We start from the raw sequence: 72,089 nt of genomic DNA, 5'->3' as shown, positions 1-72,089 counted from the left end.
TACACTATTGGGGATACAAACTCATCATTACCAGACTTCACTGCCGTTGTTTTCGCGTTTGGGAATACATGGTGTATGGTAAATAGACAAAAAAGAATCCCCGAGAGACTTAACTCATATTTCATTTGTTTTTGGGTGCGCTTTGGGTGTTTGGGGGTGTTTTTTGAACAGGCTAACGTGACTTCATTGTGTTGCACTAGCAATATCCACCAGTGGAAATTGGAATGGCCCAAAGCTATCTACAGCATGGAATTAACTGAAAATGATCTCCATCAGTCAAAAACATCACAGGTAAGTCGAAAATGAGGCCCTAGTTCAAAAATTCCAGAATATCCCTTTAATTGACATCCCTAACCAAGCTACTAGCTTGCTATTTAATAAGCATATGTTTTTTCCTTTGTAAACGCGACACAAGCACGTTGGTGGAGCAAGAGTTGGAGCGACAGACCCACAGATAGTGTTTTGAGGGAGAAAACACAATGAAATCTGCTGTTAAGTTGCGCTTTTGCGAATCACTCACTGTAACTTTATGACGACGTTGGTAACTTTATGACGATGTTGTTATCGGTTTGGAGTATCAGGACAAAAGACGAATACTGAATTGAGCTCCGAATACAAACGTACCGAACGAATAGTGGAATTCTCAAATTGCTCGGGCCAGCCCTAATACATATTCATGCCAGTGTGTCTTTTTCAAAGTGTGTGCTGTATGAACAGTGTGTTGTGTTTCTGCTGTTAAATAAACAAAACGTCAGCCACCGCCTGGGTCCTATATGCCTGTTTATGTATTCACACAGAGCTACAGCACACAGCGTCCACAGGTCTCAAGGTCAAGACACCAGCAGGATGTGTGTGTGTGTTTGTATTGGTGTGTGTGTCTGTGTATGTATGGTGGGTGCATAGAGAGGGAGAGGGGGGTGGATGGGCAAAGACAGAATGAAAGAGAGGCAGGAGAGAAATTAGCAGGAAGATTAGCAGTTCATTAGGAGCAGACCACAGCGGCTCAGTGAACTCTTTAATTGGGGAAAATAGAGAGAATAAAAGAAAACCGAAAGGGAGAAAAATTTTCAATTTGAATGTGTGTGGTACAGTATGTACTCAGTGTGTGTGTGTGTGTGTCTGCGCTCGTGTGTTGCTTGAAGCCATGTAATGCCAGGGGGTTGGCTGACAGGTAAAATAAGTAGAAGCATCGTCTTCCAGCCCACAGTCTGCTAGTGAAAGGAGGACAGTTGATTAGGGGGTTAGCGTCAACAGCAGAGTGCATAATGTATGCCTGAGGCACCGATCTGTAAAACTGCGTCACCTATATCTTATCCATCTCCTCCACACACACAGCCCACAGCCCCTGGTCCAGCCATCCTGTCTCGCCCATGAATATTTCAGGCCCCAGGCCACAGCCCTGTTCCACTCCCAGCACCCCTCTCACCAGCGCCCGGCTCACACATAAAGACCCACGGCCGTGCACTTTCTCTCTCTGACCAGCCTCTCTGCCTTCACCATAGAGAGATGGGCTGTTCCTGCTGCAAACAGGCTCTGACTCTGGAACAACGGCTCAGGTAAACTGTATAGATCAATATAAAGTAGACCTATATGTGTAGATTTATACATGTATATATATATATATATATATATATATATATATATATATATATACATATCAATATATATATATATATATACATATCAATCTATCTATCTATCTATATATATATATATATATATATATATACATATCTAGACCAAAAGAAGATCTCTTATGTGGAACTATTAAAATTGTATCTGCATTGCGTACATCGCTTTGAGAGTACAGATCTTGGACATGTTCAACACAACACGTTTCAGCGCTTCATTCCATTCAACGGCTGCCTGTTGTCTTCTTAGCATGCCATCAGACGTGAGGAGAATCCAAAAAGCCACACATCCTCCATGCCAATCATAAAAATAAATCATTACGAGATCATTACAAATGTGAAGGAGTATGAACAGGTGAGCAACCACAATCATGACCAACACAAAGAGCAGGAGTCACACAGAGCAAGCAGAATCAAGCACATTATTGAGATACTCTCTACCTCCCCTTATCTACAAAGGAACCAAACTCGGACATCAGGCACGTACCTCCTCACACTCTGAGGAGCTTCAACAGCCACATGTGTGTGGTAACTGTTTCTCTCAACGTGTGCCCATTAATGAAACAGAGACAGAGAACAGCATACCAAGGACAGAGCAGTCTTAACTTATTGGAGGAGAGCCCCATGCATGTGACAAATTGAGTGTCTACAGAGGCGATGTAAAACAGCAGCATTAGCAACAGCGTGAATAAATCTTGCATGAAGGCGAAAGCAGCGGATCGGAGCGATGAAGTGCAAAGTAGGGCAAAGCTCCCGTACTGTACCTTCTAGCTGAGCTCCTCAGGAGTGATGTCCCTGGGTAGCGCCGTCGACCGCCACACGTACACGCACACACTCAAACACACACACACACACACCTGCTCTGACCACTCCACTCCGCTCCGCGGCCGTGCCCTGTCCTGTCCTCTTTTTTTCAACCCCACTGTCTCCTGACTGGCTGTCCTGGACAGTCTTCACCTCCACACGGTCCGGCGCAGACAGCCCACAGTTATAGATGCACTGACAAGTGAAAGGAGGGAGGCGTGGTTTCACAGGAGATAAATAAAAGAGGGAGGGGAGGAGGAGGAGGAGGAGAGGGGCTCTCTCCATCTACAATTCAATTTCGCCTCACTCCCCATTTCACCGTGTCCCTGTCTCTCCCTCTCTAGTGTATTCCCTTGTTTCCTCCGACACTCTCGTTCTCAGTGGAACTCCTTTCTCGCCATCTCCCCTCGCCATCTCACTCTGTTTCTACTTCCTTGTCTTGTTCTCTCCTCTTTTTACTCCCGTCTCTCCCCCCTATCCCTTTCTCTCTTTCTCCATGTCACTTTCCCCTGCTTTTTCTCCCTGTGTGTCTTTCTCCTGCTCCGCTGTCATTCATGGAGCTGCGTTGTGTGTGTGTGTGTGTGTGTGAGACTGAATCAGGGCAGCTCTGGCCATCTGTTGGAGCCTCAGAGGCTCACCTATTCACAGCCTCATAAAGGCAGGGCTGGGCAGAGAGAGAGAGAGAGAGCGAGAGAGAGAAAGGAAGGGGAGGGACCCGGGGATCAATCTTCATGGTGGAGGGCGGGAGAGGAGAGAGCAGAGCTTGGCATACAACACTGGGTTTCTCAGGCTGGCACCTCTTTAAGGCTCACTGGTTGGCATCACGGGCACACTGGTTTACAAGAGACGGCATGGCGGGATATGAAGGCGTAGAGTGGGCAGGGCGCAGAAATATATACCCACGTACAGCGCAAACACACAGACACACTCACATATATACCACAGAGCGAGTGAGAGAGAAGAGAGAGAGAGAGAGAGAGTTTGGAACATGGATACAAAAAGACACAAATCATTTCTCCTCTATCATACCAACAGGCACAGATAGGGTCCCTCGAGAAGGATAATCCAGTTGGTCAGTTGGAGGGGGGGGGGGGGCAATTCCCAATAGTCACATGACCGTAAATCTCTCCCATCACAATGTAGCTTGTGCATGCATTTTCCTGTTGGTTGGCAGCAGGTATTTCTCAGAAGTGTCAGTGTCACTTCCCATCTCCGGTTGGGGTGGGGTGGGGTGGGGTGGGGGGGTGGGGGGGTGCAGGGAGAGCGCAGGCATCCATCACTGTCGCCCGGCCGGTCTGGTGATTGATGTCTCTGTTTATCCACCTCTGCAGGTTATTTAGATCCAGTCACAGCGAGATTACAGATGGACCCCCACCCCCCACCCCCCGCCCCCCCCCCCCCCCCCACACACACACCCGCCCAGTCGATAACTCCCTTATCTCGTTCTGCATTTCTAGATTTCTGGTGGAAATCAGAGAGCGAGATTAATTGTAACCCCTCGCTGTGTTTTCAATTACAGCTCCTGCAATGGATCATCTGTCAGTCGGCCTGGCACACAACCATGTTTCCTGCTCTGCGGATGAAATCAGCCTGTCTTGAAAATCATATTTCTGTGCCCAAGAATGCCCTTGGAGAATTTTGTTTTATAATGCTGCCACACAACGAAGCCTCAGACCAGAACAGAGAGGTTTATAATGCTGGTGGAGAGTGTATATACTTTATTCTTTATACACTTTTGCCAGCCATGGCACAAGGCTATGACTAGATGCATACAGCAAGACATTATTCCTATAACATAGGCATACTGCAGAGTGCTATCTTACCACTAGTCATGTATATTTTAGCTTTATGACTACATAGACAACATCAAATTTATCATGCAGGGATATGACAAAGCCCCCAAGACTGACACTGGCATGTTTTTTCTGACCAGAGCTGACGTGCCAACACATCACGCCGTCACGGCACTTTAGCTGGTGATTTATTCATACACGCTTTCGCCCACACACTTCAGCTGTGGCATGTCACTGACGTCTGACTCAATTACAATATCTGGCATCCATGCTGTGAGTGACTTCCTGTTAACAGTTTGGTATATTGCGCTGTCTCCATTGGCCTTGGCCTGACAGGCATGTATTGTATTATGGTTTAGATTCCACAACCCTCATTTCGTTTCGTGACACTAGGTTGACAAGAAATAAGTGAATGCAACGGATTAAAGTCGAGAGAGGCGAAATAAACAGAAAGCCCTTTCAACAGCTAATAAATGAGAAACAATAGCCTTGGACTCCACTGAGGGTTGAGGCTGCGGCAACCTTGAGAAACCGGTTTAGACTTCCATTTTGTGCTCGATTGGCTTCAAGCAGAGAGCCGTGTAAGCTCCGTCGGGGCGATGTTGTTGGGCCAATCCGGAGGCCTAAATAAGGACGAACAATCTGATGCTCCAAAAAGATGTCCATGTGCTATTCTGTGGGGACATCATCCTTGGGCGAGACAGACCCAGTTACAAATGAATTTGTGTTTTTTGCACAGTGTGCGTCTGGCTGATAAAAATGTCCTCTGTCAGCTGGGTATGCGAAGAGGGAGGAGTGCAAATGAGACTCACCCCTCCCTGTCTCTCTCTCTCTCTCTCTCTCTGAAAGCACCCCTCCCTCTATTCCCTCTGTTTGGTTCAAGGCTGAGCCCCCCCTGCCTTCTGCCCTTCCAACCCGCCCTTACTCCACCCACCCTCTTCAGAGAGAGAGATCCCTGCCTGAATGTGGGTGTCTATCCATCAGTGGCCCTAGCACTGAGACGCCCCTTGATCACCATGACTACCTTACGAGCTAGGGAGCGAGTGAGAGTGAGCCATCACAAAAGAGGTGCATGGGGGGTGGGGGGGTGTTCTGAATGTGGAACCTCAAGGACAGAGGGTTGAATGATGTTGAGGATGAGAATGCACTCAGTACAGCATTGCAGGATCCTGGAACTGGTACACAGGGTACTCCTTGTAAAACGTACCCATGTAAAAGCCCTCCCTGACCTGTGGGCATGTGGCTTTAGACCACTGAGACTTTGTTCCACTGCCAAACCTCACTGGCCTGATGCATGGCTCCGCCTGGACATCCCAGACGTTAACAGCCAGTGGTTGTTAGTATGCTACACTTGTCTGAACACACACACGCACGCGCATGCACGCACACACACACACACATTCAGACTCACATGACTGAATCTATACAGTACATGCACATGGAGACAAACACACACACATTAACACACATAATCATGCAGAAACACACATGCACGTACGCACACACACACACACACACACACACACACACACAAACTGGCCTAAGTAATTCTATAATTCTGTCCATATTTACCAACGCAATAGTGAGAAACTAATAGTCCCATTCAAATGCTGTACACACATCATAGCTTCTCCGTGCTCTGAGGTGGCCCTTCTGAATTCCAGCAGAGATTTTCCCAAACATCTGCGCATCATTACGGCCCCCGGTGGTGATGCGTCCTCCGCATCATCTTGTCACGTCTAATGCATTCTCTCCTTATTTATTTGTTCCTCCAGTCACCATCACACTAGGAACACCCATTATGACCATAAATAGTTTATAAGTCACTTATGAACAACCATTTATTTCGAGCAATTGGCTCGATGCCCCCAAGGCACTGTCATAATTCATTCATGAGCATCCGACCTCTCTGTAAATCATCTCCAGTGTGGCAAGTGGGAAGACAGGACCAGACAGACACACAGGAATGTCAACAGCCCCAGCGACAGAATAGAAACAGGAAGTTCTCACCCCTGGCCAATCCCATCCTGCCCTTGTGTCTGGTCATGTGACAGCAGGGGGAGTCCGGTCCAGTGTAGACCGTCTGGGTCTGGACTGTTGGTCTGGACTGGTCATCTTCACCTCAGCATCATCGACTTCCTACTGTTCCTATAGTGGAAGAGGGGCAAAAAAGAACATGACTATGAACCTCACATAGCAGAAAGGTACTGAAAAAGTTCCATTCAACTTCACAGAGTGTTCCTTGCTCGCAAAGCCCCGATCAGGCAAGCTACATGACACAGCAGCAGCCTACAGCTCAGCAACAACGGATGGCAAACAAACTCGCGCATCTCTCCTCCTCGCATCCGTCTGCCCGTCTTAGCCCGGCGGCGCTGCAGTGGGATCAGAGGAGCAGCGGACCGTGGGATTTGCGGATCAAAGCGAGCCCCCTGTAGAGGCCTGTGCTCCAGAGTACAAGCCTCTATGGAAGCGGCCATGCTCAGATCTCTGGCTAATTAACTAAAACCCCTTTGACACCTTCGCTATTAGCATACTGTAGTGCGTTTGCTGTGATTCCGCGGCAAACATACTAAGCAAGCAGTGCAGTATGTTTGTCTAACAAGGCACCCCATTGTCTTCAGTAGAAAATACACATGTAATCACTTTTTACCAGCGGGTGCACTGTAAACACATTGAATGGTTCTGTGAAATGGAGCTCTCCTCTGGTATACACTACGGAAACCTGTGCAACGCTCACTCTCAATAATCCACACACACGCACGCATGCCACACATCAGCAGTTATAAAGAGTGTCCTGGCAGAATTTTCAAGTGCCCTCCGCTATAGACAGACAGTAGGCTAGTGTTGTGGAGGCAGAATAAGGATGGTCTAGAACGTCAGCAAAGTGAGAAAGAAAGGCCTGAATTATAAATTGCAAGCCCTTTTAAAGGCTATGTAGATTAGCAGGCTGTCATGTTTGCTGTCGTCAATAATTAATGAGTTGTTTGTATCAAAAGCGGACTGCTGTCTGTAAGCAAACATTCCTGCACGCTAGTGGGAGCAGGTGGGATGTGAGGCCGTCTGGAGAACCCATGGATCCTGACATGGCCCAGGATTATATTGCACTGCACTTTAGATTGCTATTCTTGCACTTTGCCTTCAGCACTAGATTATGCTCTTAGTCACTTGTTTTAGAGAGAAGATGCACTTGTGAGTTCTGGCAAGTAGTAGTACATTGGCTCTTCCTACGTTAAATGCAATTATTGTTAGTCGCTTTGGATAAAAGCGTCTGCTAAATGACTGTAATGTAATGTAATGTAATAGGGTCTGACGTCAGTATATCGAAATCCAGAGTGTTCTAGCATCTGTCTACTCCCCGCATGTAGGCAGCATTGCTCGGGAGGTACATCACCTGACTGGGCAAGGTCCCCGGTTCGATCCCAGCTCCAGGCAGTGGGTCGATGTGTCCTTGAGCAAGACGCCGAACCCCAAATTGCTCGTGGTGGCTCGGTGCATTCCACCGTTGCCTCACAGCTAGGTTCGATTCCCGCATGGGATTCCCGGGCTTTTCTGTTGGAGTTTGCATGTTCTCCCTGTGCTCACCCGGGTTCCCTCCATGTGGAACCCCAATACGGACAAAAAGACTTCAGTCCTGTCCCTGACCAGGACTTGGACAGAGCACTTGGACTTGGTCCCCGGGCGCCACTGCCCACTACTCCTGGCAGCCCCTGGAGGAGGACAGCTTGGATGGGTGAAAAGCAGAAGAGAAATTCCACCGGCGACCACTGAAATGCATGTGTTTGTGTGTTGTGTGGTCCATGTTACCGCTCACTCATGTATGCTGGTGTGAATTGCCATGTGGCTAATGGAACGACCTTCGAGGTCTTGTGTGTAATTTCTTTTCACAGCTGCTCAGTACACAAGAAGACACAAGATGGAGATTCTACACAGAACACTGAAACACAACAAAATATAATACAGCTGTTGCTATGCAGTCATCTATAAACAATAATTGCAGTGCGGTCATCTATACACAACAATTGAAGTGCAGTCATCTATTCACAACAACGTGAACCCACCCGCCCAAATAACACTTTTTTTTCTTAAATAAAAATAAAATCAGTCTCCTCACCGTTTTTCCTCAGCTCAATTGAAACAGCCTTGTAAGCGGAGCGAGGACAGGTAGGAGGATTCAATAATGTTTCATCCTCCCCAGAGGAGGCAAATGATGAATAGTGTAAAATCATCTTTGGCACCTCATATTAAAAAGCCAGAGATTTGCCAGTCAGGAGAAACAGAAAGAGCTGATGCAGACAGTGGCCAGGAAGGCCATTAGAGAAAAAGCCCTCTCAGAACCCATGTGACACTTCTAGCTTTAATTAGCTGTCTGTCCTCAAACGGGAGAAACACCAACACAGTGTATTACCATCCTCATTTGCATACCTGCACTCTGCTATGGCTGACTAATCTTCATATCTGGCCAGTCACCAGGCTGATGAGATTCTGTCATCACAGCAGCTATTTGCATAACTACGTTAGATGTTTTCCAACTCAATTGATGACATGGTCCCTGCAGTTAGCCTTTTGAAAATACAGAAATTAATTTTTTCTCAGTATCCATTCAAATTTGGAAATGAGATGATGGAAACTGTGAGAAAGCTGTTAACTGTGTTAGAGTGTTAAGACCCCAGAGAGATAGTAGTAGCCTACTACTCACAGAACACGTTAGGTCTTAAGAGAGACAGGTGAAGATTAAACTTCTCCTGAATTACATCTCAGAGAGGACATTAGATAAAACTAGCTTTGAATTCCTACTCTCTTTTTATTTATATCAATGCCCTCCTTCCCAGTACGATGGCCCACTTAAAGCTAGTACTACCACTCACCCTCTAAGGACCTCATAGTGTCAGTCCTCCACCAAGTCCACCCGAAGGAGCAAAGATAACGTTTCCTGTGGTTGAGTACGGGATGGGAGGGCAGAGGAGGAGAATAGAGGGGCGGGGAGGGAAGGAGAGGCAAGGAGAGGGGAGTGGAAGGGAGGAGGTAAGGCTGCCATGGGCGGACAGCCATTAACCAAGCACTCAGCATGATATCTGGCATTTACTGAGAGCATCCAAATGCCATGGCAATCAATCAGGGTCCTGAAAGCCAACTAACAACACACACACACACACACACACACACACACACACACACACACACACACACACCTTTATTTAAGCATACAGGCATATGCATCCTTGGTTGTACACTGTACTTTAAAGAGCCTAGTATTTCAAAACAAAGGCAAAACTTTATCCTGTTAAGAGTTGCAAACTGCTTTGGAATAACTAAGGCCTGGGGAAAATGTGCTGTTATTTTGCAAGCTTGTTTTGTCAATAACTTTGTTGTTATTTGATGCTTGCTTGAAGGCATGTCTAGTTCTGCACATCACTCCCACACAAACTGTATCATTTCTCCAATTATATGGCCGTTTACATGATGCTGCACAACATGATCACCTAAGGGAAAAGGGAAGAGAAACAAGTGCCTTCAATCTATCATAAACACCTCTGACAATATGTTTGAATCCCGCTGAATGGAAAATGGACACAACGTGCATCAAGAGGAGCAGTGGTTGAATCTGCTGCCAGGGTGTGTGACCATTAATAAAAGCTGTCCTCTGTGGGACATCACTGTTGGACAGACACAGACAGGTATAGCTGAGTGAGGTGAATGAACAGTTGACTGACTTCAAAACCTGAACTTCACCCTGTACACCTAAGTGCTCAAGTACAGCGACAGAACTAAAAAAGATAGACTGACATTGAGATCTCCATGAAGGCCTCAGAGAGCCCTTATGCCACTGTGTGTGTGTTTGTGTGCATGCACATGTGTGTGTTTGTTTGTGTGTGTGTGTGTGTGTGTGTGTGTGCTTACTGTACTGAAGTCCGTTCCAGGTGCACCCAAGTCTTCCATTTTGTTCCGTCAGAATAAGAAGAAGTCCAGCCAGTGAGCTCGTGCAACTTGTGATAAAGTCCTTCCTGCAGTTTCTCAGCACCCTCTAGTGGACAACCAGCACCATCAATAAAGTGAAATGAAACTAAACCCCCCCCAAAAAATGTTTCTTTTTACATGATAATAGCCTATAATCTTTCAACTTCAATCTATCGAGGTCAAGAGTCTCGGGGTGGGTTTGGTGGGTAAGCTATGACAGTGTGCAAGTGCTCTCTAGATTAGCCTAGGCTTAAATTTGACAAAATATTATATAAGCATTCATATCACTCCAAAATGATGTGGTTCTCACCAAAGTATGATAGCCTATATTTAATTGAATTAAAATGTCATTCAATTTTTCCCTTTAACTTGGCCGGATCAAAATGCTCTCTCTGTGGTATTGCTTTTTCTGTCTCATTCTGTCTCTTTGCCTCTTCTTCCCTTGTCCCTGTCCAGGCTGCCAGTCTCTGTCCTTCTCCTGTCTCCCAGTTCATAAAGTTTTCGTATTATTCATTTAATTATTACAAATGGTAAGAAAGGTCACCAAATCAGAAGGCAGTCAGATTTAATTCAAACGGATAGCTCAATGGGGGAAAATAAACTGCAACATAGGCTACAGGCATTTTCAATCTGTCTTTCAATTTTCTATATGAGGAACAGCTGTGGAACAGAAACTTTTTGTCTGCAGTAGACTACTTTTCATTTTGACCTGTTTTTAATTTGTGAAGAAGAATGAAAATAGGTAGGCTATCGCACCATGAGAGCAAAGGGACAAGAAAGTAGCTACACATTTATTTCCCTTATTTCCCCATACAAGACTCGTACTTTCGTTTTGGGGGGAGAAACTATCCGAACTGTTAAGAGGCAGCGTTGTGCTAGCTATGCACAGAAACTTGTTTTGTTACTAGCCTAGCCAAGGCTAGAGTACTCAAGTAGGCCTAGTTACGATAGCTTCCTATCAAAAATGTTAATATCCCCCCAACTTTATATGAAATTATAACATCTAGCTAACACTTCTAAACACGCACATATTTTCTGTCTATTTTTGTAAATAGTCTGTCAATCTATTCTTTTGATTAAAAATAATATTTTTCTGGCGCTATTTATGGTCTGCATCCATTTTTGCTCTGCTGTCATTGCACTCCTGTCCTGTCTTTTGCCTGTCCTCTTGTTCTTGCACCATGTCTATTGTTGACTATTTAGTTGCCTATTTTAGTGTCGGTCCAAAACAAATTCCTAGTATATGTGAAAACCTACCTGGCCAAATCGGGGTCAGCTCTATGTTCCCACAGCCCAATGGTCCCACAGCCCATTGGTCCCACATTACTAACACACTTCTCCTAACTTTGTGTGTAAAATATGGACATGTGTTGTTCCCTGGCATAATCTCAACAGGGTCGTTACTAAATGGATGCTTCTTATAGTAAACATAGCTTTGTATTTTTTTGCCTGTTCCTGGCACATAAAATGTTTAGCACTACTGATGTAGAGGTATTTTAAGTGAACTGCACAAATAGTGCAGTATTTGACATGTTCTTATTTCAGTTAGATGGCTATTTTTGATTGTGTAAACTGAGCTTTATATTTTTACTTGCACCACTTGCATATTGCCTGTTCTTGGCACATAAAATATTGAGAAACACTGATGTAGAACCCTTTCCAGATTGTTTGCTTGTTCATAAATAAATATTTTGAACATACACTGTCTTTATTGCACAAAGTCATACACTAAACTTCTTCCGGTCCCAGAAGCCTGCTGAGTGTGAAGTCAAGTGAACAAACCATACCAAGGATATTATATTTTATATGCCCCTTTTTATTGTGTAAAGCCAATTTGAGTACCCATGAAAATCACTTAATAAATGTGATGTATTATTATTGTTATTATTAGTAGTAGTATTAGTAGTACCCATGTAGTGTATGCAAATAAAGCTAATAAACATCTTTGAGGAAATTAAAAAAGGTTAGCAAGTCCATTTAGGCTACACATAATGGGTTAAAAGCCTTTACACCTTTTCTCTATTAGTTTACTCAGAAATGTGGGAACATAGAGTTGTGGGAACATAGGGCCTAAATTTGAATAATTTCTTAGAAATGTGGGAACATAGAGCTGTGGGAACATAGGGCTGTGGGACCAGTGGGCTGTGGGAACATAGAGCTGGGGGAACATAGGGCTGGGGGACTATAGGGCTGTGGGAACATAGGGCTGTGGGACCATTGGGCTGTGGGACCATAGAGCTGTGGGACCATAGAGCTGTAGGACCATTGGGCTGTGGGACCATTGGGCTGTGGGACCATTGGGCTGTGGGACCATAGAGCTGTGGGACCATTGGGCTGTGGGAACATAGACACGATCCCGCTAAATCAATCTGATTCTGGTCTCGGGTGTCTGTAATTCTATGGCCTCATGAAGTCAGCGGCAGGAAGGATGAACATCGCCCCCTCCCACCCACAGCTGTGGAACAGATGGAGGCCGGGCCGCATGCGAAGCCAGAAAAGGCACCAGTGCTGATGGTGCCGGGCACCATGTCTCATGTCAGGCGCCAGCTGACTCCCGTGTCCCGGTAACCTCTTTCAACGGGTTCACCCGCATTGTTGAGGGCTTTGAGGGACAGCGGAGAGGACTCCCCTCCCTCGAGGCGGCTTTGGCTCACCACCTGGTCCCGGGTTCGGTTGACTCTTGGGCGTCTAAGAAGCCGCTGCTTCCGGTGCCCAAAGATCAGTATTCCGCCCTCCTGCTGGACAACAATGTCTTAGCCAGTCAGGCAGCGGCAGCAAATACGGCCATTGGGGTCCTCTTTGCCTCACTAGCTCGCATGACCACAGGGCGGGATACCCAGGAGGGAAGCGAGAGATTACCAGGTCTTCCACCGCCATCACCCCCTACTCAGGTAGCGTCGGGCGAGGGCAGGACCATGGCTTTGGCGACGGTCGTGGGCCAGAGACATCTCTGGTTGTCACTCTCAGCGGGGTCAGCTCTATGTTCCCACAGCCCAATGGTCCCACAGCCCATTGGTCCCACATTACTAAGACTTACTAAGGCTGTGGGACCATTGGGCTGTGGGACCATTGAGCTGTGGGACCATTGGGCTGTGGAAACAGACACGCTCCCCTCTCAGTCATGGAGTCAGGTAAGAGGCAAGCCCTGGTTAACGCACCAGTGTCTAAGGATGGGCTATTTGGTGATGTTCTAGGGCTAGCTTCGGAGTGCCTTTGCGGCAGGGAGGAGCAGCAGCGCCAAGCCCGCTGCTCCACCAGCTCTGGCCACCGCTCCTCCCCCTCCTCCCAAGGCGACTCGTCGAGAGGACCAGGACAGCTGCCCTCATCCTTGTCTGGCCTGCACCTGGTCGTTGCCCATGGACACCGCCAAGAAGCATTACTGACGGGGCATGGGGGGTCCCTCTTGTGACACCCTGGTGTCTGGTCAGATACTAACAACCTGGGCGTTCATGGTAAGGTATCTTTGGTTCCTCTTTACTTATAGGGTACTTTGAGAAGTTACTCAGATGTTTTATTATACCATACACTGTATGCATTACAATGAATTACCCTGTGTTTTATTACCCATCAAGAAGAGCCAATGGACGGTTCCATCACCTTCCCCTAGTAAACCTGAGAGTGTGGATCTGGATGGTCAGGGAGAGTGCTCAGCTGATCCAGGACCAGCTATCCAGGATATCAGGTGACAGGAGTGGCATGTCTTGACAATTATGACTTAATATTAGCACCCTGTAGATCCTTTACAGGAGGGCTATTCAGCTCAGGCCTAGCTGTTGGTGCTATTGATCAATTCACTTGTAATAGATTAATTTGTTATAGATGTAGCGATACGTTGAATTTTGAGCTCTTTAAAGCTCCATGAGATAACTCGGCACTTTGGCAGCCCCTCTGGTCGTGATACAATCGGCACTGCGTTTTAACAACCACACTTTCAACAATCCCCCACTCGCTATAATGATGGGAAAAATGATGACAAACGCGTTTGGTGCAGACTGGATGGAAGATTGTAGCTACTGTCTGGAAGGATGGCCTCAATGCAGGTAAATAGCTTTCTTTTATGTGCATGTACATTTCGTTTCGTGGGGCGAAGTGTTTGTTGTCTTCCTGATATTGTGACACGCAAAACGTGTTACGTGTCACTTCTGTTTCCGCCACAGATTTCCCGCCAGTGTACTAGCCATTACACCGAAATTCTAAAATAATAAATTCAGTGTACTGAATTTGCAGTCTCATGTCACAAAAAATATATTTGGGGTCTTGCTAAGGCCAATTCATAAACTAATAGAAAGTAAAGTTGAATATTAAACCATAAAAGTTATATCATTGAGCTTAACAGTCTGGAATAACATAGTTGAACTTGTTAAAATAGATGTTCCTGATTTCATTGAATTTATTATAGTGTAGGAGGAAGTCCATCCCTGTCTTTACCTCACCTGTCGAACAGTGACCACAGACTCTTTCCTCTGTTGGTAGCTACTGTAGGACTTCTTGTCTTGTCCTCTCTCTATGGCTAGACTGTGGTCACTCAGTCTGTATTTGTAGTATCAATATCTGTCTCTGCTTTATATATTTGACAGTGAAGAGACACCCAGCCAATTTATATTCATGGTTTGGGGCCAGATAGCAATTAAGTTTATTTTGTGTTTTGGTTTGAGTCATCCAATGTATGTGATAGGCTTCTTTTTTAAAGCATTAATTTTGTTGATTCAGATTAGTGGTTGTAAAGCAGTGCTGGTCTGATGTTGAGGTTGTACAATATTGTGTGTGATCAGTAGCCTAAGTCTCAGGACCAGCTGACAGAAGGGACTCTTTTGGGAGTTCAGTTCTTGGGTTTGTAGTGCCTGAAATGCAACCAGAATTTAAGGGTTCTCTTTTACTGTTAATAATTAGTGGATAACGGACAATCAACAATGTCTGCAAACAAACGTGGGTCAGAGGTGCAAAGTGCTTCTACAATGGATGTCAATGGGGGAAATGCCCGTATGTGTGTCTCAAAGAATTAACCGGGATAATTCAAGAAATGTGTTTACGAGTCTCTATAGGTGAAAAATGGAAACAGACATAGAAAAGACGTGTCCTCGGTATCATCAATGCTACCGGCAGCCTGTTGAATCTGGATGGAGTCCTGCTACACCACCACCAGACACAAGAGGGCGTTAGTACGTCATTCTTAAATGATTGCTTGTTTAATTTTTGGTAAGAAACGGATCCTCCAAACAAATTGTCAGAGCACATCTCTGGAACACCGACTGAGTTGTGGCAACCAACTTGCTCTAACAACCAACCTGCCCATGATGTCGACAACTTAACAAACCTACGGAGAAGGTAACATATCCTGGCTGTGATGACAGATCAACCCAAAGGTGTTCACGTGCCATCTCACCTGCACTCAGGGAAAAAAAAGTTATAACAATAGAACCTCTGCGAATAAAGGGCTAGAACCCTTTTCAGGCCGGTAAAGTTCTATAGAACTCTGGTCAGAAAATATCTTAGTTCCAAACAGCACCATAAGAGGCGTATGTAAAAGCTCTGTGTTCTTCTATTGTTAATATGTTTTTTACAGTGAGTGTACTGTACAGTAGGCTATATAGCACCTTTTTGCTTGGAGTCAGAGTGTAGACTCAAACACTTGTAGTGGCTCCAGCTCCACCCTCCCTGTACAGGACCCTTTACCATAGGAGCAAATCAAACATGACAGACACATCTGACATCCACTGCCCTAAGGGGTATAGGTGTGAGGGATCTCTCCTCAAATGACACAGCTCGCCCAGGACTGATGAGAGAGAGGAGTGCTGTAATAACCTGTGGATCACTTCACTCTGAGTAAATATGAAGGAGCTTTGTTTGTTTTTCATTATTTCCCAGTGGCCCAAAGCTCCCAGCAGGAGAGGTTCCCATGACCCCACCGTGTGTCATCCTGCAACAGGCTAACAGGCTCCAGCATAGAGCCACTGGGCAATGTTCCATTCAAATACTTTGTATTCAAACATGGACTGTCTGTGTGTGTGTGTGTGTGTGTGTGTGTGTGTGTGTGTGTGTGTGTGTGTGTGTGTGTGTGTGTGTGTGTGTGTGTGTGTATGTGAAAGAGAGATATAGATAGAGAGTACAAGGGAAGAACAATATACAGTATGACACCAGGTTGTTTAAGGATGCCGTAACACAGCCATAAACAACGCGGAAGGCATTCTGTGGTGTGTTATTAACCAGGTTAACACAGCAGAGTGTTTTTACAACTGGGGTCAAACCATAGTAACGTGCTTTACACACTGACTGTGACAGACTGACTTGACAGGTGGATGCATACTCGGCGAGGCTATCACCATGAGTAGTAGCCTACTTCTGTGATCCAGTATACCGGCTGGGAGCCATTGTCAGCGAGGGGGCTCGTTCTGTGTTGTTTCTGCTTCACTGAGCTCCTCACAAATATGGGCCCTGTACCAACTGCTACTGCTGCTGGGTTCTGGTGTTATTACTAGCTCCAAGGTTGACAACCGCCCAGTTCTTTGACTTGTTGTGCTATTTCCTGATCTCAGCGGATCACCATGCTCCGAAAATGAATTCTGGGAAAGCTCGACAACAAGAAACCAATAGGGAACAATGAATTTGCTGGTTGTTTGTATCACTCCCTCCCTAAGGATAGAGCCAGCGTAAGTCCACCATAGCTGTTAGGCCTCGCCCTGCTGGGCAGGGTGTTGACAGTGGTGCTGCTCCAGTGACTCAGACGTGTCACAGTGTCCTGCCAGCCGTCCGGGCCCAGCTGGCCAGCCTCCCGGTCAGCAGGCGCAGTCATTTGTCCACAGCCAGGACACCATTAGTGGCACTGGGGACTTGGCTCTTTCGCAACATATAAAAACAAAACTGAAACATGCAAACGTACGAGAACACACGCGCGCAGGCATGGGCACGCGTGTATTTGTACAACTGGTCACTCTGATTCAGCAGTCATTTTTGCCGATTCGGATGAAATTTGGTGTTTTAATGTAACTGTTCTTGTTCCCGTTCACAGTCTTGTACCTTATGATGATTCTACAGTGATGTATTTAAGGTGGTAGGCAAATTGCCTAGTGGGCACTAGGTACCGCAGTCTTCAGTTGCCAAGGTCGGCCGGGGTCAGTTTGGCACTTTTACAAGCACTCAGCGAGAACTGCTTAAAATTTCTCGACCTCAGACAGCAGCAGAGGGAGAAAACCGATCTTTCTGACCTTTGTAGCGCGTGATACTCGACCCCCAAACTGCCTCCTGGCAGGTGAGAGCAACGGTGGCTGTCTGCACCTGTAATCTGGAGAATTTAGGTCACCTCTAGTCCCACTCACCTGGGAGTGCTTTACTCTCTCCTGTATCTGGTATCTCTCCCCCGTCTCAGTACCCCTCCCTCCCTCTGTCCCTCTCTCCCTCTGTGGTACAGAAAATAAGGGTGGGAACCAGAGTGGTTACAGGTGGTGCATGGGTGTGAGAGCTTCACCAGCGAGAATGCGAGAGATTGATTTCATAGTGAGAGGGCCATTCAGACACGCTAGGAACACTTTGTCTATCTGTCATAATGGCTTCCAGGGAAGGCAAACATATAGCCAGTGTTGTCCAGATGTGACTTAGACTTTCTTTCTTTCTTTCTTTCTTTCTTTCTTTCTTTCTTTCTTTCTTTCTTTCTTTCTTTCTTTCTTTCTTTCTTTCTTTCTTTCTTTCTTTCTTTCTTTCTTTCTTTCTTTCTTTCTGTCTTTCTTTCTTTCTTTCTTTCTTAAAAAAAAAGAAAGAATATTACCTTGTGGTTCCCAAGTAGCCATTAATGTGTTCCATTTGAGGGCCGTGGGGGGGTGGGGTGACAGTCATGCAGGCAGTAGGCCTACAGGTTTGGGTCTTGTTGGAGTATCGCGTAGCTGGCTTTTACGACCTGTTTAACACCAGAAACCTGAACACGGCCATTTATCCCTGAGTGTATGACACAGCGCAAACGCGATAGGGTGAGCAAGGCCGTAAAATCCCCATGTTCATTACCTGAGAGGAAATCAGGGAAACATGGAAAAAAGGAGGTCCCTGTTTGTCTGCAGTAAATCACGTTGACACTCGCGACGCCTACCTCTGGATCCTCTCACAAAGCTTGTTTCTTTTAGAATTTTCCACCGTTGGGATGGGGACACTATTGTGATTGTGTTCCAATGCCAAGGGAAAACCTGTAAGCTGTTTACAGCAGAACCAGTTATAGCAATTTTAAACAGACATGCAAGCACAAGGCTGGGGCCAAGTCAAGTCTCAACTAGACATCTTGGGGATGTACACAAGACAAGAGGCCTTCTCCATGTAAAGTAGCCAAGCACACAATTCGTTCCATAGTAAATCGAGACAAACAGTGTTGTATTAGAGTTGACAAGAGAGAAAATCCCATCAACATATGCACTTGTGTTTACAGATTAGGCAGAGTGGCTCTCACAGACGTCCATAACATGTTCTCTGAGCAAGTCATAGTGTATGTGATGATGTATATTTAAGAGGCCTCGTAAAATAAACCTCTGTCAGCTCTGAATGCTTGCTGTGTGTGTGATGGAGAGCTTGGGAGCAAGGAGCGGGACAGTGAGACTTCAGTAGAGAGGAGGGAGAGGGAATATGGAGGGGGAGTGAGCAGGAGTGTCAGGATTAACAACCTAACAGGACAGAGCTCTTAATCTTCACAGAGCCTTCAGGGGGACATCGACCATTTGTCATAACAGCGCAGAAACAGGACACTGCACTTACAGCTCCCACTGCCAAGTCACGAGCAGCGGCATGAGAGTGTTTGTGTGTGTGTGTGCGCGCGTGTGTGTGTGTGTATGAAAGAGAGAGAGAGAGAATAAGAAAAAGTGTGTACAAGTTATCATGTTGATCACGCTGGTGGTTCTTATGATTGTCAGAGTGAATATCTTTATATGACCGTTCTTTGGCTTAAGAACCTATCCCACAATTCCTTGAAAGATCACTGAACAGTCCCCTGTCAACACTTACGATCCACTATTTGGAGGGACAGAAATAACAACCCCCTTTATGATGCCTTCCACATGCTCTCTGGCTCATAGTCATTTCTCTACTTATTTTGTCCTTCATCAAATGAGTTTGAGGGCTGTGGGAGAGAGGGAGAGAGAAAGACGAACAGAATCAGAGTCTTAGATTTCAATAGAGACCCCAGCAGCTATCCAAATAGTGGACAGAGGGGGGACAGTGGCTGAGGGAGGCCAGTCAGTCAGGCCAGGGAGGAAGGGAGGGAGGGAGGAGGGAGGGAGAGAGAGGCCTGCAGTAGAGCCAGTCAGTCTAGACTCCAGATGTGCATGAGCGCTGTGTGGCTGCGCTAGCCCCCGCTAGCTGGCTGCTCTGGGAGTATCCCCAACACATGTCCCCACGCCGCCAGTAAATCACACAGGCCAGGCCTCAGGCAGCTCCGCGGCCACAGATCCCCCCCCCCCCCCCCCCCTCCGCCCGGACCCCCAAAACGCACAGGCCAGCGACAGGCGGACGCCGGCCGGGCCCGCCACGACGCGCAACGCCAATAATCTTACCTCCCTCTACTTATATGAGATGCACAGGGTTCCAAGTAACGTTACCACCCTTTTCCATGCGCCCTGCCTCTGTGCGTGTGTGTGTGTGAGAGAGAGTGTGTGCGTGTGTGTGTGTGTGTGTGGGTGTGTTTGTGTGTGCGTGTATGCAGTATGTGTAGAGTTACAATAAATCATAGAAGACTATGCCTTTTAGTGTGATAATTGGGGGCGGTGCTGTCTTCATTTAGCTTACCGCAGCATGTAGTCTCACTGGCACCAAAGCTTTCCTTCTATAGCACATTACTTCCACACTGGTCTCTGCTCTCTCAGCCAGTCAAAACTTCTTAGAGCGGATTCACACAATTACAGATTCTTGGTGAATGTGTGTAATCTTTTCCCATCAGCTCTGACACATAATTAGATGTTTGACTTGGAGTCGTGCTCCATATATAGTAAGTCACGCAGACCACAGACATGCACCCAAAACCGTGGCCTTCTCATTGTACATTTGGTCAGAATGTGCTTTGTTAACTCGCTTGTAGTGGGTCATTGAGCAGAAGTGGTCAGGGCAGCAGTGGACGTGCAATTACACGCGACCAGAGAGAGGGTGTATGTGTTTCCAGCTGATCGTCTGCTATTGTGCAAAGCACTAAAGTCAACTCATACTCAGCTGTTCAAACAGGTAGCGAGTAGACATTTGAGCTGTGTTTGGCTTGATCAGGGTGTGGATGTCTTCTAAACAAACAGGTGAGTGCAGTGGAAGAGCGGTTGCTGTAGTACAGGGTACACTGGTGAGGACTGTGGCCCATGAGAAACGCCTGCTTCCTCTCCCTGCCCATTGTCTCTGTGTGTGAACAGGTGAGCAATGCACGGTCACCATTGCTACCAACAGACGCAGACGCAAACACACAGACACACACACACACACATTCAGATGCACACACACACACACACACACACACACACACACACACACACAGAACATAGCAAATACACCTTCACACACACGTACATACTTAACATGGAATTTGACTATCACATACACTTAGATACACACACGTTCAAACACACACACACACACACACACACACACAGAACATAGCAAATACACCTTCACACACACGTACATACTTAACATGGAATTTGACTATCACATACACTTAGATACACACACGTTCAGACACACACACACACACACACAGAACATAGCAAATACACCTTCACACACATGTACATACTTAACAGGGAATTTGACTATCACATACACTTAGATACACACACGTTCAGACACACACACACACACACACACAGAACATAGCAAATACACCTTCACACACATGTACATACTTAACATGGAATTTGACTATCACATACACTTAGATACACACACGTTCAGACACACACACACACACAAACACACATTCACAAACGAGGATTTCGGTAGCAATTCTCACACAGCCTGTTCCTGTGTGTGCGCATGTGTGTGTCTTGTCTCTGTTTAAACACCTTGATTTTGTTGTTCTATGCAACAGTGACTCAGAGGGAGCTCTCTCAGTATCCAGCCCAAATCCCTCCATGGGTAGCATCAGGAAAAACAGCTGACAGCCTATGGAATCCTGGTCGGCATCTGAGGTTAACTAGGTTTTAACCCCATGCACTGTGGGAGGGAGCCCTGCTCTAGCACACATACTGGGACAGGACACTGCTGTATTCCAGACACTTCTGTAGTCCGTCTCTTTACCACAAGGGGGACACATACACCATCCGACTCGGAGATTATCTCAGGATCCACATGTGTCTGTGTGTGTGTGTGTGTGTGTGTGTGTGTCTGTGTCTGTGTGTATGTGAGTGAGAGAGAAGGAGGGTGTGAAAGAGATTGTGTGTGTGTGTGTGTGTATCTGTGTACACGCATGAGCGAGCGCATGGGGGGGACACCGGAGACAAGGCAGGCACTGAAGCCCCCCGTCCCCCCCCCCCGTCCCCCCCCCCCAACTCTCCTGGTTAATTAGTAGCAGGAATTGGCTACAAACAGGCCAGCAGGACCGTCATCATGTGAAACTGCTGGAGGGAGAACGTCTCCCTGACACTGCAGATAGAGCCGTTCAAAGAGCTTATCTGTGTCTGGCCTTGCCTTATCAGATCTGACCCCCACGCATACGCCTCCTGTTACTCTGGGTTCCATGTGTGGGTGTGTTGGGGGGAGGCGTCTGGACAGAACCTTTCTGAAAGCTTAACTTGGACGAGAGCCGGATGAAGTCATCATTAGTTGTAATAAAAAGAGGGTTTAAGATGTCCATATCGAATCACCACAGGTAATGTCGTTACGATTTGAAATCGTTCAAGTGTGCAGTTTTTCAGTGTTTTATGATGTGATATTTTGGAAAGTTATTCATACAGGTCGCTGTGTTCTCGTGAGTGAATATTACATAACAAGTGGTAATTTATGTATTTTAAATCAGAGCCACAGCTAATCAATTATGCCCTCTTTATTTCTGTCCTCTGACATGACTTGGGTTAGATATGAACAATTTAGTTTCAATTCAGCTACAATACTGTGGTAATTGTTGTTGCCAACTGTCTCCCCTTGGGGTGACCTCCTCTTTCACACACGCACGCGCGCACGCACACACACACACACACACACACTTAATGTTGACACAGCTTCAGTGGGGACACCCCCTCCACACCCTGACACCCTCCCTCCATTCCGCTGTCCATGCACACAGACACACACACACACACACACACACACACACACACACACACACACACAGTCCTGTTTGGAGCAGATCAGAAGCTCGGCTCAGAGGCCCCACACCTGGGCATGTTTGCGGAGGAAGAGGGCCCTGGGCGGGCGGCGCTCCATGCGCCTGTCGACTGGCTCCACCATGTCTGGCCAGCTGTGCTCCTGGCCTGGCCTCGCGCTGTGGGGGCTGTGCAGCTGGGAAAGGCATGTTTCCCAAAAGAGGAGGAAAAAAAAGCAGGGAGGGAGGGAGGGAGGGAGGACACAGAAAGAGAAAAAAGACTGGGTTATTTCAAGCTCATTATACATTCATCTCCCTTCTCCCTTTTACCATCTACTTTTAAGGCTTTTTTTAACGAATCTTTTGAAAATATAATATGTGGCATGTGATTGAATGCAACTTTGTTTGATTATTGGGTATAGTATTACCATAGCACTTACAACTAGTCAGATACTGAAGACAGGGGGGTTTATACTGCTGACTAAACTTCTCATGTTGCTCAAGGAAAACTTTGATTGATGCCCATTGTTCCTCTCTATATTTCCATGGTTTTAGTTAATTAAGCTTGGGCACAAGGATATTAATTTCTCACATGAAAAGAGACCAAATTTGGCTTTAATATGTTGTTTGCTGGCATTGTGAATATAAAGCTGGTAATCGTAACAAACACATGATTTCAATAGAATAAAAATGGAATCACCGAGGCCAAATCCTGTCAAACTCTGAGAATGTTTATAAGCATATATTTCTCTTTACTTTCTACCCGGCTGTAGATTTATTTTCTTTAAAACATGCTAAATGTACACTGTTTAGTCAGAACACACTTCGGACTTTGACTACCTCAGATGTGACATTAGATGTGTGTGTAGTTAGCCTGTAGCCATCTGCAGGTCCTGAGGAGACCAGTGCCCAGCAGTAGCACACAGGAAGTCATGTATGTGGCAGAGACCCATGTGATCTCCTGTCACTCAGCGCTCTGGGGAAAATGCCAGCCAAAGCCAAGAAGACCAGGGCCAGGCGGATCCCGTCAGAACATGCCAAAGATGGAGGCTTTGTCCTGGGCATGAGCTTAATCTCAGCCCCCTCAGTCCAGGGCTTGGTCTTGAAAACACACAGCCCATTCAGTGAGTCAATTGTGATGGATTGAGATTGTATCATAGCTGTCCGTTCTTGTGTAAGGATTGCAGAAATGCCACAGGCTCTCTCTTAAGAACCTTTAGGATATGACCCATGTCTGGGACTATTCACAGAGCTTAGATCAGCATGACTTGATGTTATCTGTATTAGATGTTAACTGTGGCAATATAAGCTTTAAAGCAGTCATGGACCTGAGTAGACATCCCCATGGTTATGTACCTACACAGTCATCGTCGGCAGAACAACACTAGTTATCCAGTCAGACGTTTTATTACCCTGTGAGGACATTCCCCTCAAAGAACCTCAAACATACAGCATCATTCATGCAAACAAGGGGACCCACACTAAACCCATTTGCCCATACCAGACCCCGTTGAGCACGCTGACACCGTAACGCTCTCAGATGGAACCCCGTCGGCAGTGGTGAGAAACCCATGTGGCCGCCATGTCCCCCGGTTCAAAGGAGGCCTCCCAGTTTGGCTTCTCAGAGGGGAGACATACCGACTGCCAGGCCGTGTCCTCCCCAGGCCCCGGCACCTCTCCCCAGGCCTGACCTTCCCTGCCACCCCGCTGTCGCCGCCGGCCCAGGTGGCCAGATGGACACACAGAGAGGAGAGAGCATAAGGTGAACATATGCTGGTGAAGGCTGGAGGTGTAGTTAGTTAGCCATGGGCAGGGAGAGACACGGCGGTGGGATGGAGACCCTAAGTGTTACGGCAGCCAAGATTCTCGGCGGAGAGCTTGTGGAATCTTTCATACCAGTTTAATGGACACACAAATCTGCAGCGGTGTGCACATGGATAAGAGTGTACGCAGCGCCTCAGTGAGGCTCTGAAAAATAAACCTTTGTAGAACTCTCCAGCTCATCTCTACCTCTCCACTCATCTCTCCGTCTTGTCTGTCCATCTCTCTCCCTGGGCCTGTGTTTCCTCAGCCTGTGGATCCTTCCTCCCTGCCCCGTCAGAGAGGGCTGCGGTGGGGCTTCATGTACAGACCAGCGCCTGCCTTCGCTGGGGCCCACAGCGCCCCCCCCCCCCAACACACACACACACATTCCTCCCCTCACCCTGGGCCCCGGGCTGTTTGGGAACCTCTGGGAGAGACACCGAGCTCAGGGAGTGCACTGGGTCTGCTGCCCATCAGTCCTAGAGACAGGACAGACAAGTGAGATGTTCGCAAGTTGTCTCCCGCCCCGTATCACCACAGATCTTGACGTCGTGCCTGTGTTGTATGTAATTGTGCAGTATGTTATCTGTCTATCTCCTTTTACATCTGTTCTGTGGTTCAGTCCAGCTGACGGGTCAGCTCTCCAATAAGATGATACATCTCGAGGGGATTTGATTCGCTTCGCTCTGTATCAAAATAAACCTGCAGGCCTGCAGAGTAAATGGAAAAACAGCAAGGGGAAGAAGAAGACACTCAGTAGAAAAAAAAGCAAAATCCCTGACAAAGGCAGAAAGGGGGAATTATCTGCCCAGCTGTCTGTGCAACAGGAAGTCTCTCCCAAAGAGGCGGCTCTGCAGGGCCTGATCACAGAGGCAGGGCAGGAAGTCACACAAAAAGACAGGAAGTGAACACCAGTTCCAGGAAGTGAGTTTTTGCAGCTTTGGCTCCACGAAGTCTGGACCCTGAAGGGCGGGAGGGAGGAGGGAGATGGGAGGGAGCCCATCTGAACATCAGAGAGAGGGAAAGAGAGAAAGAGAGACATGGAGGACAGAGGGAGCAGTGAAAAGAGTAAGGGAGAGAGAAGGAGAGGGAGAGAGAGATCAGGGCGTGATGGCAGTGACAGCTGTCTCCACAGAACCAGCTGTGCGTCATTTACTGAGCTCTTATAAAAATGAGACTGGCACCAGGGAGTGATGTTTCTGATGCTGTGGCGCCAGGCTCTCTGCTTCAAATAGCATAGTGTGCCACCACCAACATCCTCTCAACCTACACACACACACACACACACACACACACAACAATTATACCTCTGTACTTGCTACTTGCAAGGTAAGTCTTCTCTGTTCACCCGTGGCCATTTCAATATTTTTACATTTAACACTGACTGACACCGGGCAATCATTGTTGAATAGAATCAGTTCATATACATACAATAGCCTATAAATAATGTATGTCTCTAGTGTGGTGCATCTTAGTGCTCTAATGACTAGTCTCTATACCTCACACCCCTGAATCTCTCTCTCTCTCTCTCTCTCTCTCTCTCTCTCTCTCACACACACACACACACACACACACACACACACCTGTGTTCACACATCTAACTAAACCTGTTATTTTGCATGTAAATAGAGCGTGTTGGCAAAGATGAGGAGGTGCAAAGTTCCAGTGTGGTGCACCTGGACTCAGCACTGATCTGCATAAAGGGAGGGAGACTCTGGGACAGAGGGAGGGAGGGGAGGCGGCGGCAGCAGAGGTGTTAATGGGATAAGGACTGGTAATTGTGGGGTACTTAGGCGACAATTGTCATCATGGGGCAAGAGAAACAACAGATGAAACCTCATGTGGGTTTTCTGGAACTATGAGTTCAGACATAAGAGGTTTTAACACAGCCATTTCAGTCTTATTCCCACAAGACTATCTCATCTCCCTCCATACATCATTTCATTAATTTAATATGTTAAATTATGTAATAAACCATTCTCAGGCCAACCAGTTGTTCCTTTTGGATCAAAGTACAAAGAAGTTGGAGTACTTAAACGACCACTCCCTTTAAACAGTAAATCTCAATGAATAGCCTAACATCAGTTTGCAGCGTGGGATTCTTGCTGTAGGCCTTTGCCATAAACACACAATCTTAAAGTGTTAGTTGTGAAAATCAGTCTATTCAACAAATGAACGATGACCAAGTGATAACCAAGAAAACCATGAACTCTATATTTGATATCAAAGCTGACCACATTATCTTCTAGGACTTGTCAAGGTCAGTCTACAGTTCTTCCAAATCTCCTCAAGCTCAAAATGGAATGTCAGATGTGAGATTGGCGTTGTGGAGCTAGAGCGAGACATACAGCCATAACATTTTGTTCGGAGCAGTCCAATAGACATAATTCAGCACAGCTTTAAAAAACAAAAGATGATAATATTTGAAATAATCTCAGTCGTTATATTCTGAGGGTAAGGGCATCTGGCTCAGTTTCAACCGATAGACAGAGTGCTATATTTGGCCATTTCTGCAGTTGCAGTGACTTCACTGATATGTTTTTGGTTGGGCCTATATGTGTTGTTTCAGGCTCACTCTCAGTTAACTCTGTGATCACCTTTCCATCCCATTCCAGGAGGCTTTCACTGGCCGCACAAAGAGAGAAGGGCATTAGTCCACAAGAAAGCCCAGCTTTGGCTTCCTAAAGAAAGCCGAGGTTTAGCTCTTTCACTTCCACCGCATTGTTATGCTAAGGCAGGTTTGGGAATAGAAGAAGCACCATTAGCATCTGAAGAAGAGCCAACATCTGAGGGAAACGTGTCTTTAGGCTTCACAGAAAAGAATCCATGCTGTCTCTCCCTCTCATTTTCTCATTTTCTCATTTTCTCATTTTCTCATTTTCTCATTTTCTCATTTTCTCATTTTCTCATTCTCTCACTCACTCACTCACTCACTCACTCACTCACTCACTCACTCACTCACTCACTCACTCACTCACTCACTCACTCACTCACTCACTCACTCACTCACTCATTCCTCATCCCTCTCTATTCGAGGCCCGCTCTCTGCCTCTCGTTCTGTCCTCTTGGCCGTTTTGGCGGGAGGGCTCAGGGGATTTGACACGACAATGACATGCAAATCTAGCAAAAACCATCTCTGAAGTTCAACTACACTATGGTTGGAACAATTGCATGACTCACTTCAAATATTGCAGACTCAATGTGCGAATGGGGTCATAGCTGGAATGTATTAAGTACAGTGCAACAGACAGAGCAGAGGAAGTCACTCTGGATAAGAGTGTCTGCTCAATGTCTCAGCAGACCGGTTGCCAATGGAAAACATGTATATATCTCTGGTCTCGGTGTACTTTCGGAGTGTGCTAGTGTGGAGAGTATCATTCCTAAGCCCCCATGGTGTAAACAGTGACGCCACTGCCTGGCGGCCTGGTCTGACTGGGGTTCCTCCTCCAGGGTGGGGGTCAGGGGGGCAGCTGTGTGATGACTCAGAGCCGCCACACACACACGTCATCCTGGGAGGGAGCAGGGAGGCGCTCCCCTGGACCAGAACTGGACTGGAGCTGTGGAGCTAGGGCTGGCAAAATCCTAGAAAGACGCACAGTAGAGCACTGTAGAGAGACACTGACACAGAGGGCGTGCGCAACACACACACACACACACACACACACACACACACACATACACTTACAAACTGTTCAGATACTCTTCCATTGTGACATTCATCTATGTTGCAAACAAAACCGCTGAGTCACCAATATCCCCAGTATGCAAAGACAGCGAAGATAAACATAATTATTAGTTGGTCTGCTTCCAGCTTTTTTTGTGTACACACGTGGGTGTGGATGGGCAGGGCCATAACAACACCTACCTGGCAGCCAGGGCTCTGTGGTAAAGCCTAGCTGACTAAAGCCTGACACCCAACAGGCACTTCCGGGGAAGAGGGATATGAGTAACCATGCACCTGCTTCACAGTCATCCTGCCGTAGCACCGCCAGCACGGTGAGAGGGGTGGAGGTGGTGGGGTGGGGGGGTTTATAAAGGAATTTCCAAGGACAGGGAAGATGTTGTGAAATAACATTGCGCTTGTGGCCCGCACAGCTGCAGAGGGAGTGAATTGCTCCATGTGCAAGAGCATGAGTCACTAGGAGAGTTCTTCAGTACTAGGATCACGCTTAAATCTACCCCCCCCCCCCCCCATCTCCCTCTCTTCCTATGTTTCCTGTGCCTCTTCTCCTCTATCACAGGTGCAAGTGGTGAAGTAAGCCAACACACAAATACACACACACACACATGTACACAAACTCACACACGGCTGTAATCACAATGAACAATGCAGGATACACCCCAGTCCAGTTCTGTTCATCACCATGAGATCATGTGGTAGATATAACACATTGCTCCCACACTTCCTGCCCATGCACTCACAGGTGGCCCAGTTATAGGTCTCCTCATGCTGTACCTTACTGGTGACGTCTCCCCTGCTGGAGTCCGAAGCATTGCGGAAAGTCTGACGATTCACACTTTATCTCGGTCATTGTAAATAGCACACAGATTACGTGTCTAAAGTATTTGTACTCCAAGTATGTTGTCATGAATTATACAGATTACGTCATCGCTGCATCAGTCGGTCTATGAATTGATCACACATTGTAGTGAAGTTTAATTACAAAGTGAGTGTTTTGGCTTACACGCTCCAGTGACCATGTTGTATAACAGAGAATAGACTCTTGATTAGGGACACCCCCTCATGTAGAGTAGGGTTTCAAAACATCTCTATCTGTCATAATCAATAGGCCTAATAATAGTACTAATACTCATAGAATTCAAATGAGCCCATAATTCTATGGCTAAATCCGCCCATGGGGCCCAGTAGCCTGAGGTGCCCTCCAGGGCAGCAGCATCCCAATCCCAGGTCCCTAAGGCCCGTCCACTGCTGCACTGTGTGGTCCAGCCCCCCCAGGAGAGGCCTGGGGCCCTCTCTGTGTCCCTCTCTCCTCCTTGTCCCCCTTTGATATCAGAAGTGCTGGAATGGAGGGGTAGCGGAGGGAGGGGTGCATTGGGGGTCTCCCTAGTTGCCAAGCGAACGCCATATGGGCAGCTCAGTGGTGTTACTGGGGGCCCAGGGCAGTTCCCAGAATTCACATGATAATGAAGCCAAGGGCCATTCAGAGTGCTGGCCTAAAGCTGGGCCTAAGAGCTTTTGATAGCCTCCAGCAGCCTGTAGGCCTGCCCACCCTGGGCCCAGCCAGCTTTCCTGCCAGGCCCAAACCACCTGTTTGATTTTCCCAGGGCCCTGCGACAGAGGAGGGGAGGGTGGCGGGAGTGGGGAGGAGGGAGGGACAGCGAAGGAATGTCTCCCTCTCTTTCTGTCACTGAGTGTATACTTCCCATTCACTTCCTCTTTATAATCCCTCGGCCCTCCCCTCACGTGCACACATACGCACTGTTACACACACACGCACACACAAGCATGCACACACACACACACCCCTGCTACCCCCCCCCCCCCCCCTCCCACACACACACACACAAGCATGCACACACACACACACCCTCACTCCTCTTTTGTTAACTCGCTGAAGCAATCCCAGAGAGAAGAATGAAGTTTAAAAGTAGGGCACCTTCTGTTGCGCTGAAGTTTCACACAGGCGGATTCCTGGAAGTGGGCCTTGAGAGAGACGCAGGACGGTGTCTTAGCTGAGCGCGTGTGGGAAAGGTGGAGCATCGTCCGCGCGCTGCCGGCCATGCCAGAGGGGGAGAGAGGCAGTGAGACCGGGGGGTGAGGAGAGGCGAGGGGAGGGGGGGAGACGGGGGAGACAAGGGAACGGGGACAGGGAATGAGGCTTGGGGGGTTTGTGGGGGGTCCGTGTTTATACGAAGGGCGCATTCCTTTATCGTGAGAATGCCTAGCCAACACAGAGGCAGCGCACAGCCAAAACACTGGGACAGACGGGACAGATGGGTCCGAGTCCTGGGACTGGAATCACAAGACAAAGACCAAAAAAATAATAACACATGGTCTGGCTTTACTGTATTTACAGTCAACATGAAGTGAAGTGAACATGAAGTATCACAGCAAAATCTACTCACGTCCACAATGCTTGGGAGGACTGTAAACTCCCATCACAGACTTAGCACCTTGCCCACTAAAGGTTTATGGATTTAGTGTATAAGATATCAGTGTTATAATTCCATGGTGGAATATTTTCCGTGTTGTGTAATCATGTGGTCTGATCTGAGCGGTGGAGCTACTTCCTGGGAGCACAGGTGTGCAACTGTGTACTTAGTGGACACCTACGGTTCTCAGAAAGAGAGGTGGGGCGAGAGGCGCTCCCTCCGACTAACCTGAAATGGTGCTTTGCTGGGGGCTAAACACCTGCACTCCACTCCCTGGGCTGAAGCAGAAGAGGGAGGGAGGCAGGCAGGGAGGGGCGCTCCTCAGCACACTAAGGCCGCCCGCATCACACCACCTGACTCACCTCAAAGTGTCTCTAGTTACTGTACTTCCCTCACGGGGGGTGTTCCTTTTAACACTTTATTCAGGCCAGGTGGAGGAGGAAGTCCGCATTGAAAACAAAACAATAACTATGCAAGGCCTATTGATAGGGAGCGGAGAACACACACACACACACACACCTGTTGCACCTGTGCTGCTTTCATTCTGAGAGGGAACATGAATGATGCATGGATTCCCACACCCCAGAAACCCTTAACCATAAGGTTTGTTCCACTCAGCCACGATGAACAAGAGAGGAAACTTGAGGAGCCCAATGATGCATGCTCGTCGTTGCCCAATCAGAAGCTATCGCATCAAGGTGGAGCAAGTTTCAAGAGCCTCAGGAGAGAGAAACTCCCAAGGCCCAAATAACCTGATTATATCCACGCCACAATCAAAACAAAAGTGGCGGGACAAATCTGTTCACTGTCAATGGCGGGTCTCATTTGTCAAGCCCATCCAAGAGGTTGGTTCTCAGGCGACTTGGACAATGCCCAGTGACAAACAGGAGGGCTCTCCTTTAGCCCAGCCTGCCACCGGGAAGCCCATGTGAAGTATTAATCGTTGGGTGGAACAGCAGAGGAGAGGGCTCAGGCTGGCCCAGCCATTGTCCCCAGGCCTGGGCCCTGTGAATGGGGCTTTGTCAGCACCCCAGCTGCCACTGTCCGGGCTCCATCTTTAGGCTTTGGCTCCCATGTCCCCTGGCCGCGCTGACTGAACGCCTCTGTGCAGCTGTGGGGATGAGTGTGTGTGGGACAGGGAGAGGGGTCAGGCGACTGACCATTCGTCTCACGCGCATACACGCGCGTGTGTGTGCACGCACGCGCACACGCACACGCACACACACACACACACACACACACACACACACACTCACACACACACACACACACACATACACAAATACATGCAAACAAGTGGATACATACACTTGTATACTTACACAGAAAAAATCTATGTGAGAGCAGTTTTGGTTACACTGATTATGTAACTCATGAAATTCTTATAGATCATGCAAGTTAAAGTATAGTTCTATGCAAGTTAAAATTTTGCTAGTGTGGCATTTTAGTTTGCTGAACCACTTATTGCGGCCATTGGTCACTTCACTACATCGAATAAATCATCTCCCAGCATGAAAATAGCATTTTTAGGTTCACATTCCAAGAGATTATTTTCATCCACTGCGTCACCACTGTTATTTAATATCAGCGGAGAGCGTTGACCCAGTCTGGGTTCTGTGGACCCATCCCCTCCTGGTACGAGGTGGAAAGCAGTTGGAGGGAGGCAGTGGAGGCTGCTGGAGCTGATGGTTTTTCGGCAGCACTTTGTTTGCCCTCTATCTCCTTCCCTGCTGGTGGTGACAGCTGGCCAGCAGCAGTGGGGCTCGGCCCCCGTAGATGTCCCCTCGCTGCCCAGCTGTGAACAGCTGGTCTCCCCTAACGGCTCCACTGGACCTGGGTCCTGCTGGTTGGGACAGGCCCATACATGCTCTGTTCACAGATGGGGCCTAGTGGTGTATCTGCTAATGAATGGGCCTCATTAAGATACATTTACAGTTTGTAAAGAGGTGAACCTCTTGTTGTCTCTGTGCAGGGACCTGTAGCACAAGTGACCGCTACATCAGGCTAATTGCCCCAACTTACTTTACTTTGACTGACATAGGCTGACCATCTTACACTATAGTGAATAATGGTATTACCTATGGTATCACCTCACAGAAAGAGACTAAATTGTTGTCATAAAGACAGGAGAGGTAAGAGATGGGTGCTGGGTGGGTGGGGGGGGTCCAGGGACGGAAAGGACTCCGGCATTATTAGATTTGCAACAAGCCGTAACACTGTCTCCCATTGTATGTCTCTCCACCCCTGCCCTCCCCCAAACCCCTGACCGTAGAACACCCCCCCACACCCCCACCCCTCCCTCACCCCCTGGCTAAAGCTCTCTCTCCAGGCAATTGCCATTGGAGTGGAAAGTATTCCAGAGCACAATGCCTATGCTCTCAATGGGTGCTTTAACATGCCACCAGTGCGCTGTCACCAGCAGATGGGGAGCTAATTAGAAGCCATTAAAGGGCTTTGATAGTGTGTGTGGGAACCAGGCGGAGGGAGATGGCCAAGGGCTGGGGGGGTGGGGGGTGGGTGGGAGGTAGGGGTAGTTGTGGTCCGGTGAATGCACACACAAGCTGCTGCCGGCGCCGCCACTGCGTTGCCTGAGCTATCCCTGTGAGCGTGAGGGAGAGGGCAGCCATCCTCCAGGGCCAAGGACAGAGGCTGCCGGACACCTGTGAGGCTTCAAGGATCTCTTTGGAGCACCAGCACATTCTCACTATCAGGCTAATACCACCCCCCCCCCACCACACACACACACACACACACACACACACAGACACACCCTGCCCCACCACCACCACACTCTTCAACCTGCCACTGGAGAGGTTTCTCAGGGTACTGAAGCCAAGTGGAAAATACCCTCGCTGTTAAGCTCCAGAAGGTCTGAGTTACTGATGAAACACCCCTAAACAGGAGCTGCTCTGTCATCCCACAGGATGTGACTCTCTGTGGGTCCTCAGTCGTTAGACTCTAGTAGACACTAGGAGACAGCAGGCTATGCTAGGACAGACCAAGGAACAGGGGGGGGGGAGTCAATAATAACAGAGCCACACCAAGCCTAACCTCCCTTGTCTCACTCTTAACCTTTGTTGTTGTTCATTAGTACTCCTGCTCCTCTAGAAACCTGTGGCGTACTAATCACTATAGTGCATGTTTGACTATAATGAGGAAAACAGCACAACGTTCAGCCACACTGTTTGCACCTGATACCAAACCCCACCCAGTCCCTGCTGGCTGTCTCCACACACCTGCACACAGGTGTCATCTTTATCCACCTAACAGGAAGAGCCAGACTGGGAACTGGAAACCCACAGCTGCAGGGAGATGGACACTGAGAGGACTGTGTGTGTGTGTGTGTGTGTGTGTGTGTGTGTGTGTGTGTGTGTGTGTGTGTGTGTGTGTGTGTGTGTGTGTGTACGCATGTATGTATGCTTGAAACATGTTGAAAATACTGCTTTCATCATCATTCTGCTTTCACTTAAAGCCACAATAGTAACAAAGTGACATAACAGATCCCTTATGACAGAAACAAATATATCTAGTCAATTATTATCATAAGAGTTTTAGTGCTTTCATGTTTCAGGAAGTAAACTGAGAACTACCTATTGTCCTGAAGTAATAATAACAGCAACAAAAGAGTTAAAACATTCCTGGAATGTCCCATTTCCGCTGAACAAAGTCCTGCACAAACTTTTCCCTTTCTGCTTCCTGTACTCTGCTTTTGTGGATCTATTTTCTCTAGTGATAAGAGGGCTTATAAAAGGGCATACTCTTCTCATTTTAAGAAAGGAACAATGATATTGGAAAAAGTTCTGGTTTGGTCCGTGCATTCCAGTAAAAACACAGTTTAGTACAGAGTGCTCCAACTGACAGATTGCAACTGCATTTCCGCTGTTTGATGCAGTACTAGACTGGACAAGTATACTGGATTAAGATAACCCATAATCATTGGATAATCAAATATAGGTGAGGTACAGAGTCTGTTTTACCTCACATAGCCTATATTTGCAATTAATCAAAATCATTCAGTGACGATTTGGCCTTACAATATATTATTCTGAATGTCTGCAGAGTGTGTTGTTAGAGGGGTTGTGTGTGTGTGTGTGTGTGTGTGTGTGTGTGTGTGTGTAGGGGAGGGGGTGTCCTTGCCATTCTGTCAGTTAAAATCAGGAGCTAATATGTTTCACTTTTCTTTTCCCTCCTGCGCCTCTTCCCTCTCCTCTTGCCTTGATGTGCTGTAAACAGGCTGAAAAGGGCCCAGCTGTGTGGAGTTATTGTTGGTGTCAGTAGGAAGTGCTGATAGCTTTTGCAGCTGAACAAAAGCTGGATGAGGGGAGTGGAGGGGCGCTCCAGACACTGTGGCTCCAGCCTAGATTCTCTCCCACAATCCCTGCACCGCACTCCCATTGTTCTGCCCACCCGTCCCTCCCTCCCTCTCTCCCTCCGCCCTGTCAGCTGCGACCTAGGACAGAGGGCAAAAAAAGAAAGGGGGTGGGGGTTTTATGGGCTACTGCAACAACTTGAAACAGTTCCTAGTTGTTAACTTTGTTATTTAGCTGCAGTTGTTATTATTGGTCTGTTATAAGCTATGTCACATGGTCTAATAAGCCTACTGATACATGAAAAAGCATTATGGAATTATAGGTTATGGAAAAACGTGTTTTAATGAATGAGTAGTACCATGTTGAGGTATTTGAATAAGTAAGCAGAATAGACTTTTTAAAAACACCATATCAAAAAATAGGCTAACATTTCACCATACAAACAAAACCAACAAGAAATTATAATCAAATGCATGGGAAAAATATTAACCTAAAACGTTAAAGTATAAATATAGGAGCCTACACTATTGTAGTCTATTGTAGGCTATGTGTAGCCTACTATTCTAAACCCATTCATTTAAAGGCTCCTGCACACTTTCATTGAAAAATAGACTGCTATAAAAAAAAAAAAAAAAAAAAAAAAAAAAGACTGAGCAGTTTCATATGAAGGAATGCTGCAAGTTATAATCCTGCATATTTGTGTAAAATGTGGTAGCCTACATGGTTTAAATGCTCCCGCCCTCCCTTTCTCTCTCTTCTGGTTAAAGACACTGGAGTTAGCTTGTGACAATGGCCGTTTGCAGGTGCGCGGGGCGGTAATCTCATCAGAGTGATTTAAGGTGATAAATGAATGATGATCTCCGAAGCCAGTTTGTTCTCAGGGTCCGCGCGCTATGCAGGTGAATGGGGGAGTGCGAAGCCTGTTGTTTGAGGTCTCCATGGAGACCGCCCGCGCGGCGCCAGGCTGACAGGCGTCAAGGCTCGGATGAATGGGTGACGTCACGACGCTGGCGCCTGCCAGTCTGCTTCGGCTTGTTTGGACAATCTGGGGGAAGATTCAGAACAGAGCAATGCAATTTCAATGTGCACACAAGGCTGAGCACACACGGAGAACATGTGAAGGAATCCGTGAAGTTCCTCACAGGGGCTTGCTTCACGAGAGGAAAAAGAGAGTCTGTGCTAAAAAGTGAAGTTTGAAAGTATAAGGGAAGCTTTACATTTAGGCTTTATATCGCTATAGATTATAGCTACGGGGAGGATATGCGCCAAACAGTCTTTAGCCCATATCAGAAACGTGTCCAGTCGGGCTAATACATTCATTGTTGTTCCTTACCAATTTGAATGTTATAACAAAATGCCATCAGACACATTCTTATGTTTGTCTTGTTAGTGATGTTCTTTAAATTAACTTGACTAGGAAGCTTTGAATAGAAATTACCCATGCCAGTGATTATCGATTGTAATTACATTCCTTCGTTTGTTTTTTTCGTACCATTGTTATGTACACCTGTGGTGCCATTTATAATGGTATGCGGCAAATCTAGGGCGCTATGGTTATTATCATCACCCATTCATCCTATTCATCTCCTCTCATCCCACACACATTCACACAGTACATACCCATACACACCACCCCTTGACTGTCCCCAGGCACTCTACACCTGCAGAGTCCCCAAGCCATGGACAGCTGGATTCCCACATATCACCCGTAAAAGACACACATTTGTTTCCATTTGTAACGCCATCCCTCAAACAGATTGTAACTCATGATAACCAGCCTTGCGCTCCTATTGGTTAAGAGTACAGTTGTGGTTCGTCCTTCTAGTGCAAATGCAACCGTGCCATTGGCTTCACTCCGCAAACAGGACGCCTTTGGAAACGCCCCCAGGCTCTGGTCTTGTATAAAGCTAAGGAGGTGCTCTCATGTGGCTGTTGAGGAACTGTCAACATTGCAGTGCTACTAACATTGAGAGCATTTTTTTAGAGAGACACTTCAGCCTGTCCTAGCGACTTTTACGCACAATCTTTTTCGTTTTCTTTGGAAAGTACATCTTCAGCATCAATCAATCAAGATGAAGGTTGTCGGATCTACCTGCGCATTGAAGAGCAAGGTCGGCGGCGAGGAAATGGTGCGATGCCTGTCTGACCAGAGCCTGGCCATCACCAAGTGCAAGATCCCGCTGCTGGACGAGCAGATGACCGTCTTCCTGCAGGACATGAACAGTTGCTACAGCAAACTCAAAGAACTCGTACCCACCCTGCCCACGAACAAGAAGGCCAGCAAGGTGGAGATCCTCCAGCACGTCATTGACTACATTTGGGACCTGCAAGTGGAGTTGGACGAGCCGGAGAAGAGCCGCCAGCATTCGGCGAGCATCGTGCCCCGCACACCGCTGACAACTCTGAATGCAGAGCTTGCCAGCATCGCCGTTGAGGTAAATATATTCTTACATGTATTTGTAGTTTCTGTACAATCATCACAGTGGGATTCTAATCTTGTCATCACTGCAACAACCATTTTGAATGGTCAGTAGTTTGCGTAAAAGTAACTGGCGTGTGTGTGTAAAGTTGTTGTTCGGCGTTGGATTAAAATGTTTGTTTGCTCTGTGTATATGACTCTCAACTAATAAGTGTGTTTATTCCTTCTGCAGAATGGATGCTCGGATGACAGAATCATGTGCCGCTAGACCAAGGGAGCACCGCCCTCATCATTCCATAGTGAGCACCATGAAGAACGAACAAGGCTACCTGATGTGCCATTCGACCACGTCAAAACCTTGAACTGAGTAGGGACGTTGCAAACTCCCGTACTAGAAAATACATCCAATGGACATTCTCTAGTGGAGAGAAACTGTCATTCAAGGCCTTCGATTCACCCGAGGTCTCTTGGAGACGAGTGTCCAAAATAGACTGGGCTAGCCAGGGGACCATGGCAGTTAGGCTACCAGTGCAACCAGCATTGCTTGTTGCTTGTAGAGTTTCTTAAGAAAGTTAACGTTTCTGTCACGTTTTTGTATCCTGTAAAACATGTAGAAATTTTGTTAAAGAAAAAAAAATACATTTCTCAGATTCCTGAGCGACAAACTGTATTGTATATTACAATGCCACATTATGTGAAAGATATTGTTTTCTGACAATGTACCTTATTTGTGTTTTTATTAAAACAAGACAATTATTTTTGAACAAGAATTTCTAGTGTGTGTGTGTGTACAGATATGTGGGGGTGGAGGGTTGGGGGAGAGGGGGGTGGGGGGGGGGGGGGGGGCAGGGATAAGACGAGTCATAAGAATGTTTTCACATTTACAGCACACATGAAGCACACATGAAAACTGAGCCTTGAATTGTTCAGTGGCTTTTACCAAATATTGTGCAACAAATGCTCAATACATTAATGACAGCCACAGATAGGCTACTGGTCTACTTAATAACTTACCAGTTCACCCATTTGGTCTAATTGCTGTTGTCAACCCTGTTAACATACCAGATTGCAGGAGAGGTCCCCTAATTAGCTGAGTGGAGAAATCTTGATTATTCATAATGGTTACCTGAACAAAATAGTAGGCTATTACAAGATTTGCACTATACAGTTATTTCCGAGCAAAACTATTATTTTAGGTATTAAACGACTTTTTACATTTAAAATACGATTTTATTTATTTATTTATTTAGGCTATTAAGACGAGCTTTCACAAAAACAATAATGGTGTTTCAATTCAGAAACCTCTAAATCTGATCCTCTAGCGTTTTGTCTTTCAGCAGGGCATGGGTTAAACCGGTTTGGAAAGGCAATTCGTTATAAGATTTATTCTGTCTCCCTGGTGCAATGTTTTTCCCATTTCCCTGCGGTGCGATGCGCACAGCTGCAGCCCCGGCGTTCTGAGGCACGGCCAGTGTGTGATTGTGTTTGTGTGATAGCTTTGTGCCAAGGGCAGGGGAGGGCGGCGGGGCCCAGACTGAGCGGCGCCTCGGCACACCTGGGGAAGTTCAGGTTAAATAGCTCCACATTCCTCAACACACAGCTGATTGAAACATTAACAAACAGTAATCCACGAGCCAGGCCGCAGATGGGCCGGGAACGCTGCCAAGAAAGAGTCTTGCTCTCTGTTATATATTCCCACACAGTACAGTAGACGTGGTTATAAGCAGGCTATTAACGTATTCTATTTTATATTTGTTATAAACATAGGCTACCCAACTGAAAGAAATGGGCAAAGACTGTGTGCCTCATTTAGCCTGAGTAATGCCCAGCTACGTTGTGGATAAAATAAGGCATTATGCACATTCTTTGCGTTCAATAATGATTAACCTATATTGCATCTGATAATTTTTTTATTTTTTTTTATTAAGAAAATTATTCTGCGGAGAGCAACGTTTACAAATCCCTCTTACATAATTCTGTCTGACTGGACGGGTGAAGGTTTGGTACGGACTATAGGTTAATAGGCATACTGCACTGATTGTCATTGTAGCCTACATCTAACTTTTTTGACTATCGATTCTAATCCAATCCCAGAAAACATTATTCGACAGGCCTAGTTGTTCCAACAGCGCAATATAATTCTAATGCCATCTGTGTGAATTGGTAGGCTCATGATGGGTAAGACTTGCCTTATAATTTAGCGCCACCTTGTGCTCATTTATCGAAATACAATCATTGACAAATAGCAAACGTAGTGTTCCGTTTCACAGCGGAAAGTATTCCTTTCTACATGTTATGTTACAGCCTTATTCCAAAATTGATTACATAAAAATTTCCCCTCAAAATACTACACACAAAACCCCACAATGACAGAGTGAAAACCGTTTTTTGTAGAGATTTTTGCAAATGTATTCAAAATAAAACACTCAAATATCACATGTGCTTTACACCCTTTACTCAATACTTTGTTACAGCCTCAAGTATTGTTGAGCATGATGCTACAAGCTTGGCACACCTATTTTTGGTCAGTTTCTCCCATTCTTCTTTGCAGATCCTCTCAAGCTCCATCAGGTTGGATGGGGAGCGTTGGTGCACAGCCATTTTCAGATCTCTCCAGAGATGTTAAATCCGATTCAAGTCTGGGCTCTGGCTGGGCCACTCAAGGACATTCAAAGACTTGTTCCGAAGCCACTCCTTTGTTATCTTGGCTGTGTGCTTAGGGTCATTGTCCTATAGGAAGGTGAACCTTCGCCCCAGTCTGAGGTCCAGAGCGCTCTGGAGCAGGTGTTCATCAAGGATCTCTGAAGGATCTCTTTGTACATCGCTGCATTCATCTTTCCCTCGATCCTGACTAGTCTCCCAGTTCCTGTGGCTGGAAAACATCCCCACAGCATGATGCTACCGTCATGCTTTACTGGATGTGCAGTGCCTGATTTCCTCCAGACATGACCCTTGGCATCCAGGCCAAATATTTCAATTGTGGTTTCATCAGACCAGATTAAAAAAAATGTCATGGACTGAGAGTCCTTTAGGTGCCTTTTGGCAAACTCCAAGTGGGGTCATGTCATGTGCCTGAGGAGTGGCTTCGGTCTGGCCACTCTATAAAGGCCTGATTGGTTGAGTGCTGCAGAGATGGTTGTCCTTCTGGAAGGTTCTCCCATTTCCACAGAGGAACGCTGGAGCTCTGTCAGAGTGACCATCGAGTTCTTGGTCACCTCCCTGACAAAGGCCCTTCTCCCACGATTTCTCCGTAAGGCAGGGCGGCCAGCTCTAGGATGGTTCCAAACTTATTCCATTTACGAATGATAGAGACCACTGTGCTCGTTGGGACCTTCAATGCTCCTGAATTTTTTTTGTACCCTTCCCCAGATCTGTGCCTTGATACAATCCTGTAGGGATACAATAGGCTCAACTATTGTAACGGTGTGTTTACAGGTCTCTCTAAAAAATCGATCAGACAGCTGCAGCTGATTCAGAACACTGCTGCTCGAGTCCTACTAAGAAATTGGATCACATCACTCCACTTCTGAGGTCTTTACACTGGCTTCCTGTCTGTCAAAGAATTGACTTTAAAATACTCCTGTTGGTTTATAAAGCAATGAATGGTTTAGGGCCAAAATATATTTCTGATCTGCTGCTACGTTATGAACCATCCAGACCTCTCAGGTCATCTGGCACAGGCCTGCTTTCTGTCCCCAGAGTTAAAACAAAACATGGAGAATCAGCGTTCAGCTTTTATGCTCCACATACCTGGAACAAACATCCAAAAAACTGCAGGTCTGCTGCAACTATCTAGGATTTATTCTTGATAATGACTTTTGTCTTTTAAACCACACATTGAAAATCTGGCTAAGAAGTTGAAAGTAAGGTTGGGTTTCTATTTTAAAAACAAGACATGTTTTTCCTTATATGCCAAAAAGAGGCTTGTCGCTGCTACTTTTTTTTTGCCAGTGCTTGATTATGGAGATGTATTGTACATGAATGCCTGTTCTACTTCTTTGCTCATGCTGGATGCTACCTATCATGGTGCCCTAAGGTTCATTACTGTCTGTAGATCACTTACTCACCATAGTACGTTATATGAGAAGGTAGTTGGCTGTCCTTGTCTACTCATAGGCTTTTCCATTGGTACATCTTCATCTGAAAATCATTCATTGGTCTGTTACCTTTATATTTCTGTACATATCTGACCCCCATATCGTCCTCATCTTATAATTTGGGTTCTCAGGACTACCTAACTGCATTAGTCCCCAGAACTCGCACTGAGTTTGGGAAGAGGGCTTTCATATTCTCTGCTCCCTCTACCTGGAATGGACTTCAAAAATCTCTGAAGCTCCAGACTTATAATACTGCATAATTATAAAGCTCAACTCACAGACTTTTTAATGACTGGTTTGGGAGTGTGCAAATGCTTTACTACATAATGTTTATTGGTCATTTTACACCCTGTAGTAATGGTGCATGTGTATGATGCTAATCTAACTTGACCATCCTTCCACAGCATTCCCTTTAACCCCCCCCCATCCCACTTTGGTTACTGCATGCTCTATTTTATCTTTCTCCCTTCTTTTGTCTGTGTTCTGTCTTCTGGCCAACTGTGTTCTATATTGTTCTGTCTTTGTTTTAGTTTTGTTTTTTATGCTGCCATTTTGGTCAGGTGTTGCTCGAAAAAGATCTCGAGCTTCTTTACCTGATTAAATAAAGGTTAAATAAAAATAAAATAAATAAATAAAAACGTTAAAAAAAAAAAATCAAAACTGAAGACTTTTCTTTTTGCCGCTTTTTATTAAATCAAGTAATTATTCATTCATACACTGCACTGTAACTTTTATTCCTGTATTTTATTTTTTCCTGCATTTTGTTTTAAATGTCCTTTTTTATATTTCGTTTTATATGACCTTTTATGTGTTTCTTACACTTTGTCTTGATGCTTTTAATGTCTCAAAGCACTTTGAATTGCCTCGTTGCTGAAATGTGCTATACAAATAAACTTGCCTTGCCTAACCTCCCTATCATAGACACCTCATACTGACACCATTAACCAACCTCCAGGAGAGAGCTCCACCTTCTGTTAAAGTGCTACATGACATGTTGTATCCTTGTCTGTGACCGATTATTGGTGGTGTAGTAGACTCACAAGTCAGTCTCTAAAGTCTGGCATCGCGAGACTAGTGATGTAGTGGTGGCTGAAGAAGTGGGTATAGTTCAGTAGTTAATTGGCTGGAATTGTTCCAAAATCAGTGGTGGTTCAGAAGGTGGTGTACTCTGTATACCTCTATTCCCGCAAGCAATGTCAATGATGAATGTCAAACATAGTCAATGTGGAAATTTGGGATAATTGATTAGGCATATCATAATCTGAAAGCCTTACCATATACCACATAGTAGTATAGCAAGTAGTGTAGCAAGATGAAACTTGAAAATACACAAAAATTGAGTCAGAAGAATTAAAGTGACGTAACATATGACAAAAGTTGGAGCCACAAGTGTTTAAATAGAAATTTGTATTTACATCAATATCAACATCAAGGGAAAACACTTCTGTAATATACATCCTGTAAAATGCAAAAGTAAAAGAAAAAATATGAACAGCCGAGGATCCAATTATTTGCTCTTTATACTTCATTGAAATTGTTTGTAATTTCCTGAAGTACTCAAATTCAACACCATATCTATCTTGAAGAGAAGAGAACACAAGAGATATGTCTTAAATAGTATTTCATTCCAATCCATGGGTATATTCCTCTTCAACAGCAGAACACTCCTGCACTCCAACCAGATGGCTATCTATGCTTGTAGTTTGGTTCCCCATATCCTATTATGGTCACAGAGTGTGGGGGCAGTGTGCCCAGACGCCTATGCATACAGTACATAGTACAAAAGCATAGTAGGCATTCATCTAACACAGACAAAAAAATGTACATCTGCAATCTCAGAAACTATACAAATAACTGGAAAAATATCTTTGGACTGACTGCATGTTAAAAGGTAGATTTCTCAGAGTCAAAAATAACAGTCACAGGAAATAAAAAGAAACTCCACAGCAGAAAAGCAAGTGAGGGAAGAAGCATCATGGAGGGAACCGTCCCCAGACTGTAGAACTTAGAAACCATTCTCAACTTCTCTCTGCTCTGCTATGAACAACCACAAGGACTCACCCACCCAGTCTCTTTTCTTGAACGCACGAACGAATGCACGCACGCACACACACACAATCTACAAGTACTTAAAGGGACTGTCCTATGAGTTGGTTTCAATCATTACCATAAAAACATTTGATAATTAGAAAGCTTATACCATCAGATAGAAAGTGCCTCTTTAAAGAGAAATGCATGGTTATTTTCACTTAAAATGAATATATGGAGAGTTACAACAAAGTGGAAGAGGGGAAACCCACAAGCCCGCAACATTTGTCAAAAAGATTAGAGTTAGAATATGACCTAGTTTTATACACTGTGCAAAAAGAAGATATCTATAAAAAGCATGTACAATACAGTTGCAGCATATTTACAATTCTTATTTACAATCCGTGACATCTAATACTGCAGTACCATTTTCTTGCCAGGGTTATGATGCTCAGTTTCAGTATAAAGCATAGAGGCTAGATTTATTGCTTGAATCTGCATAATATAGAAACAACCTGTGCTTACAGCTTCCAATGATATTTGTTAAAATGATATGCAACCAAAGGATAAAAGAAAACCATTGTTGTGAAGGCATTGAATCTCTAATAAGGCTGTAATGACTAGAAATATTGCAACAATCCTTTTACATAGAAGCCTTCTGGTAAAGTGCAGCCATAGCTAGTTGTACCATAATTCCATTCCCAAAATCCATTATTTTTCCCAGCAGTGATCCTGTATACTGCATGACCAGCTCAAGGTCTCTCTGTCTCACCCACACACTCACAAACGTGCGCACGCATGCCCGCCCGCATGCACGCGCACACACACACATGCACGCACACAGTCAGAGAGAGCATGGCCTCACCAAGTCCATCCAGCCAGAAGTGAGACTACAAAGGCATGAGAGTGGAGTAGGGATTCGTGAGTTTGTCCTTATTCCCCAGCCTTCTGGGCAGTCTGTGATGTTTTCACCGTGGTGACTTGTTGTGGTTGCGTCCCCCCCCCCAGGTCTGAGGTGAGCGTAGCAGGTCCTGGTCTCCACATGGTTCCCGCTGGGCCAGCCCGTCTACTGCCCCAGGCTGCCGTCACACAGCTGGGGAGATCCAGTCTCTGCTGCCCCCTTGGCGAGGGTTCTCACTGCTGCCACTACTCTTTAGCAATACTTCTGCAAACGACACGGGGCGTGGAGGTGAAATATTACATTAAACCTGCACAGTCTGATGTTGAGTAATCAATAATCAATAATCAATATATTTATTTGAATAGACATTTGAAATATATGAGATATAACCATTAGAATCTATTTATAACACAACCCAGTTCTTTAATAGTATTTAAAAATATTATTTACCTGATCAGGTCCCATTGGCATGCGGCCCATGGAGTTCATACCCATCTGGCCCTGCATTTGGCCCGGAATCTGGCCCTGCATCTGGCCCTGCATTTGACCCTGCATCTGGCCCTGCATCTGGCCCTGCATCGGGCTCTGCATCGGGCTCTGCATCGGGCCCTGCATCGGGCTCTGCATCGGGCTCTGCATCGGGCTCTGCATCGGGCTCTGCATCGGGCCCTGCATCGGGCCCTGCATCTGGCCCTGCATCTGACCCTGCATCTGCCCTCCTCCGCTGACCGGGCCTGCTGCACCCATGGAGCCGTTTATCATCATGGACCCAAACTGGCCCTGGTTCCCCTGCTGGGAGAACTGCTGCTGGGGATACGAGCTGAGAGAAAGAGAGAGGGAGAGAGAAGGCCGGGGTGTGGGTTACTTACTCCCAACACATAACAAGCGAAGTCGACAGACATAAATTGAGGTCAGCATTTTGTGTATTGGTCATAGCATATGTGTATAAAGAGGTCACATGACTGGTTTTGTGCTTCTACTGAAGCCGCGTATCAGACATACTTGTTCCTGGGCATGCTGCCCTGTGGCCAGCCCTTCATGTCTGCAGACTGGTACATGGTGCCCCCCTGGGGATTCCCCTGCATGCCTTGCATCATGGGATTCTGAGGCCCTCCCATCCGCCCTGGGATCATGCTGTTGGGTGGGCTGCTGCCAGTGCCAATGAACGAGGGGTCCCCCTGCTGGTTCATTCCTGTAAACACAGCCAGGGAAACAGGATAGTGTCAGGCAGGCAGCACAGTATCCTAACATAGGAGGTAAACAATTAGAAGAAATTGAACTTTTATGGTAAAAGGTACATTTACTATATGCAGATTGCACGTATATAGTGCAACTGCTCTTATATAGCGCTTTTATCCAAAGAACTTTACAATGGCCTCTCATTCACCCACACATTCACAGACACGGGGTTCAGTGTCTTGCCCTCGACACTTCGACATGTGGACAGGAGGAGGCGGGATTCGACCCACCGACCCTACGATCATTGGACGACCCGCTCTACCACTGAGCCACAGCCGCCCCACATAATGATAAGGGTGCAGACCTGGGTGGAAATACTATTTGAAATACTTTCAATCATGTTTGCTTCAGTCTGCCTGGAGTGTTAAACCCACTATAAAGAGTTCTGACTGGTCAGTCAAACAGTCTAATTTGAATACTGATGCCTCTACATTACCTACTATTAGCAAATGCGGCCATCCGCAAGAAGACTGTCTGTTTCTATGTAGTGATTCTATAGATATCTGTTCGGCTCTTCGGGTTGTGTTCGGGTTGTGTTTGGGTCGACCACAAAGGATGAAACAATTAATTTACCTTGTTGCTAGTTTTCCTGACAAGTAGCGTATTTTTGCTGGCTTCAGAAACAAACGCTGGTATAGGCAAGAGATATTCAGACACGAAGCGCTGGTGCACAGTCTCTTTCTGGGAAAACACTACCACTTTTGTCCACATGGTGCCGTTAAAATCAACCAAAACTGAAAAACTCCTCAGAGGGGCTTTAGGTGGGGGGTGGGATTTTCTTACTTGTACCATTGGTACAAGACAAGAGCAATCATGCACAGAAAGTAAGTCAAATTAAAGTATTTCAAATAGTATTTCCGCCCCCAGGCCTGTAAGGGCGTGGAGAGAGCTGCGCTCACCATAGCTGCCTCCGTAGTTGAAAGCCTGCTGGCCAGCCTGGTTCATGGGGGGTCCTGCCATCGGGTTCTCCATCCCCGCTGGGGCCGTGACGTTGGGAGGGGGGCTGAAGCCTCCTGCCGCCCCCTGCTGCTGCTGCTGCTGCTGCTGCTGGAGCATCATCATCATCCTGTGTCTCCTCATCTGCATGGTCATCATCTCCCGGCTACGCTGGGCCATCATCTGGGCGTTCAGGAAGCCCGGCTGAGGGAAGACACACGCCAGACACCTGTGACGTCTCTGTGATCACACCTCCTGCCACAATACCCGGCGCTGATAATCGCACCCCTGCAGGTGAAGGAAGGGAGGGTATTAGCTGCCTACCTGGCCAGCCATGCCCGGCTGCATGCCCGGTCTCATAGCGGGGTTTCCTCCCGGGGTGTTCTCCATCTTGATGGCCATACCCTGTCGGCTCTGGTTCATGAACTGGAGAGGAAGAAGAGTAGAGGTTATCCACGTCTGTCCTCCATCGTTACAGGGGGTCTGTTCAAGTCTCTGCTGTCATTCTCTTTGATGACGGAGGCATGTTTTGTATTCAAACTATTTCTTCTTCTGCTGCTGCGTGTGTGTGTGGGTGTGTGTGTGTGCGCTTGTACCTGTTGTCCCTGTAGTCTCTGCTGCAGTTGCAGTCGGAGCGGCTTGGTGGCACTTATCATGCGTGGTCTCATCATGTTGGCGCGGGGGTGACCCATGGCACCCATGCCCGGGAAGCCCCCGCCCTGGCCCATCTGGTTCATCATGGGGTTAAAGGCAGAAGGGGAGGGGCCCTGCATTGGGTTACCCCCCCCATAGGTGGGCTGCATGCCCATGGAGGCGGGGCCGGAGTAGCCCTGGCTGTACATGGGCTTCTGGTCCATTCCCATGGAGGAGTCCGGCCCGGCGAAGGGCTCTGACGGCAGGCGCTGGCCAGGCCCCGCCCCCTGCCGCTGCTCTGGGCCTGGCGAGGTCTGGAGGAGGAGAGGAGCAGCTGTTGACGACGCATCATTGCTGGACATCTGACATTCCGACACGCTGCCTTTCTAATCTCTACAGTGAACGAGGCGGGAGCATACTGCGCCGTGCGGGTCTGTATTCCTCTCGCGCGTCCTCGTGGGAGGTTACCTGGCCGACGAGGTCGGGGATGCCCAGGGCGCGGTCGATCTCCTCCAGGGCGACGCCGTCCGTGTTGTTGAGCAGAGAGTCCAGCTGGTCCAGCAGCGCCCGCTCGTCACTCTGGCCCTCGCTGGTGGAAGGGGGCGCCAGCAGCTCGTCCAGCGGCGTCCCGACATGGGCTCTGGTGCACAGCAACACAAGTATCCCATTTATGGAGTAGGTCCCTCAGAGCCCACTGAATGTGTGAGATGGTGAGTGTGTATTCACCCGAACAAGAATGCGTGTGTACCTGTTGGAGTTACTCTGTGGTCCGTCCATGCCCATGGCGCTGTCAGGCCAGGAGGGGGACTGGGGCGGGGGGCCATGCCCGCCAAAAGGACTCATACCCATATTCACCTCATTGGAACCTACAGGACGATTGGTATACATTATACATACCTAGCTATACCCAAAATCCACACATACAGCATATGAACACTTGGCCATACAAAAAAAACGCGTAAACTGATTACGGTTGTGATAGGTCACACACTGCGATAAACACACAAACACAAACACACACACACACACACACACACACACACAGTACATACCCATCTCCAAGAGCTGCTGCTGCAGCATGGACCTGGTGTTGGCGGGAACACTGTTGGACCTGTTGATCATGGGGCCTCCCATCATACCAGGGCGGCCCATGGCAGGGTGTCCGGCTGGCCCTACAGGACTGGCACTGGACCGGGGTATCCCCCAATCCCCTGCTCCAGCCATGGGGGGGCGCTGTGGCATCCCCATGCCTCTGTTCATGCCTCCTGCGGAACAAGGACAAGACAGGAAAGACATCAGTGCTGTTACTAGGACAGGAAAGACATCAGTGCTGTTACTAGGACAGGAAAGATGCCAGTGCTGTTACTAGGCCACCATGAAGGTGGAAGGACTACCACTGTGCATTAAGCCAGCACATTGTATCGCAGCCTGGCGTGAATGTGTCATTTACGTGCACAGTGTGAAATGTTCCATCAGTACCACGCATAGAGTAATTTGGAGGGGAAGATTCGGTACCACTGGCCACATTCTAGGCATGCAGAACAGACATTTAGGTGATACTGGTCTAAAGACAAAGAATCTCTCCCCCTCTTGAATGATACCAATATGGAACGCTTGCAGTACTGCCCCTCCTTGGATATGGCGGACTCAAGTCCATACGACTGCGGGAGTACAGAGACAACAAGAATGCACGTTCACTGGGCCGCGTTCGGCCTTAACATTGTGATGTGAAGTGGATATTTATTTAGTTACTTGTGGCACCGCCCCGAGGTGGACCCAGACCCATGCCTCCAGGGAAGCTGTTGTTCATGCCAGGGCGGATGGGGGTCTCCATGTTCTCCTGTTTGACCAGGGTGGGGCAGGGCACGTTCCTCCTCCCTGCCAGGCCTGTCCCGGGCCCTCCAAGGGGCTTGGCATCCACAGACAGAGCTCTCTGGTACAGTCCTCTCTGACCCGGGGCCATGGGCCCTCTCTCCCCGTCTGGAACACAGAGACGGACCAGGGGTCAACACAAGGTAAGGTCAAGGGGTTACAAACAAGCACAGTAGGTTGTGTGGTTTGCTGAGTCCATGGTTTACCATGAAAACTGTCCGGGCCATTTCCCTGCTTGTTGCCAACTTCTTTTCCGCTTCTGGAGTCGGGCTCAGAGTAAAACCCAGAGCTGGGGTTTCTTTGGCGACCCAGAATGGTCTCCAGAGTCTCCGACTGAGAAGAGGAAGCAGCGTCAGTTAGGGGATCTACAGAGAAACCATCTGAACTAAAGCAAATTTAAAAAAAAAAGGACAACCTTCATAAGAAAGAAAATAACAAATCTCTACCTCATCAGGTGGCTCTGTTTTGACCTTCCCCTCCATGAAATTGGGGTCAGAGGTCGTGACCCCTGAGCCTGGCCCCTGGGCACCCCTCCCCTCAAGCTCCTCCAGCTTTGGTTTGACGTCGCCTCCTTCCTTGGAGTCGTCCTTGTTGAGAAGGTAGTGAAGGAGCGCCTGGGTCTTCTCCTTCTTGGGGCTGTGCTGCTCCTGCTTAACATCCGGGCCCCGGGCCGCTCCTCCTGCCCCGGCCTCCGGTCCTCCAGCCTCCTGGCCCAGGGGGGCCTTCCCGGTGGCCTCGGCCGTGATGCGGGCCACTTCGTCTGGGGTGTTGCCGTTCTGAAGCAGTTTGTGGAGGATCTTGTGCTTCTCCTGCAGCGACTGGTTGGCGAAGTGCCCCGCCGCCGCAGCGGAGGACGCCGCCCCCAGGCCCTGTGGACAAATCCCCGCGGTGGAGGAGGACACGCCGGTGGAGGAGGGGCTCGTGACACAGGCCATTCCGTCCTTAGCCTCGGCGCCCATGGGGGCGGAGCCGGAGCCAGGCACGGCACTGGGCTGCGCCAGCTCATCCGTGGGAGAGGTGAGGAGCTGAAGGAGCTTCTTGTGGCCTTTGGGGTCAGGGACGCGGCGGCTGGGCTCGGCCCCGGTCTGCGCGCCCTCTCTGCCGGCCTGGCTGTCCGGCTTGTCTGGCGGCCCCTCTGTGGTGGGCGTGTGCGGGTGCTGCTGTGACTGGTGCTCGCCGGCGCCTCCCAGAATCGAGCTGCCTGGGCCCTTGGAGTCGGCGTGGGCTAGAGGTCCCGGTTTGCAGGGCCCGCCCTGGGCCTGGTTCTGGCTTTGCTGGGCGGAGTTGATGCTGGGGGAGCCATCAGGCTTGTGCGGCAGAGGAGATGCGAGGGCCGAGGGGAGCGAAGAGGGCATGGAGGCGCCCACCCCCTCGCTGATGGCCTGCAGGGCGTTCAGGGAGCTGCTGGAGAAGGTGGCGCCCCCCACCGAGCCCCCATGTCCACCTGGGTGACTGGAACTCATGGGAGAATGCATCCCTGAAACACACACATACACACACCTTGAAGTAAAACTGCCATAGACCAAATAAACATGTTCACTTATTTTAAATGAACTAATGAGATTCGAGGCCAACATTTAACATTATGCAATCTCCTATTCTTGAACAGTAGAGTGCGTGCTGGGCATTGACATGAAGAAGAAGCTTTGAGAGGGAACGCTACCTCCAGGTGAGAAGGGCCCGGCCCCCGTTTTGGGGCTCCCCCTAACTCGGGGAGAGCCCATGATGTTCTGCTGGGGGGCGTTCATCCCTGGACTGCCCTGAGTGGGGCTGTTCATCCCCAGTCCATAGACCCCTCCATGGAACTGAGCCTGATGATGCTGCTGCTGCTGCTGGTTCTGCTGCTGCTGCTGGCTCTGATGCTGCTGCTGCTGGTTCTGATGTTGCTGCTGGTTCTGATGCTGGCTCGGATGCTGCTGCTGGCTTGGATGCTGCTGCTGCATGCTATGGTGGCCCATCTGGGTCATAGGATTCATCTGGTTCATGGAATTCATCTGAGAGTTCATTTGGTGCATTTGGTTCATTTGATTCATCGGACTCATGTTGTTCATCTGATTCATGCTGTTCATCTGGTGCATTTGATTCATCTGATGCATGGAGTTCATTTGATTCATCTGGTGCATGGAGTTCATCTGATTCATCCTGTTGCCTCCTCCGTAGGGGGGACCCGCTCTCTGGCCCCCGTGGCCCTGCTCTCCCATGCCGTAGCCTCTGTTCACGCCCATACCTCCAGAGGGGCCCATGTTCATCTGGGCGTTGGGGTTGTTGACCCCTATGCCCTGGGGCCTCATGCCAGTGGCTTGGTTGGGGCGGTAGCCATTCTGCTCCCTGAGATGGATAGAAAATACAATTTAACAGGTATAACATTTTTATTAAAATGCAATGTTATAAATCTTAATCAGAACATCAAAACATATCACATATCTATCCAACTGATGGATGTAATCAAACCCAGTTTGGTACGGGGACCCTGTGGGCATGGCAGCGAGAGATGTGAATGTGATCACCTCTGTAGGAGGTGGGTGGAGAGGAAGGTGGGCGGCTCGCTGGAGTTGGGGTTGCGGCAGAGGTCGCTCCGGGTCTGGGCTGTGACCGGCGTGCCGTCGGAGAGAGAGAAGCGGTAGAGCGGCGTCTCCGCGTGGCCGTGCAGGAAGGCTGGAGAGGAGAGAGGGGACGATGACGACAACAATGGGGAAAACTAAACGAAAAGGTAGGACTCACAAGTGTACCTACCAAATAAATACAGGCAAATCCACCACAAAAAGAAATAGATAACCTAGTGCAGGTGAATAGGCGTGTGTGAAAAGAACAGGGGTACTTAAGATATGCCCAGATTGTGTTAGAGAGCCAGAGAGGGCGAAATGGGTGGGGGGCGCGTACCCTCCTGGTAGTGGCGTTTGTAGGACCAGGGCTGGCCCTCACTGCGGTGGAGGAACATCTGCATGCAGCGCCTGACCAGGTCCTCCCATCCAGGACGCATGGTGGTGTGGAGGGAACTCTGCTGCTCGATCTCGATCAGTTTACCTGGGAGCACAACAACACACGGTAAATAGTAAAAATGGACTGCACTTATATAGCGCTTTTCCACCTTAGTGGCACTCATAGCGCTTTACAATGGCCTCTCATTCACCCATTCACACACCAATGGCGGTAGCTGCCATGCAAGGTGCTAACCTGCTCATTGGGAGCAATTTTGGGTTAGGTGTCAGTCTTGTTCAAGGACACTTCAACATGTGGACAGTCGGAGCTGGGATTCGAACCACTGACCCTTCGATCATTGAACGCCCCGCTCTGCCAACTGAGCTACAGCCGCCCCGGTAGCCATCATGAAGAGGGAAGGTCAGTTCAGTGAGGCATATGTTGTGTGTCAGTGTGTGGCGTCGGTCCCGTTTTGATCATCGGTTCAAGTATAGTGTGGTTTCTATCCTTAATAGTTATTCTTGTCTTTTTATTTTGTCATCTATGAGTTGATATGCATCTCCTGGATTCTCGTAACTTTTTTTTTTTTTAAAGCTTTAATATTTATTGGGTTTAACCATTTATTCTCGTATTCATCTTTGTGAGTTGCCGTTGAACGGCAACTGAAAATAAGGTGTGAACAGTGTGGCGTTGTGCTGTCTGTGATGGAAGTCTCACCTGAGAGTTCGTGGCGGGTACTGAATCTCTCCGTCCTCTCCACGGCTGTGATGCGCCGAGCCACACAGATCATACATGACTGCAGGTCTGGACACGCCATCAAAACACACAGAACACAGCCTGGTCAGTCCTCGCAATCCCCACCTTAAGAAAACTCAATCTGTCTGGTTTAATACAACACTATAAACTCAGAATAATCAAATCAAAACTTTATTTGTATAGTGCATTTCATACACAGACGCAACACAATGCGCTTTACAGAGAAAAGGGGGGATGTGTGTTGCTACCCCTACATTTTCCAGAGGGAAGCAAAGGCAGAACAGGGTTAGCAGCATGCAGAGCCACATAAGCAACACACATTTTCACCAGACCATGCTAGTCAATGAGCAACAAACATCTATATATACACATCTATATATATATATATATATATATATATATATATATATAGATATATATATACACAGTGCATAAAATGATATACACCGATGTATACGAAGGATTCACTAGCAGGCTGGAGGCTGCCTCTCCCTGTCTCTATGTCCAAGCTAGTGATTGTAGGCGAGACTGAATAGGTAAGTCTTAAGATCTTTCTTAAAAATGTCCACAGTTTCAGCCCTTCTTAAGTTCTCTGGCAAGGTGTTCCAGAGGTTGGGGACATAGAAACTGAAAGCTGCCTCTCCTGTCTCTTGGTCCTGGCTTTTAGAACTTTTAGGAGTTCAGTGAGGACCTGAGGGGTCTGTTTGGCATGTACCTAACAAGCATGTCTCAAATGTATTCAGGTGACTGTGGAGAGATTTAAAGACTTGTAAAATAATTTCCTAGTCAATTCTAAAAATGACAGGGAACCTGGTAGTGATTGTAAGACTGGTGTGATGTGTGCCCTTCGTCTAGTCTTAGCGAGGACTCGTGTTGCAGCGTTCTGTATCATTCCTAGTTAAGAGAGCTTGCTGGAGTCAGCATTAATCATTTACCACGTTGACTAATGCCGTCTCTGATGGGCACAGAGACCAGACTGGAATGTGTCAAAGATACAGCTAAAGATACATTTATCTGTTTGAAAACATTTTTTCCCACAATTTTACTCAAAAAGGGAAGCTTGGAGATTGGTCTAAAATTGCTAAGAACTGAAGTTCTAGGTTACTTTTCTTCAGAAGCGGGCATGTGGAGGATTTAAGTTGTGATACTACTTTTCTCAGCATTTGCTGTATCAGCCAGTGTAAACAAGCTCATATGTCCATTACATGGAGGAAGAGGTTTAACAACCAAAACGCATGGCCTTTCCTGGGTGATATTTCTCCTAATATTCGTTATCTTATCTCTGAAGTATGCTGCAAATTCCTCACATTTGGAAGTAGAGAGCAGATTATGAAGGTGTTTTTTCAGCAGGATTTATTAGGCTATTAATCGTTGAGAAGATCGCTCTAGAATTACTTTGGTTTATAGATATTGATTTTGAGAAGTGGATCTTTCTTATTGCCTTGCTAAAGGCATGTTCTTTGAGAATATCATGGTGGAGCTTTATGTTTGGCTGTAACCTTTTTCAGTTTAATAGGTGCTACAGAATCCAAGAATGCCCTTACTTTGGTGTTAAATGTGGTTACTAAGTCTTTATCAATATGTGATGGCCTTACATCTGGAGTTGATAGAGTGTGTTCTTAATTACTTTAAAACTATTAGCCACTGCAGAGGTAAGATGACGTTTCTTGACAATGCGTTCAGCATTTAGAAACCAATGCTGTGAAGAAGATACAGAAATGGTCGGAGAGAGCAAGGTCACTGATGGCATATGGACAGCAATAGTCTCTGTGGGGGAAAGGAACCCAGGTCTTTGGTGGTGGAGCGCTGGTGAGATGGACCTCCTGTCTCCTGTTGGCTAGTTAGCTATCCCAGTCGGGTGCTGGCTAGCAGCGGCTAGCTGCAGCAATGTAGCTGTAGCCTATTTCTTGTGTGACTCCTGAGTCCAATCTGATCTAGACTCGGGGCTCGAGATCCGAACGTCAGATTGCTAAATACCACCTTATGTCTGTGTGTGATTTTGATCACGGAGATGTGGTATAAAAATGGATAAAACTGGAATAAAACGATAAACTTTGGGATAGCTAGCGAGCGCAGCAAAACTCCCAACATACTACTTCCTACTAGACTAGGGAGTCTAGTCCCATGGGAGTCTAGTAGAATAACTCAATATGCACGTCCAGCACGCCTACCACCGTCCCCCCCAACAACCCTCGTACCTTCTCCCTCCTCCATCATGGCGCGGGGCTGAGTCAGGGCGAAACACTGCATGGTCTCGTAGCGCTGGCCACCAGGCCCCTCCTCTGACGGCCCGTGGCTCTGACCATGAGGGTACTTCACCAGCATGCGGCAGTTGAAGGTGTGGCTCTTCTGCCGCGGAGCCTCTCCGCCCCACGACCCCCCATTGGGAGCTGCTGAACAAATGACATGGGAGACGACGCGCGGATGTCTTAGCTTACCTCCAAGAATGACAGTTCAGAAGAAGGTAAGATTGATTGACTTCTTGAATGTGAGGAAATGAATGTGTGTGTGTGTGTGTTTAAGTGCGTCTCACCGTTGGTCTTGGGCAGGTTTTTGTGCAGCTCCTCCCGGTCCTGCTCGTGGAGGATGTTATAGACGCTGGTGTTAATCAGCTCCTCCTGTTTGTACTGCAGGTACTGGGTGACGTTGTCGGACACAAACACGATGCTGCCCTCCCTGTTCACCACGAACAGGAACCCATCCAGGGCCTGGTGCAGAGGACAGATGGGGAGAGGCGGAGGACGGGAGGCGGAGGCAAACATATGGGAGGGAATTATTAGTGAACAAAATGTGATTACCTCCATCCATCTTGCAAAGTACCTTCGCCCCCCACACAGTTAATGCCTATTGAACTTAACTTGGCCTCCATGTCACCCATTCAACAAGACCACCAGTCCAAACATACGGAGGTCTGCCTAATTATGTTGCCCTTTCACCCTGCCCTATCCCCAGACTGACCTGTAGTAGCAACGGTCCCAGACGGTCCTTGTCGATGACCCCCTGCCCCGTAGAGGACACGTCTGCCTTCTGGACGTCATCATCACTGCATGAGCTCTTCCCTGAGCAGGGACAAGGACCCACAGACAATCTCTCACAGTCTTCAATGAATACTAAGCGTGTCACATTCAGTCACACACAAATAAATCACATCTCTATTACCTCTATGCTAGGAATAACAAAAGCTTAACAGAACATGATGTTTCTCTCTTCCATCATTTTATGAAACGTGAATCAAACACCCGCCTGATTACCAACGATTGCCACCAGATGGCAGCATGGCTTACGTTTACATTATCAAACGCTATTCCATTTTGTATGTGGATTACACATTTGATGTAGAGCAGGGAGGGAATTCAAGACAACTTTTCATCCTTAAAAAGACATGAGGAAAAAAAGGGGGGGCGCTAGTTAGACGCTTGAGCAGTGAGGGAGGAGGAGAGAGAACGAGGGAGAAGGAGATAGGTGGTTAACAGAGACAGCCTCCTCGTTCACTTCCTGTAACTATGGCAACCTGGCTGCACAACGTTGGGAGCAGCAGCAGCCAGCTGTGGGCCTCTGGGCGGACTCCAATCTTGATTCCAGCCCGCTCCCCCTCCTCCTCCTCTTACCCTCTGGTATCTTCAGTGTGTCAATAGATGTCAGAAGCAAATACACACCAGAACAACACATAGCCAGAGGCAGCACGTACACAGCCAATCAGAATTCTAGGTGGAGCTATTACCATCAACCTACCTATCCAGCCGTTTCGGACTGGATGAGGGGAGAGTTAACGAGAGTGTTGGGTAGGTAGTGATTTTCAGGATGGATCTAGTGCAGCAGGAGCTTCCCTCCTCCTCCTCCTCCTGCTGCTCAGTGTCATCTGTCTCCCAGGATGGGCCTGTGGGCCTGGGGCAGATGAGGCCAACCGGCCACACATGGCCCCCTCCACCATCATGGCTACAGCTCCATTACCGGGGTTCACTTACCCCCAATCTCAACACACAAGCAGGCTGACGACACCGGCGCAACCACCAGCGCCGTGCCCTGAACACCTGAGCGCTCGCCTGACACGTTCCTAGACAACCACTATTACACCAGAAAGACCAGACAGACAACGTGACCAGACAGACATTTGCCCCTGGAAATCTCAGGTGCATTAACTCTTTAAATCACACAGCGGTCGGAGTAATGGCCACCGTGGCGTGGAGCGTTGAGGGGGAGGGGGTGTCCTACCTTGCTCCTTGATCTGCCTGATCTGTCGCACGGTCTCCTTGAGGATGGCGCATTTATCTGGTTTCACGTTGAAGCTGTCGATGTTGCCGAGGTTGGCGGAGATCAGCTCGGCCAGCTCCTCGATGTACTTACTCTCCTGCTCCCTCCTGCGCTTGTCACACCTGCCGGGCACACGCACACACACGCACAACGTCAGACACCGTCACCATGACAACCGCACCTCACCCTCTTTTAAGGGCCGCCCTGACATCATTCAACTACTCTCTGACTGATAGAAAAAAACAAAACGTATCAATCAATCAATCAAAGCTTTATTATTATTATTAAACGTATCAATCAATCAATGCTTTATTATTATTATTATTATTAGTATAAACTAAAGAGAGGATAACTGACAAGCTACACGAGAGGGGACACACATGGTAGGACAGGCAGACAGACAGAGAGACAGACAGACAGGCTGACAGACAGAGAGACAGACGGGTATTCACAGAGCTCCCACACGGACGGGATGACTCACCCCAGGCCTGGTGTGTCACAGGTGGAAAGTTTGCGTTTCCTGTCGGAGCCCAGTGGCTCCAGCGAGTTGTCCCCTACACCACTCATCCTCAGCGCATATCAGCACCTGGAGACACACACACACACACACACACACACACACACACACACACACACACACACACACACACACACACACACACACACACACACACACACACACACACACACACACACACACACACACACACACACACACACACACACACACAAACACAAACACAGTTCAGAGATGCCAAATGTTTCCTAGAAGGGGAAATGGACCACAATCCAATACGCAATAAAAGTGGATATGTCCCAAATTGCTGATTGTAAACAAAACTGGAGACTATTTTTGGAGACACCTTGAGTGTATATTGCTGAAGAAATGTACCAAAGTCTCCAAATTGTTTCCTGCAGTCAATTGCATATGAAGTAAATCCCACCTACTCAATAATTCTGACGTTAGTGTTTGACGAGCCAAACAAATACATTTTCCTACAACCCCTAAACCAACGCTTGGAATCAAAAGAACAGAGAGTCGGTCTTAAGCTGGGGGATATAGTGTCCTGTTGTCACAGGCGTCTCCCTCCATTCTGCCTGATAGGAGGAAAATCTCATCTGTTCCAGAGTGAAGAGCGACTGATGATGATGTAGTGATTTAGAGCCCCGGGGGAAATGGGTCAGCCGGCGTTCAGATCACGGCTAGAGCTGCGGCTTGCCTGCCTAGTACTGCAGCAGCAACACCACACACACACACACACACACACACACACACACACAGACACACACACAGACACACACACACAGACACACACACAGACCCACACAGACACACACAGACACACACAGACACACACACACAGACACACATACATGCACGCAAACACACACAGACAGACACACACAGACACACACAGACACACACACACACACACAGACAGACACACATACATGCACGCAAACACACACAGACACACACACACACACACAAGTAGGCTCCCAGCATATTCACATGCTCGGGCATGTAGCTCCTGGCACAGTCCGTGTGTGGAACTGGGAGAGCCGGTGAGACAAAGACTGATCTGTCAGAACCACGCAGATACAGCCGACACGAGACCCAGGGCTTTTGGGAACAGAAGGCAGGAGCAATACCCAATCAAAATAACCCACGGTGAACTCTACTCGGATCAGCTCGTCCTCAAGATTAAAAGACTCCCCTAAAGATTTCCCTAGATTTCCCTGTGCACTACTCCATCATCTGCAACCACCATTTCTTTCACCTCCACATCCAGCATGCTCATTGGCCGCTCTGCAGAGCATACCTGCCCTGGCGTCGCGCGCGTCATCGACTCTCCCAGCACAGCTCTCTCCCCCCCCCCCCCAGGCCCCTTCTTGCTGCTGGAGAACCGTGCCCTGGGTTTCCTGCTCTGGCCTTGGCCCGTGGGTGACCTCCTCCGGGTTCAGACGGCAGGAAACCAGCGCGGGCCGGCAGCCTCTCTAAGGTCACTGCTCTTTCCCTTTCCCCCCGGCCCAGAAAAAAAAAGCAACGACATGGCAGACGCATTGTTTCGGCTCCACACGCACACGCGGAGCCACCTCGGAACTGCGTGGGGAAGGGCGTGGGGCACGCAGTCTGCACACTCGGGGGGGGGGGGACGACACTCGCTTTCATAAGCTCACGAGTGCACGTGCCCACGGTCTCTCTCTCTCACGCACACACACACGTACACACACATGCACGTATACACATGCACACAGACGCATACATACACACACGTGCACGTTCATGTACACACACACAAATACGTGCACGTTCTTGTACACACTTTCATGTACACACACACACACACACACACACAGACACACACACGCAGGATGAGCTCATCGTTCCTGAGTGGAAAAGTGCGGAACGGATGAGAGTCGTTATGCAATTCCAGCCTCCAAACCGGCAGGCACGGACGTGTGGATTACTAGAGCACCAGCACCAGCTCAAAGACTCGCTCGCTCGTACCCATAAATCTAGCGCTGCGTGCTCCCCGTCCGTCTCCTTTTCAACACTCCTCTCTGCAGCTATCCAGCCCCCTCCCTCCCTCCTCTTTCCTGTCTGCACGTTCACCTCTGCCGAATGGTGGGAATGACGCCATCGGGCCCCGTTCAACCCTTGCACCCTGCGACGCTCGCTAACACAGCAGGCCCAGCGGAGAGCCCAGCCACAGACAGCCCAGAGGGATTTCGGGACAGGGTAGCGGCGCGGCGAGCTACCGTAAGGAATGAGGAAGAGGGCGATGTGCGCTACTACGACAGGGAAACGTTTTTTATTTCCTTACAGAAACCCTGTAACCTCACCCCGCCATTGCTGCGGCAGAAATAAAGCGTTTGGACACATGAGCGCAGCTAGGCGTCACACGCGAACGTGCCCGACTGAGGAACCAGTTACTTCTGTCCCGTTTAGGCTGGTTATTGTTTTTCTTCACCGTACACTCTACTTTTCCGTACCGTTTGACAACTTTAAGACCTTCCGGCGAGACGCCCGATAAGACACAAAACTCTGGAGGAGACAGAAATGAACGCTCAACTCTTCCATTTGAGAGGTGCAGCAGCCCACCACAGATGAGTCACAACAGGCCTGGCATTATGCAAATGCCCCTGAATCAGCCACTTCTGACAATGTGAAACTTGCCCGGCGATAGAGAAGATCTGTTGTTCGCACCATCAGGTGCAGAGTAGGATTTAAAGTGATAGCAACAGAATAACAGTTTACGGACGCAGGGCCATCATCAATTGTGTGACTGACTTCTAAGAAACTTGTGCACTGAAGAGCTTAGGAACCTTAGCGTGACTGAGTCGGAGACACCAGTCCCTGTTCGAGCTCTGTGCAGAGAATGGCCTTTGTGTGTCAGTGCGTCCTGAAGCAAGAGGAAATGCAGCAGTTCACACACTGACTGGGCCAGGCTGACTGTAGACACAGGCCTACATTTATACATCATCACCAGAGAGGCACTCTGGCCTCTATGTAGAAATAGACTGACCAGACGACCACCATTACCAGCATCTAGGCCTAACTACATGGTTGTGGTTACATGGATCAAATGCAATCTGGAAGGGTTATGGGCAGCCATAAGTCCTTCCATTGGCTGGCTAGATGACAGAATGGAACAGCCCAACCACACTCCACAAGTTGACTTAAAAAAAAAAAAAAAAAATCTTTATCAAACTTCACAGGAATAATTATTTTCTAAAAATAAGCAGGAAGCCGCATGAGATAGCATCCTGTTTGTGTCCTCTCATACTGTCCCCTGCGTCATCACTTCCTCTTCCTGGAAATGTGGCCACCAATTCGCCATATTTACATATCGTGGGTTCCTGTCCCCTTCCCACTCCCTCCGATCTGCTCAGCTCTCACACTGCTGCTGCCCGTCAAGCTCTCCGCCTTCACTCTTCATTTCCTAATCACTTGGGACCCCATAGTTTTCCTTCATTAGGTTGATCTCCTGCCTCCACACACAAACTCACACACACACACTTCTCTATACATAGACCTGCACCAAGACACTAAATACACAGTGCCACTGGAGACAGTTGGTGTGTGTGTGTGTGTGTGTGTGTGTGTGTGTGTGTGTGTGTGTGTGACTGTGTGTTCGCCTATTGGATCTCCCTCCACACAGATCACATCCAACACGTCTCTGTCGGCACCGCAACTGAGCTAAAGCTGGAGCTGAATAATTAAACAGACACACACACGCACACGCGCACGCGCACGCACACGCACGCACACACACACACACGGGGAAAAGGAACGTGTGTGTTGGCTCTAGTCAACGGCGGCACCACCATTGCTTAGTTTCAAATTCCACTTTCAGACAAAAATGACTGCTGGTTAGTAAACAATTGAGCACACATAACCTGGGTGAACGAGACAGGACCCACTGATGTAAGAGAGACACACCGGAAAAGTACAGGGAACAGAGAAGACGAATGGGGGGGGGGGGGGGGGTAACAGAGAGAGAGGGAGGGATGAGAGGAGGGGGAGTGGCTGAAGAGGAGGAGGAACAGGAGCTGTGGAGCTGCATAGTCACTCAGTCAGGACCAGAATAGCGAGGACATTCCAGAAGATCCTGAAATAAAGCCTGTAATCTGAGCCCTGTGAGAGGAGGCAGGCCAAATAACAAACAAAGTTCAAACACACACACAAATATGCTACACAAACACATAGCTACAGTACTACTATCACTGCACCCAAAACGCATAGCTACGCTACTACTATCACTACACCCAAAATGCATAGCTACGCTACTACTATCACTACACCCAAAACACATAGCTACACTACTATTATCACTACACCCAAAACACACTACACCCAAAACACATAGCTACACTATCACTACACCCAAAACACATAGCTACACTACTACTATCACTACACCCAAAACACATAGCTACACTATCACTACACCCAAAACACATAGCTACACTACTACTATCACTACACCCAAAACACATAGCTACACTATCACTACACCCAAAACACATAGCTACACTACTACTATCACTACACCCAAAACACATAGCTACACTATCACTACACCCAAAACACATAGCTACACTACTACTATCACTACACCCAAAACACATAGCTACGCTACTACTATCACTACACCCAAAACGCATAGCTACACTACTACCATCACTACACCCAAAACACATAGCTACACTACTACTATCACTACACCCAAAACACATAGCTACACTACTACTATCACTACACCCAAAACACATAGCTACGCTACTACTATCACTACACCCAAAACGCATAGCTACACTACTACCATCACTACACCCAAAACACATAGCTACACTACTACCATCACTACACCCAAAACACATAGCTATCACTACACCCAAAACACATAGCTACACTACTACCATCACTACACCCAAAACACATAGCTACACTACTACCATCACTACACCCAAAACACATAGCTACGCTACTATCACTACACACAAAACACATAGCTACGCTACTACTATCACTACACCCAAAACACATAGCTACGCTACTACTATCACTACACCCAAAACACATAGCTACACTACTACCATCACTACACCCAAAACACATAGCTATCACTACTACCATCACTACACCCAAAACACATAGCTACGCTACTATCACTACACACAAAACACATAGCTACGCTACTACTATCACTACACCCAAAACACATAGCTACGCTACTACTATCACTACACCCAAAACACATAGCTACACTACTACTATCACTACACCCAAAACACATAGCTACGCTACTATCACTACACCCAAAACACATAGCTATGCTACTATCACTACACACAAAACACATAGCTACGCTACTACTATCACTACACCCAAAACACATAGCTACACTACTACTATCACTACACCCAAAACACATAGCTACGCTACTACCATCACTACACCCAAAACACATAGCTACACTATCACTACACCCAAAACACATAGCTACGCTACTACTATCACTACACCCAAAACACATAGCTACACTACTACTATCACTACACCCAAAACACATAGCTACACTACTACTATCACTACACCCAAAACACATAGCTACACTATCACTACACCCAAAACACATAGCTACACTATCACTACACCCAAAACACATAGCTACACTACTACTATCACTACACCCAAAACACATAGCTACACTACTACCATCACTACACCCAAAACACATAGCTACACTACTACCATCACTACACCCAAAACACATAGCTACGCTACTACCATCACTACACCCAAAACACATAGCTACACTACTACTATCACTACACCCAAAACACATAGCTACACTACTACTATCACTACACCCAAAACACATAGCTACACTACTACTATCACTACACCCAAAACACATAGCTACACTACTACCATCACTACACCCAAAACACATAGCTACACTATCACTACACCCAAAACACATAGCTACACTATCACTACACCCAAAACGCATAGCTACACTACTACCATCACTACACCCAAAACACATAGCTACGCTACTACTATCACTACACCCAAAACACATAGCTACACTACTACTATCACTACATCCAAAACCTGAAGGCCAGGCTTGCCTCTGACGTGAATAATACCCCCCCTGCATAAAAGGTACTTTCACACCCCCTCTTCTCAGTCACACACACACGCACACACTCACACATTCAGAGTAATAAAGCAACAAAAGGCGTCTACTGGAGTTTGGGACATCAAGTGCAAAAGGAAACAAGAGGACAGAATTACTTCCTGTTTTTCTTCAAAGTACAGCCCCACCTCCTCTCCTGCACACTTGAAGCTATCTGCCAGTTTGGGTACAATAGCAGCACAGACAAGTTACCAGCAACATCCCCCCCATTTAGGGCCAGTGTCAGATTCTATATTATGTTCAAGCCAAGTCTGGCTGGGCCGCCATTGTTGAGCCCCAACTATAGCTAATGGCTAGTAGCCTATATGAAAACACACATGATTCTAATGAAAAGAGAGTGTGTGAGCCAGAGAACTATAACTATAAGATAATAGAGAGACAGAGAATGCTGAAGGACAATGGGCTAAAGTGCAGGAAAGCAGACATATGCCAAGCATGTGTGTACATGTGCAGACTTCTAAAAAAGCTAAGAAAGCCTCTATTATCCATTCTGGAGCAAACTGGCGGCTCTGAATTCCAGCCAAGCCCTGACTCAAGAAAAGCATACGGAGAGAGAAAAAGAGAGAGAAAGAGATTGTGGGAGAGGGAGAGAGAGAGAGAGAGAGAGAGAGAGAGAGAGAGAGAAAACAGAGAAAAACACTAAAACTCTCCTCTCGCTGTCTGCACTCCAGGGAAGGACGGTGGGTCTGGAGTGTAGTACAGGACGCTCGGTCTGGAGTGTAGTACAGGACGATCGGTCTGGAGTGTAGTACAGGACGGTGGGTCTGGAGTATGTATGGTAATTCCCTCCCCCCTCCCATTGTATTTTGTATGTCGTAATTGCCTTGTATTTTGTATGTATTGCATTTTGTATGTCGCTCTTTCTTCCTTTTTATGTGTTATTTGTATTGTGAAGCGCTTTGTGCATTTGTGCTGTGAAAGGCGCTATATAAATAAAGTTTACTTACTTACTTACTAGTACAGGACTTGACTGCACTGCATTTCCAAGGCCTCTGACTGCAGGTCTCAGACAGGCTGTCTAAACATAGTGGTTTGGGTTCCTACCACACTCAATGCATTGTTAGCAACGACTGCTTGCCCAACAACGACACGCTTCTATTCCTGACAGTGAGATTTCTCTCACACTGCGTCCGCCTGCATCTCCTATTTCTCAGATGGAGCAGCAGAGTGGAGGAAAAGCAGAGAAAATAAATGGAAGTCAAGACAAAGAGATGACAGATTCTACTGTGTGTGTGTGTGTGTGTGTGTGTGTGTGTGTGTGTGTGTGTGTGTGGTGGCCGAACAGGGAGAGTGGAAGAGGGGTCCTGCAGGAGCATCTCCCTCCACTGCTATCCATCATTGGCACAGACAAAGAGCAGAGGAGAGACAGGACCCACGCAGGCGCGCGCGCGCACACACACACACACACACACACACACACCACAACACAACACACACACACACACACACACACACACACAATACTGTTCCCCCCCATACACTGACTGTCTGACTGATGGAGAGTGCTAGGTGGCTATGATTAGTTGCACACACAAGCGCACAAACACCATCTTGCAACCGAGAGCAAACCAGGGTGGCGGCTAAGCAAATGTGTGAGCCTGTGATCACACAGCTAATATTATGGAAATTAGCTCATTAATCAATGGCCAAATGGCCTTTTATCTGGCTACACAGAGCGGCAAACCCAATCTGCCTCGATCCTGGCCATTCAGAACACACACAAGCACGCACGCACACATCTTCAGCCTTGATTAAGGAAAAGGTGTTTATGGTGGAGACGAGAGAGCAGTAATTTTTATCGAGTCCCTGTTTTGAACGGGAAAGAAAAACAAAAGAGTGTGATCTCATGACTTAATAAATATCAAAACTACTGAATTAGTTCATTTCACAAAGAGAGTAATGCCTTCATTCTGCCCTAAACCCTAGGAGCTGTGCTGCTAGGCTGAAAACCCAGCGTTCATTTTAGTCTGCAGCACAGCTTTGCTGATTTCCCTCCCTCTCTCTCTCTCTCTCTCTCTCCCTCCCTCCCTCCCTCCCTCCCTCCCTCCTTCCGTCCCCCTCCCCTGCTTGTTCCCTCCCTCTCTCCCTCCTCCTGGACCGCTGGAGTAAACACAGGAAGAGAGCGGGCTCTGTTCCACGGGGCGTTCCTGCAGAGCTCCTGCAGGGTCAAAAGTTTACAGTGGTTTTAATTTCACCTTTCCTCAGCCAATCGCAGCGCCACACTGCAGCAGCTGAACTCTGACCCTGGCAAAGAATTCCACTCAAAAGAGGGTCTGACGCCACTTTCGGCAGTACACCCACAACACCCCTTGTTTTTTTTTCTCCAACAAACCCTTTATTTTTTCCCCCAGCAAGTCAATTTCATGAGTTGAGGAAAGTAAAGGTAGAGAGTGCATTCAGAGAAAAAAAACACGGTTCTGGTTTTAATAATATAGCACGTCATTTCTCCTCAGAAACAAAGCCTTTGATTGATCTGGTATTTTCTTGATTGATCTTATTTTCTTAAGAGAAAATCTGCATCTGAATTCACACAAATAACAATAACAAAACCCAGTGATTTGATTCTATTCATAGAATTAAGTGCCTACTGGTGTCTAATCTATTGGTGTCCATAATATTAGCCCTGAGAAGGAGAATGTAAAAGCTGAATTTAGAAGTTCAAGTGAGCAATCAACTCCCACCTAAAAATAGAGATCATGGAAAAAGCTCAACAACACTAACATTCTGACTCTAGCGCGAGTCGTTCTCTTTCACTCCTGCGCCCTGGACCTCCCAAAAGGTCCAGTCTTGCACCCATCACACCACATGCCACACAGATTCAGGTTAACACTATTAAAAGCGTGTTTAAATGACTTATGAGGACAGGCTGGATATGGGGGTCACAAAGACCAAGTGTTGAAAGGGAGAGAGGCAGGGAAGGAGGGGCTACTATGCTAGGGAGCAGAATACTAAGGCATCGTAGTCTCACAATTAAGAGCTTTCACACACACACACACACACACACACACACACACACACACACACACACACACACACACACACACACACACACACACACACACACACACACACACACACACACACACACACACACCTCTCTTAATCTAAATGCAGAGTCATTTTTGACTCTGTGGTGCTCCCCTGTGCTCCATCTGCTGGGTGATCAAGCCAAAACAGGTAAATTAACCTGGACTGCTGCTACATCAGAGAACTCACATCAGCCACACACCATGATCACAACGCTGGTTCACTAACCAATACCAATACTATATTACCAATAGTACCAACATTACCAATACGACCAAACTTATCTAAAAGTATTGCCAAGCCCCTTTGGTGCCCACTACCAGGAGATGTAGGAGTGTGCAACTTTGGTGAATTAGATGTGCTCTAGCACATGGCTGGATACAACGCCCACCTGAATCTCTGTGTCAACCTATGCGAGAGTGAAAATTCTAGAATGGCTTTCACCACCACCCATTTCGGCAAGATAAGTGCCATTCGCTTTTGTTTACATTTTAGCATGTGGCCTAACCTTTGACCTGTGTGGATGTCAGTGTGTGCCCCTACATGTTGTTTGATTGGGATGATGACAAGGATAACAAGGGCAGAGCCTCTCGTTGTTTTTGCCTTCTCTGATAGTGTATGGAGATTTCCCCGCACCGCTGTCTCTCAACCAATAGCAACTTTCCCAACTTGCTAACTAGTACGGGAAGCACAACCTGAATCATCATTCCCACCCATGTCATGCTACCCGCAAGCTACCGCTAGATGGAATGAGGTGCTCCACTACCAATACTGTAGTAGTAAAAAAAATAAAAATAAAGAACGCCCCAAAAAAAACTCTTTAAAAAAAACTCCCAAAAAACAAAGATTATTTAGGAGCACAAAGACAAGCAAGCAGAGTGGAAAGCAGGTCTGTCAACAGTTGTGTCACTGTGCTCACAGCATTTTGGGGAGTTATTAATCAACGTCTTCAATGTTTCCAATGTGACTTGTTTGTTCTTTTGTGTGCGGAACCACAAAGCCATATTCATGTTCAGTTCAAGTGGAAGTCAAGAGTCACAAAATAGACTTGCTGTGTTGCACCCAATTACTCAGAGTCCTAACAGCAGAACAGTGTGGCTCTCCTCTGAAATTAGAAAGTGTCACTGATCAAAAAAGTGACCCCTTGGTTGCTTTGGGTGTCACCGTAACAACAGACCAGACCACATAGCTTAAACACAGAAAACAGAGGTGACAAGGAAGGAAACACGTTTAACGTTTTACCCTCCAAAAAAGCTTTCAGCCCAAACTAATTCAATAGCATTACAGTGCTGATGAAGATTACAATAAAACAAGCAGTCCTCCGCGCTGGCGTTGACATACTGTAGTAAATCTGAGGTCTGCTCGCTGGTCGACCCAGAATAGCAGGGGCCTCTCACTTGAGGGTGGAATTCTGTGTCACTCAAGACTTAACTTTCCTCTGAGTCGTGGAGGGGCGGAGGCAGGGTGACCGCAGGGCAGGAAGGGGGTGGGTAAGCAGGAGGGTAGAATGAAAGCAAGGTGGCCATGTAGCAGTTGAGAAGTTCATCCAGAACTGACACACGCGCTCTCTCTCTCTGTTCACTGCCTGCCCAACTGACAGAGAAGGCATCTGGTAACGTTTAACTCACAAACCAAATCTTTCTCCCCCCGCCCCAACACCAGCCCCCCCCCCCCCCTCTCTTCCCCAACTTTATAAAAGGGGGCCTTAAACAAAACACAAACAAGGTCTTGCTAACATTTTACAATGGTAACAAAACCAAGGCAAGGAGCTGCCCTCCGGTTGGCTTGTTCAGGTGAACCCATTTTATGAGCATTCTTCAGCCAAGGGAGAGAAAGTAAAGGGGGGGGGTTCACCCCCTCCTCTAATAAACCAAACCCTCCCTCAACCAGCAGTGACTACAGAGGACTAACTGTTCCAAAGCCTTGCTGGTTATAAATTGGAATTGGGTGCAATGATTGCTTCAGGCTGCCCGTTTGGCTCTAATAAGTGTGCATGGTGCTCACATATGGCTAAACTAGCCCTGCATTGGAGTATTACCTCAGAGTTGAAGAACAGGGGGATGAGGGAAAGAAGCAGAAGTAACTAAATCCGCACTGCAAACTACATGACCTGACAGAGCCAGCAAGGTGACTTCAGAGACTTCAGAGAGATAAACAATCCCGTTTATGGCGCTGTGCAACACTTTTTACTCTGCTCTTTCCCTTACACTCTTTCAGAGAAAGAAGCCTTGAATATTTCATTAGTGCCAGCAAAACTCTCCCATTGAGTTCAGTTCTCTCTTGGGCTCTTTCCTTAAGACTTACTCTGAGTATTATGCAGTTCTGTTGAGCACCATGGAGAATTCTTCACACTGAGGCTGTGGTTTCCTGTTCCCTCGGGTGGGTAGCACGTACATGCTAACAAGCACAGAAAGTTTACTATCACCACGTGACTGACCTTGACAAGTTGGACTGTGTTGTCATAAGTCTAGATTTATTAAAAAGACTTTATGAAAAAAAAATTATACTATAGTGAAATACTAAGTCAACTTTTTTGTTGATTTTGTGTTCATGCATGTTTACACAATCTAGGCATTCTAAGTAATCTGCTGTTACTTTGTTTATTTTTTGTTACACTCTTGTACATTTGGATTCTTGTATCTACTGTAAATTTGTTATTAAATGTATATAAATACACATTACATACTAATGTATATAATTAATATGTAATGTGTAGTCTTGATTGCACTTCTTGTATACTGCTGCTGTAACAACCCTAATTTCCCCTCTGGGATCATTGCAGTTCTACTTACCTAACTTAAAATGTGTCCATGAGGCATCCGTATGTGATATTTTTGAGACATTATTTGTCGGAGACACAGTATTTTGATCCACTACCTTTCCCATGTGCCACTTACTTTACCTAAGTCCAGCCAACATAGTACATCTCCTGTTGTCCCACAAAAAGGTTTTTAAAAAAACGGGAATATTTCAATAAGGTAAACAATCAGCCTTCCCTTTTACATCAGTGTGTCCACAAGAGTATCCATTAGTCAAGGCGTCTGCCCTTCACGATTAGTCTGACATTTAAACACATCAACACATTTTCCCTCATCACATCTCATGACCATCAAAAGAAACTCTTTACAAAACCAATTTTCTTGCAAGCTCTCCCTCTCTCACACAAACACATGCACAGCTCTGACGACACACTAGAAGAACATCAATAGTGCAAATATGCAGCTTGACAAAGACAGAGTGGATCAAAAAGCACCTCTGAACCATTCAAAAGGTGATGTGGCATCCACTTATTTAGGATTTTTTCCAGTGTTATTCAATAGCAGTAGAATAACAGAAAATTGCATTAGCCTAAACTTTCAAATGGAAAGACAAATATACATAGTACTTTCTAATTTCACAAAATGTAGGCCAAACATGATACCAAACAAATAGCCTCAAAGGTTTGGTGGCAAAAGCCACTGTCAATATCACTATCCAATATGACCAAGCAAGCAATTAATCTGTGACCAAGATCAGCTACCACATAAAGAGTCCTTCCCACTCCCATGAGAAAAAGTGATAAGTTAATGAGTTATTGAGAACACAGTGGTAAACGGACTAAGCCATACATCCAAGTCGCTTCTTCGCCCCATCTGTAGTCAAAGAATCCCTCCGAAGATTGATTCATTGTTAACGCAGCCTGACACCCTGAGAGAGAGAGAGAGAGAGAGAGAGAGAGAGAGAGAGAGAGAAAGGGACAGATAAAGGGAAAGGGGGATGGGAGTGGGGGGCTCCATTTGCAGTGGCATTTCACTAGCAGTTTCCCACAGTGGTCGCTGTTCTACCTTCAAACACCTACAGTTTAGCCAACTACACAACAGACACAAGACAAAACAAAACAGAGAGCAGAGGCGGGTATTTAAAAAGCCTAACATGAAGATCACAAATTCATCAACAGTCTCAAATCAATAGCATGAATCCAAACAAACACCCATGATATAGGCCTACTGCATCCACTAATACTGATCCAAGTCAGGTATGATCAGGATTCCTCAGCTGACTTCTAGTTCTACATGACTTTTGACTGACACAATCTCCAAATCTAACTAGAAACACAAATTCACTCAACCAAGAGTGTGGATGGGTTATTCATGCATGCTGTAGCAGAGGCTTTTGACTAGCATGTTTTGCCCCCAAGCTAAGAGAGCACACCTAGACCTGAACCTTTAAATTCTAGTGACGTGACTCACCTCATTGTCTACAGACACTGAGCAAACTGTCCAAGAATGTTCATTTACTCTGCCAGAAAGTGGATGAGCATGCAAACAAGGTTTATCGGAGCACTGTTAATTCACTGAAATTGATAATGCAGCACTTCATATATCATGTCAATCTCCACCCTCCCAACGTGCAGGGGTGGGAGAGATCATGAAATGTGTTTATTTCTCTTAACTCGCTAACTTCAACTAGCCTTCGTGTAGTGTAACCCCCCCCTTTTGCGTTTTAGGCTACGACGTGGTGGTAGATCATTATGCACCATACGATCACAGACAGGCACTTATCCTACCACGAGTTAGCCATAAATAACAAATGTGTAGATTCTCTCGGTGGCAAGCGCAACGACGATGTCGATGTCCTGTTCAAAATCAACCATGACACGCTGTTGCCAATGCAATTTCAACACTCAACTATTCACAGCAGCACACGGTTACAAAGTAGCTCACTAGAGTAAATAGACATTTTGCACTATTAAAGGGCTACACGACGGGAACTACGGTTTAGCGTCGATAGATCATTTGGAATACAGCTGTCTGCATTAGCCTACGTCCACAGTGAAATAAAGTTCACTGTTCCAAAAACAGATAATATATTTGATAATTTCAGACCACTCACACTATAACAGCCTAGCACTCGAGATTTAATCGTCTCCAAAGACAAGCAATTTCCTTTGGATAAACTTTGTAGAAATGAGTGGACATCAGCTTTTCACAACCTTGACGGCGTATCAACACCCGAAGTGTGAGACATTGGTTCTCTATCCACCATGGACAGAACACTTTGAAAAACATTCCAAAATAAACGAAGAGGCGAGCGGATCCACAAGGTGGGTTAAATGTATTACGATCAGCGGTCTAGCGCTGGAGAACAGCAGATATATCTCTACAGCGCTAATGCCACGTATAACCAATAAAAGTGCTACCCACAAAGGAAAACAAGAGGTTTCGGCCAAATAGTAGTCACTACTAGCCTACTTGATAACTCACCCGCTTCAATGCATTCATTTAGTAGGCAACACCAGTTTCTTTTTGCCCACATTAACTCTCCGCCATCTTCAGCACTGTATTTGTTTAAATGGGACTCTCTGGGAAACACTCCTAAAAGCGCAAGAGGCTAGTGTGTAATAGAGCGATATGCCTTCTGGGTAATGGAGTTGTGTTTCTTCTCCATTCGATAGGAGTCCGATAGAGTGCTGTAGAAATGGACTACACATACACGGACACCAATAGGTGAAAATATGGGCAGCGTAAGGTTACATTTCAAAAAGAATAATATGACATGTTAACATATAATTCGTGGCTATTATAATATCCAATAAGAAATTAGATACATCTTATATTTTTCAGGTTAGGAATAAATAACTGGAGTACAAAACAAAATTGGAGTC

The 72,089-nt window shown here is 47.0% G+C and overlaps 2 protein-coding genes across 3 annotated transcripts; one reads left to right on the top strand and one right to left on the bottom strand.

Moving 5' to 3' along the window:
- Positions 1 to 36,609: 36,609 nt before the first annotated feature.
- On the top strand, positions 36,610 to 37,772 carry id1 (inhibitor of DNA binding 1, HLH protein). The gene is made up of 2 exons (XM_084440821.1): positions 36,610 to 37,089; positions 37,306 to 37,772. Exons 1-2 carry the CDS (start codon positions 36,727 to 36,729, stop codon positions 37,339 to 37,341), a joined length of 399 nt encoding a protein of 132 aa, XP_084296947.1. The 5' UTR covers positions 36,610 to 36,726; the 3' UTR covers positions 37,342 to 37,772.
- Positions 37,773 to 42,568: 4,796 nt separating this feature from the next.
- Positions 42,569 to 71,787, bottom strand: ncoa3 (nuclear receptor coactivator 3). Of its 2 annotated transcripts, none has more exons than XM_084440816.1 (22): positions 71,689 to 71,787; positions 57,187 to 57,291; positions 56,667 to 56,827; positions 55,413 to 55,513; positions 54,988 to 55,162; positions 54,653 to 54,847; positions 52,416 to 52,502; positions 51,660 to 51,803; positions 51,287 to 51,434; positions 50,443 to 51,107; positions 49,226 to 50,256; positions 48,986 to 49,112; positions 48,660 to 48,887; positions 47,960 to 48,172; positions 47,656 to 47,773; positions 47,376 to 47,547; positions 46,871 to 47,221; positions 46,599 to 46,700; positions 46,238 to 46,478; positions 45,102 to 45,291; positions 44,550 to 44,919; positions 42,569 to 44,363 (listed from the first exon to the last, which is right to left on the bottom strand). In XM_084440816.1, exons 2-22 carry the CDS (start codon positions 57,270 to 57,272, stop codon positions 44,352 to 44,354), a joined length of 4,917 nt encoding a protein of 1,638 aa, XP_084296942.1. In that variant the 5' UTR covers positions 57,273 to 57,291; positions 71,689 to 71,787; the 3' UTR covers positions 42,569 to 44,351. The 2 variants fall into 2 exon arrangements, with proteins under 2 accessions (XP_084296942.1, XP_084296943.1); XM_084440817.1 differs by having other exon boundaries at positions 54,653 to 54,844.
- Positions 71,788 to 72,089: the final 302 nt, after the last annotated feature.

Source organism: Borostomias antarcticus, assembly GCF_949987555.1.
Source record: "Borostomias antarcticus genome assembly, chromosome: 7".
Taxonomy (NCBI): Eukaryota; Metazoa; Chordata; class Actinopteri; order Stomiiformes; family Stomiidae; genus Borostomias; species Borostomias antarcticus.
The sequence above is the reverse complement of the archived record's forward strand: the minus strand, read 5'-3'. Positions and strand labels throughout refer to the sequence as shown.

What these genes read in the sequence shown, in the direction of transcription:
- id1 (XM_084440821.1), top strand. Translation starts at nt 36,727, where the DNA reads ATGAAGGTTGTCGGATCTACCTGCGCATTGAAGAGCAAGGTCGGCGGC. An exon ending in TTGCCAGCATCGCCGTTGAG is followed by an intron (nt 37,090 to 37,305) that starts GTAAATATATTC and finishes TTCCTTCTGCAG; the next exon opens with AATGGATGCTCGGATGACAG.
- ncoa3 (XM_084440816.1), bottom strand. Translation starts at nt 57,272, where the DNA reads ATGAGTGGTGTAGGGGACAACTCGCTGGAGCCACTGGGCTCCGACAGG. An exon ending in TGGCCCGGACAGTTTTCATG is followed by an intron (nt 48,888 to 48,985) that starts GTAAACCATGGA and finishes TCTGTGTTCCAG; the next exon opens with ACGGGGAGAGAGGGCCCATG. An exon ending in GCAGCAGCTCTTGGAGATGG is followed by an intron (nt 47,774 to 47,959) that starts GTATGTACTGTG and finishes ATCGTCCTGTAG; the next exon opens with GTTCCAATGAGGTGAATATG.